Source organism: Pelobates fuscus, chromosome 4, assembly GCF_036172605.1.
Source record: "Pelobates fuscus isolate aPelFus1 chromosome 4, aPelFus1.pri, whole genome shotgun sequence".
NCBI classification, from domain to species: domain Eukaryota; kingdom Metazoa; phylum Chordata; class Amphibia; order Anura; family Pelobatidae; genus Pelobates; species Pelobates fuscus.
In genome coordinates this window covers 10,981,504-11,053,592 of record NC_086320.1, presented here as the reverse complement: position 1 = coordinate 11,053,592, position 72,089 = coordinate 10,981,504, and the positions used below count along the sequence as shown (strand labels likewise).

General features: G+C 44.9%; 1 protein-coding gene across 1 annotated transcript; it reads right to left on the bottom strand.

Moving 5' to 3' along the window:
- Window positions 1-36,957: 36,957 nt before the first annotated feature.
- On the bottom strand, window positions 36,958-55,085 carry LOC134607684 (fucolectin-1-like). Its single transcript, XM_063450227.1, has 4 exons — window positions 55,053-55,085; window positions 54,180-54,272; window positions 37,843-38,119; window positions 36,958-37,150 (listed from the first exon to the last, which is right to left on the bottom strand). Exons 1-4 carry the CDS (start codon window positions 55,078-55,080, stop codon window positions 36,976-36,978), a joined length of 573 nt encoding a protein of 190 aa, XP_063306297.1. The 5' UTR covers window positions 55,081-55,085; the 3' UTR covers window positions 36,958-36,975.
- Window positions 55,086-72,089: the final 17,004 nt, after the last annotated feature.

The window sequence follows — 72,089 nt, the reverse complement described above, 5'->3', positions numbered from 1 at the left end:
GGTAGCAGTTATGTGAAAGAAGGGATTCGCTATGCAGGATACGCAGTAACAACGATAGATAAGGTGATAGAAGCTCGGCCACTGTCAAAAGGAACATCAGCACAAAAGGCAGAATTGATAGCACTGACACGAGCATTACAATTGGCTGAAGGTTTAAGAGTGAACATCTACACGGACTCCAAGTATGCGTTTTTAACCACTCATGCCCACGGAGCTTTGTATAAAGAAAGAGGACTATTGAATTCAGAGGGCAAAGAAATCAAGTACGCAGCTGAAATACTACAACTATTGGAAGCAGTATGGGAACCGAAAGAAGTCGGTATTATACATTGTCGAGCGCATCTGAGAGGAAATGGTGATGTAACCAAAGGAAATCGGATGGCAGATAGTGCAGCTAAGCGTGCCGCTGAATCAGGGAGACAGGAATATGTGGAACATATAGCTGCTCTTATTCCAACTCCACTGTCTCAATGGACTCCGGTTTATACAGCTCAAGAAGAGGAGTCGTTAAAGACTGAACCTAGAAAGTATTTGGAGAACAAATGGTATCAGTTAGAAGATGGAAGAATAGTTATTCCAGCATCACTAGCGGTAGAAATCGTCCAAAACTATCATAACGGGACGCATTCTGGAAGAGATAGTACAGAAGAATCTCTCAGAAAACATTTCTACATACCAAGATTGTCCAACTTAACTCAAGCCATTGTACGAAGATGTGTAACGTGTGCTAAAAATAATGCAAGGCAAGGACCAGTAAAGCCACCAGGAGTTCAGTATATGGGGGGACTCCCTATGTCCGATCTACAAATTGACTATACAGTAATGCCTAAATCTGGTGGACATCGCTACCTACTAGTAGTTGTGTGCACCTATTCAGGCTGGGTAGAAGCATGTCCTACTCGTACAGAGAAAGCACGAGAAGTTGTGAGATTCCTGCTACGAGAAATAATACCCTGATATGGACTACCCTGCTCTATAGGATCGGACAATGGTCCAGCTTTTGTTCATCAGTGCCTACAACAACTGACTCATATGCTTGGTATAAAGTGGAGACTTCATACGGCATATAGACCTCAGAGTCAGTTGGGAGAAGGAATTACCCGGCAGCAGGTTGTAGAGTTGGGTAAGACTATGGAGGAGGTACAGAAATGGGTACAAGATAGATTATGTGTGAATATTTATCCCCCTGTTCATAGTTACCACCCAGGAGACCAAGTGTGGATTAAAGAGTGGAATAATGTACCGTTAGGGCCCAAGTGGAGAGGTCCTTATGTTGTTCTTTTGTCTACCCATACAGCGATAAAAGTGGCTGAAGTGACTCCGTGGATTCATCACTCCAGGGTTAAACCAGCAGCGGTAGATTCTTGGCAAGCTACATCAGATCCAGAGAATCCCTGCAAGATCCGGTTAAAGCGCACGACTCAGTCGGAGTGACGAGGAACCTTGTGGATTACAAATTTTATTGTTTCAGAGATTGGTAAGTGAGTGTTAAGACGGCCATAATAAAGCCTGTCCGCTCACCAACGTGTAATTTAAAAGTCAGGAAAGTCTCGAAGGGACCCCTGTGAAGACGAGCAGAACTCCATTCCCTGCAGCCCTTACATCCTGGAAGCTGAGGTGCCATCGCACGGACGAAGACTGAGGATGCAGCCGACGAAAGATGTATTTGTGATAATGTTTATTTATATGTATTTTTATATTCAGGAAGGTAGAGGTACCGACACTCCTAGCTGTGAGGTATGCATTAAGACTACAAGAACAGGTAACCATATTTCCCAGACCCTAATTTGGCATTCACAATATGAGTGAAAAGGTGATGTGTCTAGGTGTAGATACTTAAATGTAGAATATAGTGTCTGCCATTTGGGGATAGGAGAACCTAAGTGCTTCAATCCAGAGTATCAACCCCGTACAATTTGGTTGACTCTCAGGAATGGAGATCCTCAGGGGACCCTAATAAATAAAACAGTGTTAGAATCCGTACATTCTTCGGGTGTTCTGCTATTTGATGCATGTAAAGCAATATCAAGTGGTAGAAAGCCGTGGAATGTATGTGGGGATCTTAGATGGGAGAGAACGTATGGGTCTAATGATAAATATATATGTCCCAGTAGTAAAAATAAGTATGTGAGTCCTAGATGCCCAAATAGGGATTATAATTTTTGCCCATATTGGTCTTGTGTGGGGTGGGCAACTTGGGGACAGACAGCAGACAAGGACATGATTGTGACTAAGTTGCCTACCAATCCATACTGTAAGTCTATGGAATGCAATCCAGTCCATATTCTTATAAATAATCCTGACCAATTCTTGGATAGATATGGTAATTTATTTGGGTTTCAAATATACGGGACGGGTTTAGACCCTGGGACAGTATTGTTTATAGGGATAGAGACCGATACGGTAACCTCCCAAACTCATCAAGTATTCCATTCATTTTATGAAGAGATGAGTATAGATAATAAGATCCCCCATAACGCTAAAAACCTGTTCATAGATTTAGCTGAGAGTATTGCTGGTAGTCTTAATGTAACCAACTGCTATGTGTGTGGAGGTACTAGCATGGGAGACCAATGGCCTTGGGAAGCAAAGGAGGTAATGTCCGGTTCTGAGGCAGTTGAACAATTAATATCTTCACAAGCCGATTATCAGATGAGTGTTAGAGGTAAATCTGAGTGGAGATTAAAGACCTCCATCATGTTTGCATAGCAAGGAAAGGAATGATGTTTAATACTTCTGTAGGAGAGTTAACTTGTCTAGGGCAAAAAGCTTATGATGATGATACAAAGAATACAACTTGGTGGTCGGCTTCAAATGTCTCAGAACCATCTAACCCGTTTGCAAGATATGCCAATTTAAAGGACGTATGGTTTGACTTATCTATCACATCTAGTTGGAAAGCCCCAGCAAATTTGTACTGGATCTGTGGTAAGAAGGCCTATTCTGAGTTGCCACAGGACTGGGAAGGGGCATGTGTGTTGGGTATGCTCAAACCATCCTTCTTCTTGTTACCTATTGAAACAGGTGAGACTTTGGGTGTTAAAGTGTATGATGTGAATCATAGGAAGAAAAGGGGACCCATAGAGATAGGCGCCTGGGAAGATAATGAATGGCCTCCCCAGCGTATTATAGATTATTATGGGCCAGCCACATGGGCAGAGGATGGTACCTTTGGATATAGAACCCCAATTTATATGCTCAACCGCATTATAAGATTACAGGCGGTGGTTGAGATAATTACTAATGAGACCTCACAAGCGCTCAATCTTCTAGCGAAGCATAATACCAGGATGAGGACAGCAGTGTACCAAAATAGATTAGCCTTGGATTACCTATTGGCAGTAGAGGGAGGTGTATGTGGGAAGTTTAACCTGAGCAATTGCTGTCTTCAAATAGATGACGAAGGGCAAGCAATAGCTGAGCTTACTAGCCATATGATTAAACTAGCGCATGTGCCTACTCAGGTATGGAAGGGGTACAATCCAAGTAGTTGGTTTGGTAACTGGTATGAGCAGTTTGGAGGGCTTAAGGCATTGGTAGGCGGAGTCATACTGATTTTAATGTTGTGTCTACTCCTGCCATGTCTTATTCCCTTAGTAGTTAGGTCTGTGCAAAGCCTGATAGAAATGATAGCAGAAAGGAAGGCTGCAGCACAGATAATGGCCATTTATAAATATGAGGCTCTAAATCAGGGAGAACCAATGCAGGAAGAGGAGTGTTGAGGGATTCACATCATAGGAAAAGTCTGGTCTGGTTCATGGTAACCTGAGGTGTATGCAAACCAAGGTTAAGTGATGCCTCAAGTAATTGTGAAATATCAAGAGGCATCAAAGGGGGGAATGTGATGGAATCTCTGTAAAAATAAATTTAGTAGGCCGAGATTACCACGTGGCATGTGTACGTGCATATGCTGACGTATCGGTCGGTTGGTTGCACGTGGCAAGATACGATCAGTAGTGTACGGGGCATGTGCGAGAATACAGGATGTAGTATTCCCCTCCTCCATTGTGCTGGACAAGCCATGCGGTCAAGCAGGAAGTTATTTCTTATTTGTTTTGATTGGTTAAGAGAATGTGCGGGTGGAGCTTAATATGGGAGGAGTTATGTGCCTATATAAGGAGCCTGCACTATTGTCCGGGGCTCAGAACTTGTTGTATTTTGGTGACATTAGTCCCTCTGAGTCCCGATCGGTGAACCGAATAAAGAATCTCTTCCTTCCTGAAGAAACCTGTGTCCATCTCTCTGTGCTTGGCTTCCGTCAGTTTCTCCGGTATCATGCACACATACGTCAGCAATTATTTTCTTAAGGAGTATTTTGCATGACTGACATTAGTGGCTTTCCCTCTTCATCACAGCCTTTGGATTCACTTAAAGCAACTACAAGAATGGCTTTGATGAGATCTTTGGCACCAGCAAGGGACACAGACATGATAATCAGTGCTATAGCCCTTGTGTAAAATTCTTTAACGAGGCCCTGGGGAGATAGCGCAGCTAAGCGGACAAGGGCACATGTAGGAGTGTGGGGATAGATGCATGGGATTGGTTGGGAAAGAGCCTGTGGGTGGGATTATGTTCTGTGTGAGTTAGTGTGGGGGAGGTCTTACCTCAGTGCCACTTGGTATTCGACCAGCAAACAGCTTCCTGTCCTCCTGCTCCTGTTTGCCTGGGCCTGCAGATTTACACAGCTTGAGGGATGGAGGTTGAGGCTTGCTGGCTTCCCTCAGAGCTGCTGCAGCATGGATGGTGACTGGCAACTCCTGATTCAGGTGCTCTCCTCTCCCCTCTCCATCTGGGGCCTTCCCTGTGGCCCCTGCTCCCCTCTCCCATGGTGGATGCTGGTGTGGGTGCTCCCCCCCCGCAGCCTGAGTCCCTCTGGGCCTTCCCTGTGGCCCCTGCTCCCCTCTCCCATGGTGGCTGCCGGTGTGGGTGCTTCCCCCCCCCCGCGGCCTGAGTCCCTCTGGGCCTTCCCTGTGGCCCCTGCCCCCCCTCTCCCATGGTGGCTGCCGGTGTGGGTGCTCCCCCCCGCAGCCTGAGTCCCTCTGGGCCTTCCCTGTGGCCCCTACTTTCCTCTCCCATGGTGGCTGCCGGTGTGGGTGCTCCCCCCCCGCAGCCTGAGTCCCTCTGGGCCTTCCCTGTGGCCCCTGCTCCCCCCTCCCATGGTGGCTGCCGGTGTGGGTGCTCCCCCCCCCCGCGGCCTGTCTCCATTTCGGGGCCTTCCCTGTGGCCCCTGGCCCTTCTCCCATGGTGGTTGCCGGTGTGGGTGCTCCCCCCGCGGCCTATCTCCTAATAGGGCCTTCCCTGTGGCCCCTGCTCCTGGGGGCTGCCGGCTCCGCTACCCCCCCGATGCTGCTCCTCGGGCCCGGTTGAGGAGGTGGAGCCCGGGCCTGAGCCTTCACCCGGCCGCATGTCTGAGGCTCCAGACACGCGGCCTACAACTGCCACAGAGGATGCGCGGCCTAATACCGCTGCGCGGGACTTGCGGCCTCCCCCTCCTGCAGCCCGATCATGGGCGGCGGCCTCCGGCATTGGGATTCGTGCCGGAGGCTGTAGGAGGCGGACGGCGCATCCCGCGCCTTGTGCGGACGGGCAGAAGCCTTCCTGAAACGCCGCATGGCGGGCGCGACGGCGGAGCCGGGACGGGGCTCTGGCGATGAGTGGGCCCTGCTTGGCCGAGAGGGGTCTGCTTACCTGCTGTTGGGGGTGGGGAGACCTCTCCTGAGGGCCTCCTCTGCCAGAGAGGATGGCGCCCGGGGGGGTCTCTCTCCCCTGCCCCCCCTCCTTTTTTCAGTCCCCCCTCCCTTCACTGTCTCCGGTTTCTCTCCCCCCTGTTGGCATGTTTTCTTTCTGTTCCTGGCGGTCCTTCTTTCTTTCTCCCCCCCCCCTTTTTTTCCCCTCTGTCTGTTTTCTTCCCCCTTCCACTCTCTCTGTTTCTCTCCTCTATGCCCCCCCCCTTTTTTTTTCCTCTCTTGCCCTGCTCTTACCTGTTCCTGGGTCTTCTCTGCCTTCTGCTCTTCTCTCCCTGCCTTCTGCTCTTCTCTCCCTGCCTTCTGCTCTTCTCTCCCTGCCTTCTGCTCTTCTCTCTCTGCCTTCTGCTCTTCTCTCTCTGCCTTCTGCTCTTCTCTCTCTGCCTTCTGCTCTTCTCTCTAGTTACTTACCTCGGCTGCCTCCTGGTGGCACGTCCTCTCCATGCCCTTCTCACAGGTCCTGGCTGCAGTTCATAGAAATGCCCAGCAGGTGGCGCCTGGAACATCTTGGAAGAAAACAGTGGTAGCTGATTTCAATGTCTTCTGCCTGGACTTCTACGCTTGTTATGCCGCGGATGGTGCACCGGGCATTGGCTGGTGAGTACGTTGTCCCTTCTTGCAATCTGATCGGGTCCCTTTAAAACTGGGGGGGGGGGAGGGGTATTAGTGCGCAAAAAAGCCCCAAAAAATAGGAAATTTCATTCAAAAACCCCAAAAAACCCAAAAACAAAGCAGTCCTGAATGAATACCTGAATAGAATGAGGAATAAAAGATTCACAAAAAAAAAAAAAAGAATGAAAAAGAAAGAGGAAAATGGTACCTGGACGTCGCTTACCAGGGAGTCCACTCCGGTTATTTAACCCCCCCCCCACCCCCCTTTTTGTCAGTGTTTATCATATATTATAGTACAGTTTCCTGCGGCGTCCTGCGCGGCTACTAGCGCTGGCGTTGCCGCCCAAGAGGCAGGCGGTTAGGGTGGCTCTGGATGCTGCTGCGGGGCACTAGTATGGCCTGCTTGACTTGCGCGTGTCGCGTACTGCTAGGGAGCAGTGGTGAGGGTTTTCTCTCTGGGACGCGTGTCGTTCCGAGGGTGAGCTGGGTTGGTGGGAATTTGCAGACGGAGAATTGGGTCCTCGTGCCATTCCACGAGGGTTCCAGTCGCAGGGATCGCGTGGTGCGGGAGCGGCTTACCAAGAAAGCTTGGTAGGCTTACCTCCCGACCAATTTTAGGGTGCCCCCGAAGTCAGCTCCCTTGGGACATGGTGCCTGTAGAGGGGCATGGTCAGTGGCGTACACACAATCCATGGGGCCCCGGTGCGAAAACTGATCCGTGGGCCCCCCCCCCCGCGCGTGCGCTTTTGGTACTAGTATTTTGTACCTTATACTTGCACTGCACTTTGCACTTTTACTATCTGCACCTTATTTGCCCAGTTCAGCATTATGTATTAGTGAGCTGCTATACCTATGGGTTCCTGTCTTATATAATTTGAGCACTTGTTATTGTGCTATTAATATATATTTTTTATCTACTTCTGTATCAATAAATTACTATTTTAACCAGTATATTTATTATATGGTTCTTTTCCCCCCACATATACCTATTTAGTGACTGTTAATCTGTATACATATTTTTCCCCTAAGTCCCTTCCACTGACTTCCACCTGTTGCCGCTGCAGCGGGTTTGGGTCTTTTTGGGGCCTAATTAATTTTCCATGGTGTGCTGACTCTTGCTCGGTGAGCTGGCAAGCATTGGGGCTCTTGCTGACTCTGGCTGTCTTGGAGCTTCCCCATTCCGGTGGCATGGTAGGCGTGGGGTCCCCAACTCCCGGACAGGTGGGTAGTTCTTCCTTTGGGACAATCGTGTGGCGGTACCCTCTACCCCGGTGGTACCCTGGTTGTGGCGCCTGGCTCGGCGCTGCTTGAGTCTGGAAGTGTCTGGTCAGGCGGGGTTTTCCTGGGGGGTTCTATCTTTTTCACGGTAGGACGTACTTCGGGCTCAGCGGGGACAAATTTATAAGGCGGTGGGGACATGGTCGCTCGGTCTATGGACACTGATGTAGCGGGTCCATGGGTCGATCTCTGAGGGGCGTGGGGCCCTCTACAGTTAAGTGTTACCGATCAGGCCGGATGAGAGCATTTCCTTTGCGGCTTCCCATTAATGTTACGGTCATCTGCAGGTGGGAAGGGGTTTTGGTGGATCGAGTAAGCATCGGAAGGGACTTCCTTCAGGCTTTCGCCGCTCGACGGCTGTTGTATTTGGGAAAGATAAGTTGGTAGCGGTTGGCTGATTCATCAATAGAATCTGTTCCGTTCTTGGAGGTTGCGGAGTAGACATAACCGGGCCCTTTCTGTTTTCTCTTGAGGTGAATTGAATGCACAGGGTACTGGTTAGGCTCCTAACAGGGTGTGCTAGGTTCCCAGGATAGTTGGAAATATACCGTCCCAATTGGGACCTGTTTTTTCTTCGGTGGGGGCTATTCCGCCCCTGGGTTATTCGACCTCCTCTCCCCTTGTTTGCTTCTCGAAGCAGGGTTTTCTCGCCTGTGTCCCTGTTGTTGGGGTGCTCCAATTGGGGCTAGAATTCCTGGGTAAGGATGGTGGTGGGTTCAGGGGGTATTCGGTCCGGTTTGGGGCGGCTACAGACGCCGCCAGGCTGGGCGTGCTTGTGCCACTGGTTCACAGGGCTTGGATGGCAGGGGTCAGGGTGGTAGGTTCCTTGGGTTCACCCTGCTGGTCTCCGAATGGATTTCTCCCCGCGGTTACTGTCTCCTCCCCCCCACCCCCACCCCGGAATAAAGAGGGTGGGATGCTCATGCTCATTTGGGACAGGAGGTGCGGGGCGAGTGATTGGATCTTACGCCTTCGGGAGTGGAGGTTCGGTGGTCTGGTGCCTGATACATGAGGGAGGTGTGGCTCCTCCTCTTCCTGGGTCAGCTGTCCCGCCTCCTAGGGGTACCGGGGTTTTTTGTCATCTATCTGGGTGGACTGATCTGGATTCGGTGGCTGTTTGGGATTTGGGTGTTCTTAAATCTGGACATGTTACGCATTCTGTTTCTTACCAGAGGTTCTCAGGGGCCGGGCTGAAGCTATCGCCCATTCCTGTTGGCAGTGTGCTCAGCAATGTGAGTGCCCTGGTGCGCTGCCGTCGGAAATCGGACAAGATGGGTTTCTAGGTTTGGCTTGGGGGATTCCAGTTCGCCTTGGGGTTTGGCCGGATGTGGCCTGGTTATCTCGAGGGGATGGGTGCGCTTGCTGGAGGTCGGACAAGGCCTATGTTAACGGTGCACTGAGGAAGGCTCCGGCTGGAGTTGAAACGCGGTTGCTGCTAGACCGAAGTATTGTATCTGGGACTTTTTCTTATTTACTCTGCGGTGTTTTATTTTGGCTTTGTGCCTAGTATATTTTACTATTTATACACTGCTTTTGTCCCTGTTTTAATTGTTTATTTGTTCAATGAATTTTGGATTCTCCACTTTCTATCCTTTGCTGCTCCCCTCAAAGGTATTGTTTTAGCCTTTTTAGGCTTCCTCCTGCATATTATATAGAGCCTGGGACGGCTTTCAATCTTGTGAGTTTTACTCTACATAAGGGGTCTAGCATTATATATATATATATATATATATATATATACGTTTTGCACTATGTTATGTTATTTGTGTTTTTAGCTTGATCCCAAATTGTTATTTAATTTACTGGTGCAGTATTTATTCTATGTTAATCTAGCGCCGCAGGAAGTGGTGGAACAGGCCATGGCTGGTTGTGGTGGGGTCCCCCGCTGATTTTAGGTGTAAAACAGCGGGGTTGTGGCAGGGGTATGTCCTTGCCAATTGAGTTTGAGGTTACGTTTAAGTATATGGAATGAGATGAACAAGTTTTTTAAGGTCTCAAACCTCCCCTGCTTCAAAGGTTAATCTTTAGGTTGCCTGAGGTCTCGTGCCCATCGAGCGTGGATAAGGTCGGCTGATGGCAGGCATTGGAAATATATGATTTTTATGACGAGGGGGGAGGTGAGAGGGAGTGGTGATTAGGAATCACTCTATGTTTATTGGCAAGGACGGTTGGGTCACTGTATAACACTATGTGTGGAGTTATATATGTATATATGTTAATTTATGCTTATTTATGTCTAACGTTTTGGTTACAGAAAAGAAGAGATTTAATAAATAAAGTTATGGATGTGTTATGCAGTAACTTAGTTTGTGATAATAAATGCTGTGGCCTGTTTCATCCATACTAAGTGGTCTGTCGTTACTGGGGGGTTGAATAGGGTTAGATTTTGTTCTAGGCTGCATCGCAATTCCCCACTACGTACATACATGTCTGCCTTTTCTTCCCACCCGGTGACTAGTTTGATGCAATGGGCGATATCAACTCTGACAAAGCATGGAGGCAGTTTGTAAGACTCCTTTTCCATCAACACTCCAAAGCAATGGTTAATGTATGTCATGAGGTCTGGATATGGTGTAAAAGCCCAAACTATGGCACCAAGTAAAGCAAGGGAAAAATCACATGCAGTTTCTTTTTTGGCAGAGATGCACCTGCATGTTTCCATTGTGTTAGCCGAAATGAAATTGCATTGATGTCATGCTTTTCAGACAGCATTTGAACTACTGGGACCTTCATAGCATCCTCTGAACTTTCAGGTATTAGTACACCTTCATACAAAAATAATGTGTCCTGACAAACCTTGTGGACGTTTCACTTTTTTGACAAGAGAACCCTTGGCATTAAAGGCAACAACACTGGAATGATATTGTAACTGGGTTTTGTATACATACATTTGTGATGTTGACCAATAATTTGTCAAGTCCAATGTCACGCACACTGCCGTAATAGGGAGATGAATATTTAATATGAAGGACAGATATTAGGGGGTCTTTGTCAAAAACCTCCTTGCTTCTTTGTTCTTGTTTAACTTTCTGTAGAACTGACAAATGATGTAAATGGCTTGGTTCAGGGTCTCCTACATCCATAAGCCATAAAGCTTCAGAGGCACGCCATGTACTTGGCTGTTCTTGCTGTCACACAACTCACTGGAAATTTGAACACATAAATTCCCTGACAGCATTCTTTTTGATTTGGCAGAATGACTATGTTCACATTTGTTATGTACTTCACAGTTCATTGTTACAGTTTGGTCATTGTTTGGTATTTTGTCACAGTGAATTAAAAGCCCTGCTTTACATTCTTTACAGAAGCTGTGAATGTTATGTACTTTACCCCTGATGGGAACCCCTTTTTCCTCTTAAAAACCCATGTGCATGGATATTTTTTTTGCAAACCAGATGGCTTCATTGATTATATGAGTCCAAGCACCACATCTTAGGACCTCATAGTTGTGGCCTTTACTACACCTGCTGTCCTTATAACTGTAAGTTACAGGTTCAGGAAACATGTGCTGCCACTTGGTGAGAGAACTACAACAAATGTTTCTATATTTCTGTAACGGTATGCGGTATAACCGTCCACGACATCCGTTGGTATCTTCAGGAAATCCACAGTCAGAGTAGAAAAGCAAGGCAATATTCCCAATCCTCCCAATAACCGGACGAAACACAGTTTGGGAGTCAACTAACTCGGTTTATTCACAAGCAGCGTATTTATACAGTTCCCCATGCAAGGGGTTTCCACACAGATCATCCAGGGGATTTCTCCCAACATGCATTGTGACTTTCCCAACAGGCATTGCGACACGAGAGGGATACTCCCACTAAAATGGACGATTAAGTGGATTATCCCCTCGTGTAGCAAAACCGACAATTGACTCTAAAATCCATAATTCACATAATATTCGGTACTTTGGAATAATCGAACGTTCGGTAGATAGCTGGGGTCGGAGCGCACACTTTGTGAGAATACCGCTCCGATCCCAGCTGAATTGACCGAACGCCGCACATAATACATTTAAACATGAAAGTTGGTTTAAAAGTACCGAATAAATACGGGACATATAATGTACCGAACGCGGAACTCCCGAACACTCTGGAAACCCAGCGGGGCTCGGATCATCGAGTAGCCGTTTTCAGGTCCAGGCTCTCGACGACCGAACACCGCTGCAGAGACAAAGGATCCAAGATGGCCGACCGCCGCATGGTCGGTAGTGGATCGACGGCCACCTAGGAGAGCCCTTAATTACCGATTGCAACAATGTTGCAATCGGTTACTTGGTACCACACGACTTGGGAGTGTGTGGTCGACCTGGGGAGCCCGTATTCGTACGGCGAATGGCCAGGATAGCCGTGTTTTCGTCGTATGAATGCTGGTACGCTGGCAGCGTACGGCTGCCAGCGTACGAACGGCCATAGCACAATACATACACATTTAACGGAACACATCATACAGTCAGCCTACGGACAACCTATACTGCATATAGTCCAGAAGTGGCTAGATTTGCCACAATGCTCCCCCAGAACCAAGCCGGCATACACAGTCTGATCCCAACGGATCGGCTTGGGGATGTCCGGGAGAGTACTCACAGATCACTTTTCGAGTTCAGTCTGTCTGGATAACCCGTCAGCGTTACCGTTTTGTTTTCCGGGCCGATAGTGAATGGTAAAGTCAAAGGGTTGCAGCGCCAAACTCCAGCGCAGCAGCCGTGCATTGTCCCCAGATACACGGTTCAGCCACACCAACGGGTTGTGATCTGTGAGTAAGGAAAAAGGTTGTCCGTACAAATATGGCTGTAACTTTTTGAGGGCCCACACCACGGCCAGGCATTCTTTCTCGATGGCAGCGTAGCTCACTTCACGCGGTAGTAACTTGCGGCTTAGGTAAGCTACGGGGTGTTCTCCGCCATCGGCTCCCACTTGGCTCAGTACTGCTCCCAATCCAAACATTGAAGCGTCTGTGTGAACAAGAAATCTTTTAGTTGGATCAGGAGCAGTCAACACAGGAGCATTAGTTAGAGCTGTTTTGAGTTGCTGGAATGCCTGCTCACACTCTGGGGCCCAGACAACCTGTCGGGGAAGGTTCTTTTTAGTCAAGTCCGTCAGGGGTTTGGCCAGGGTGCTATAGTCTGGAACAAACTTCCGGTAGTAGCCGGCCGTCCCTAAAAACGCCAGCACCTGAGTCTTAGTCCTGGGGGTAGGCCACTTTGCTACGGCCTCAATCTTGGCTGGCTCGGGTCTCTGCTGCCCACACCCTACTCGGTGTCCCAGATACTGCACCTCAGCCATACCTATGTGGCACTTGCTAGGCTTTAACGTTAACCCGGCCTCCCCAATACGATCTAGGATCGCCCCTATGTGGTGTAGGTGGTCCTCCCAGGTCTGGCTAAAGATGGCTATGTCATCTAGATAGGCACAGGCATACTCTTGGAACCCGTCCAGTAGCCGATCTACCATCCGCTGAAAGGTAGCCGGAGCGTTTTTCATTCCGAAGGGCATGACCTTGAAATGGTACAGGCCAAACGGAGTGACAAACGCCGACTTGGGGACGGCGTCATCGGCTAGTGGAATTTGCCAGTATCCCTTACACAAATCAATGGTAGTGAGATACTGGCCCCGTGCCATCTTATCTAACAGCTCGTCTATCCGGGGCATCGGGTAGGCATCAGACACCGTTTTGTCATTTAGCCTCCGGTAGTCGACACAGAACCGAGTGGTGCCATCCTTTTTCGGTACTAGGACTACCGGCGATGCCCAGGGGCTATCGGAGGGTTCGATAACCCCTAGCTGTAACATCTCATCTAGCTCGGCTTTCATATGGGTACGGACGGATTCCGGAACCCTATATGGAGCCTGTCTCATAGGTAGCTGTCCCAGGGTGTCCACTCGGTGAGTGGCTAGCGGAGTGTAACCAGGTAAATTGGAGAAGGTAGCCCCTTTGGCTTCGATCAGCGCTTGTACCTGGGCACGCTCATGGGCGCTTAGCCGCTCCCCCAGCTGAACTCCCTGGGAGGGCTCTATCGGTGCCTCGGGTTCTAGTAGGTCAGGTAAGGGTAGGTTCTCCTGATCCTCTAAGGAGGAGGCGCAGATGGCCGTCACATCCTCGATCCTCTCATGATAGGGTTTGAGCAGGTTCACGTGGAGCATGCGTCTCTTCCCTACCCCTGAGCAGGGGCCGATCACATAGGTAGTGTCGCATCGCTGCTCCACTACCTGGTATGGGCCTTGCCAGATGGCCTGCAGCTTGTCTGTGCGGACAGGTTTTAAAATTAAAACCTTCTGTCCCACCTGAAAGCTGCGGTCTCGGGCTCCTCTATCGTACCAGCGTCGCTGTCGTTGCTGGGCCGCCTGGAGGTTGGTGTGTACAGCCTGAGTGAGCGCCTCCAGACGGTCCCTGAATTCCAGGACGTATGATATGATAGGGGTCTCGTTGGTAGTACTCTCTCCCTCCCAATGTTCCCTAATTAAGTTCAAGGGTCCCCGCACCCTCCTCCCAAATAGTAATTCAAACGGGGAGAATCCGGTCGACTCCTGGGGAACCTCTCTATAAGCAAAGAGTAGGTGAGGTAGAAACCTCTCCCAGTCTTTGTGGGTCTCCCCGAACGTCCGAAGCATCTGCTTCAGTGTCCCGTTGAACCTCTCACATAACCCATTGGACTGGGGGTGGTAGGCGGAATTAACTATTGGCTTAATGCCACATACCTTCCACATATGTTGAGTAACTTCGGCCGTAAACTGGGTACCTCGGTCCGAGATTATCTCTTGGGGGAACCCTACCCGGGAAAACACTTTCATTAATGCCTCCGCTACGGTCTCGGCATGTATATTAGTGAGGGCCACAGCTTCGGGGTACCTGGTGGCGTAATCCACTACAGTCAGAATGTACCTTTTGCCAGAGGGACTAGGTTTTGGCAGGGGCCCTACGATATCTACCGCTACGCGGCTGAAGGGCTCTGCGATAATGGGTAGGGGACATAGCTTGGCCTTGTGGCGATCCCCTCGTTTACCTACTCTCTGACATACGTCGCAAGAGGTGCAATACTGGCGCACATCCTGCGAGATGCCGGGCCAGAAGAAGGCATGCGTTAAGCGGTACCGGGTACGGGTCATCCCTAGGTGTCCTGACAAGGGAATGTCATGAGCAATTCTAAGCAGCTCCTGTCTATACTTTTGCGGTACCACTAGCTGCTTGTTAGTCAGGGTGACAGACCCTCCCACATCTTTAGTCGTGACACGGTATAACAACTCCTTCTCCCAGATGTACCGCTCCCCCTCTAGCCCGGTTTGGTCTGTTTGTGCCCGGTCCCTATATACTTGGAGGGTGGGATCGGTCTGGACTTCGGTCGCAAAGGTAGTCGGGGTATCCCAGGACATGGGGGTCGGTCGGGGAGCATGGTCTCTTACCTGAGCCTCAGAGTGCATCGGTGTAGCCGTGGTGCGAGCCTGTTGCCGGGTGGTTACGGGGTGTGCCTCCTGATAGGGAGTCTGGGGAATAAAAGCGGAAGTCATTTGGCCTAAGTCATTCCCCAGCACAACATCTGCAGGTAAATTTTGCATAAGCCCTACTTCCACAGTCCCCTCTCCCACACCCCAATCCAAGTGTACTTTGGCAGTCGGTAGCCGGTATACTGCTCCCCCGGCCACCCGTACTGCCACTGACCCGCCAGTGTGGGTTGCGCCCGGGACCAAATGTGGAGCAACCAAAGTCAAAGTGGCTCCCGAATCCCTGAGCCCTTGTACCTCCTTGCCCTCTAGGGTTACTAGCTGCCGATGATGTTGTCGGTTGTCGGTGGCTCGGACCGACATTACTTCGTGGAGCACCCCTAGCGGCTCCTCAACTTGAGCGCTCAGCAATTCTTGGGTGACGGGGGCTACCTGGTAATGGTGTGCAGCAGCCCTTGGTGCCAAATTTTGTCGCACCTGATTCCAAGCCTGCCGGCTCCGGTTTTGGGTGCACTCCCGAGAAATGTGTCCCCACTGCTTGCAGGTGTGACACTGAATGTTAGCCCGGCCGTTGTATCGGGAGGGGGGTGGTGGAGTATTCAGTGCTGGCCTGTGCAGGGGTACGGTGGGGCCGGTAGGAGTAAAATTATGGGGTGGCCCGGTAATCCGAGGGAGGGCCTTATTCTGTGATCCGTGATGCCTCCGGGCATCAAAATGCTGATCCGCCAATCTAGCGGCTTCGGGTAGGGTGAGGGGTTTACGGTCTCTCACCCATTCTTGTGCGTCTGGGGACAAGCCATTAAAAAACTGCTCCAGTAGCATAAGCTGTCGTAACTCCTCCATATTAGTGGCGTTGCTGGCCTGTATCCATCCTTGCGATGCTTGATCCAGCTTGTGTGCCCACTCTGCGTGAGAATCTTTCTCCGGTTTGCGCAAGCCCCTGAACTTGCGCCGGTATGCTTCTGGGGTAATAGCATACCTCTCCAAGATCGCCCTCTTTACTTTAGGGTAATCTTTGCTGTCCTCTCGAGGTACAGCACGGTAGGCTTCAGCTGCCCTACCCGATAATTTACCGGCCAGCAGCGGTACCCATACTGCGGGTTCCAGATCGTGCAAATCGCACAGCCGCTCAAAATCCTGTAAGTACCCATCGATTTCGTCCTTTTCTTCACAAAACGCTTTAAAGGCGTGATGTGGGACTTTGGGCTTTATTTGTCCATAGGTGGAGGCAGTAACAGACTCTGCCCTAGGTGGGGTTGCTGGTGGGTTGGTTGCCAGCAGATAGTCCTGTACGTCCGATATCATCACGGTCAACATTTCCAATGATACTGGTTGCGGCAGAAACTCCAACCTGGTTCGTAGCTCTTTTTGGAATGGGGTCTCTTCCTTGGCTGGTGGAGGTGTAGTGCTGCGGGCTCTGTCTCCCTCCATTAGTTCAGCGATCAGCACAGCCTTAGATTTGTTGCTGGCTATCTTGCCCCTGGCTTCCAGTAGCTCTTTTAAAGTCTGTCGTTTCAGTATGGTGTAGTCAATCTCCATACGAATTGCCCTTGCTTTCCTTGTTCGGTAGTTCCAGTTTACACGAACGCTGCTTTTTCGGCTGTAAGGTTCGGATCCCGTCGCTTGCCACCAATTGTAACGGTATGCGGTATAACCGTCCACGACATCCGTTGGTATCTTCAGGAAATCCACAGTCAGAGTAGAAAAGCAAGGCAATATTCCCAATCCTCCCAATAACCGGACGAAACACAGTTTGGGAGTCAACTAACTCGGTTTATTCACAAGCAGCGTATTTATACAGTTCCCCATGCAAGGGGTTTCCACACAGATCATCCAGGGGATTTCTCCCAACATGCATTGTGACTTTCCCAACAGGCATTGCGACACGAGAGGGATACTCCCACTAAAATGGACGATTAAGTGGATTATCCCCTCGTGTAGCAAAACCGACAATTGACTCTAAAATCCATAATTCACATAATATTCGGTACTTTGGAATAATCGAACGTTCGGTAGATAGCTGGGGTCGGAGCGCACACTTTGTGAGAATACCGCTCCGATCCCAGCTGAATTGACCGAACGCCGCACATAATACATTTAAACATGAAAGTTGGTTTAAAAGTACCGAATAAATACGGGACATATAATGTACCGAACGCGGAACTCCCGAACACTCTGGAAACCCAGCGGGGCTCGGATCATCGAGTAGCCGTTTTCAGGTCCAGGCTCTCGACGACCGAACACCGCTGCAGAGACAAAGGATCCAAGATGGCCGACCGCCGCATGGTCGGTAGTGGATCGACGGCCACCTAGGAGAGCCCTTAATTACCGATTGCAACAATGTTGCAATCGGTTACTTGGTACCACACGACTTGGGAGTGTGTGGTCGACCTGGGGAGCCCGTATTCGTACGGCGAATGGCCAGGATAGCCGTGTTTTCGTCGTATGAATGCTGGTACGCTGGCAGCGTACGGCTGCCAGCGTACGAACGGCCATAGCACAATACATACACATTTAACGGAACACATCATACAGTCAGCCTACGGACAACCTATACTGCATATAGTCCAGAAGTGGCTAGATTTGCCACAATTTCCATGTAGCTCACTATTGTGCTCAGAGTTGGAGGCGTTCTCATCTGTTTTATCTGATTCTTTCTGGTCAGGGTCCGGTTTTGTCTGCCCACATTCCAAACCAAGATTCTGTCGCACATGACTGCTGACCCATATACCATCCCACTGTTGCCCCCAAATAATACACTGGACACCTTTTAAGTGGATAAGGGCAACGGCCACAGCTTTATTAAACAGTAAAACGTAATTCTTAATTCCTGCCAGCTGTTGGGTGAGGACCCAACAGGCAGTTCTCCTTCTTTGTTCGCCAAGAGCCCAACACAGCCGTCGCTAGCCATCGGCCTTGCGCCGACTTTCGTCTCCCCAAGGTGACCTTGTGTCATACTCCTTTCCTTTTCGATTCCGCTGTCCAGGGAAAACCGCCAGCTGTGACAATGAGAAAAAACACGAGAAACCACCAACACAAACCAGGGAGGGAGGGTGGGAAATTAAACCAGGGTGACTGACAATCTCCTTCTGACTGGTAAGTCTCCTCCCCTGCTCCCCCCTTATAAATCCTTCCATCTTTGCAACATTGTTGCTCCCATTATACCATCCCACTATCCTGGGCAGCAGTCGTGCTCCCTCTTCCCTATATGTCCAGGGGGACACTTTATATCGATTCAGATTTTTACTTAGGTCTTCCCACACCTTGGCTGATGGTACAGCAGTCACTATTTCTAATTTTCTTTTTACAATGATTCTAACAATCTCTTCCTTGGGAACCTTTGGTACCCTGGGCATCTGTAAAACAATATGGGTATGAAATAATGTGATGTCACTTGGATGAATGTAACAGGTCCAAATAGAACTTTAATTAGTAATGTGTTTTTTTTTTTTTTTTTTTGTTGTTTTTTTACAATCTAGCAATTTGCAAGTGTAGTATTTTATCTTTACCTGGGAAGATCACATACATCCAGGGGGAAAAAAAGTCCCTTTAATTTGTCGCTCTGCTATGTGTTATAAGTACAGCAATATCATATATGTACCTTTGCAGATATATGTGGATGGTGAAGTGGCAAATTTGACACCCAGCCATTTCAGGTTTTTTTCCTCCAAACTTTGAATTTTAAAATGGGAATTTTGATTAGGTTATCATAATATGGAAGACCTTTCCTCAGGCTCTTAGCGGTGATATTAAAGTGCATAAACCACAGTGTTATTTCATATAAAAACGCAGTTTCTGTAATAGGATATTTTTACACATATAACCAAATAATTTGACGGCAAGCCCTGCTCTGCTTCCGTGTCGGGAGGCAGGGGGAGGGATCTGTGAAGCAGCTCTCCTGCCCTCCCACGAGCAATCTGTGTGGAGCATTGCCGTGTGTTACCATGGCAACGCTTCACACAGCATTGCTGCTCCCTACAGTACTTACCACCACCGGACAACCAGGGATGGCTGTGTCCCCTCCTCCTTCACCAAAAGGTAAGAGGGAGGGATACAGATTTAATATACCTTTTTTCTTATGTATCTTTACCACCCCTACACCCCCTCACCCCACACAGACACAACACACAGCCCCCTACCACCTCACACAGACACACACTGCACCCCTCAATGCAGTCTGTGTGTGCATGTATTCAGCAGACTGTGTGTGTGTATTGCATTTGTTGGAGATACTATTAAATATAAGTTTAATTTTATCTATTTATATCATTATTTAAAATTTGTATCATTGAACGCTCTGTTGTGGTGTTCTTTAAAAAAAAAAAAAAAAAAGTTAGTTACTTCGGCCAACTGTATGAGTTTTTTCTAAACTTAAACCGCAGTATTCAGGTTTAATTGCAGTGTTCGAACTTTGAGGGAAAAAAAAGTTGGCATGTATTGCAGTTTGGGCACTCGGGCTCAAAAAGGTTTGCCATAACTGGTTTATAATGACAGCTCGATAGGACACTCTGGCTGTATTTGTACATACCTACTGTGACGGAACGCTGGCACTCCGACCGAGTACCTCCGCCAATCGATGCTCCTAGTGCTTGCCGAGGACTACAAGCACTCCAGCCGACACCATCAGCACTGCAGACCCCACTTCCAGCGATGCAGCTGCGCTGGGGTCTCGCTGTCTTTTACCCACCCTGGATCCAAGGCCAGGATCCAGCTTCCAGTGAGCAGGCCTCTCTTCTCCTAGAGAGCGTAGCAGGAACAAGAACAGCTCTTACTCTGGGGAGTATAGTGTGAATATAGCAATCTGCAGAGTGTAGTTATCCCATCCCCCAAACATGAGCCAAGGCTTCAAGAAAGGGTCAAGTAGTTTTGTTTAATGGAAGCAAGCACTCACAATTTATACAATTCGCCAGGGCAGAAGCACACCCCCTGGACCTGATGGTACACAGGCATACAAAGGACACAAACCAATCAAAATACAACAATGTCTGACACTCCCATTCATTACAGCAAAATCCTCCCCTCTGCCTGTGATATAATTACTGAACACAATGGGCTAACGTAATTATCACAGGCAGGAAAATACAGTTTTACACAATATTCATAACTTTAAATGTATACATCACATTCACATAAAACTTACATATTCTGTACCAGCAGGCACAGGATACAAACATGTCAAAATCATACAAATTGGTCCAGTGGTTCAAAAGTTAGGCGGAAGTCCTTTTTGACCGACTGCAAGCATGGCTTGGGTGTGGTAAGCCAATTATCTCCAGGATACAGAAAATATCTCCATTTACAACAATAAAAATTACATAATTCCTATCATACTGAACAGAACCCCCACATTTAACCTATCCCCAGATAGCTTGGATCTGAGCGCTCAATATATCCAAAAAGCGCTCAGAATCCACGAACACAGTCAAATCGCCATGGGGTTAAACAATAGCAAGGGCTGATATAGAGATTGAGGAGGGATAAAGCAGCCAGTTTAAACTAGTCTGGCAGTGTCCCTGGGACAACGCCCTGCTGGAGAACAATGGGATAGAAATTAAAGGGGTAGGGAATGAGGTACATTCTCCCATGGAATCAAAGGGGCAGAAACAGTATTTTAAAGGAAATGAGCCAAAATAGTTTGTGTTGAGTTTACCATTTTTAATAAAGATTTGTAAGTCTAAAAGTTTTTTATAGATTCCCTACTGTAGTCACACGTTAAAATTATCGTTCAGATGATTGCCAGATGAGTTCAGGGAATCTTTCCAGATGAGAAAAATGTCATCTAAAATAGACCAGGTTTGTCCACCAGGCATGCCCACCCCAAATGGCCATGGACTCCCAATAAGCCATAAAGAGGTTGGCATAGCTGTAGGCAAACCTGGTCCCCTTCACATTACCCCTCTTTTAAAAAAAAAATAAAAAAAAAATAGAAATAATTATTCTTTAAAATAATGCCTTCCGGGGGGCGGAGCTTAACAGCCGAGACAAGCGGTCGCACTATTCTGGAGCTCCCAGGCCCAAACGAGAAAAGCCGGGTAAACGCCCGCCCGACCTGCAACCAGACCACGGCAAAAGCCCTCGACCCACACCTTTACATTATGGGTCGCAAAAACTGCAAAAAAAATCCGGGGAAAAGCAACCCAGGACTCACCATAGGAGACATGTGGCGGCAGGCCCGAGGCACAAACGAAGCCAACATGGCGGCACTCCACGGAGGCTGCTCGGACTTCTCCGACGACCTCTCAGGTGAGGAATACCTACCGACCCACACAGCAGAACGACCCTCACCACCGACCAACGCCACACAGGACTCCGCACCGGTGACTGTAGCGGTACTTAAGCAAATGCTTGCTGACCACCACGACGACATCCACAAGGAGCTCACCGCACTGAGGGGAGACCTAAAGGGGGTGACAAACCGCCTAACTACAATAGAGAACCGAACCCAGACAAACACCGAGGACATAGGGGAACTCAAACGTACGGTGCAAGAACTGCAGCTGCGGCTGCGCTCTCACGACCACCGCATGGCGGAGAAGGAAGATGCCAGGCGGCGTAACAACCTGAAGCTCAGGGGGTTCCCAGAGGACACCACAGATGCAGACCTGCCACAGGCCATCAAACGCCTGCTCGCAACAATCCTGCCACCGGCACAAGTTGAGCACATTCGCCCAGAACACATTTTCAGGATCCCCAAGTTCCTAAAGGCGCCCGCTGGGTCCACCAGGGACACCATAATCGCTTTCCGGAACGGCTCCGACAAAATGGCGATACTGGACGCCCTGCGGGGCAAGGCACCCCTACAGCATGATGGCAGGGCTTTGAATTTCTATGCAGACCTCTCCAACAGCACCCTAGCTTGGAGACGGTCCCTCCAGCCACTTACCACCCTCCTCCGCCAAAAAGGCCCCAGTTACCGCTGGCGACCATCCCACACCCTCACGGTCCAACAGGGACATGACTCACATCAGATACGGGACTTAGGCGACGCGGCACCACTCCTGCACTCCTTAGGCCTCACTATGGACTCCCTCAAACCAAAAGGCCAGAAGAGCCAAGCTTCCCCGCAACACAGATGGGACCCAACCAGGACTGTCCCGTTCGTCCCACAAGGCCTCACACCGGACCCATACGCTACCATCACCACCTGAACTGGGGTGGGCGACCACAAGGATTACCGGGTCCGACAGCAAACACACGTATAGCGGTTGAATTCTGACTGTCCAGCCCTGCTTTCCTTGCTCCGGAAAACCAACCTTATCACATTTCTCGCTCCAGAGCTCCACACATGGTTGGCGTCAGATGAGCCGGGACACTTAGACTGAGCAATACCGTACCCATGCTGCACTCTCAATTACGGACCCGGTTAAACCCAATTGTATAGCTCAAGCACTGTTTGACCCAAAAATACACATGGGCACATTCTTTCTTTGCCTGGTGTTGAGTAGGCTTCAGATAGCAAAATCTGCCCACCTATAGCCCTCTGGTCCCAGGCTAGATTATTGCTAGCAACGTATACAACCTCCTAGTTATTTTTATATGGCCAGTTTTCACACAATATGTTTTTATTTGTATTTATTTTATTTACTAGATAACCGCACGCATTCAACTAGGCCCACATACGAGCCATGATTAAGATATCACGGCCGACCTCAAAGCTCTTACCTTTCGCATACTCTATACTGTTATGGGTACACATTGCCTGCCCTAACTCAGGGTAGCATAATTAGCCGTAATACAGGCAATGTTAGCTTGCGACGGTCTCATCGAGTAGTATGTTCAGTAAGATTTTGATATACAATTGTGTAAATAACCCATACGATATATATATCTGACAAGCAATTCCCTTACTTTACGCACTGTCTTTAATTGACACGTAAAATATCTGCAAACTTCGCTTAGATCCATCTAAAGTTTTATCTTTACTACTCAAGAATTGCCAACCCGTTCCTTCACAGGAATCATTTTACGCTAGCATGAGTTACTATGGGCACACCATGGCAGCGTCCGAGGTATTTCCACATGAGTTGCTATTCCGAGTTGCTGCAGTGTAGGGCTTAACTCTAAAGGGTCAGCTAACATGACATACCAGAGTGCTTACGCCCACTCCACTAGATCTAAGAACAGGCGCTATTAAGAATTGCACATAAACGTTATATGTAATAATAGAATATTTTGCCAATGTGTTTATTTCAACTTTATTGGAGCTGACATAAAGTGCAGCATATTCTCACCTGATAACAGCCAGGCTACCAACATGTCCGGTGGGAACTATCTTGCCTCTATTGACGTGTTTGCCGAGCAGTTTACTGCTCACAAGTTTAACTTTGTAGATGAACATTATAGTTTAGCATGTTTTCAACATTATAAATTACCTAATACATATATAGCTGAATACAATCTACGTCTACCGACCTCGCTTATCTGTGTTATATGGTCAGAATTTTGCCAGCTTAAAACATACAATACTTTTGTACTGCATTCTTTAGTTATATGCATATTTAATGTTATCTTTGAACGTCACATGTTATGCTAAGTTTCATTACATAACTATAAAACTGTGCTACTTCCCATGCCACTGTCAACCCTATCAACATTTATGTACGCTGTTGTGGCGTTTTGATGTTACGATGTACCTACCTGCACAACCAAAATAAAGAATTAAAAAAAAAAAAAAAAATAATGCCTTCCATGATAGAATCTATTTTGGTGTCTGGGATTTGTGCTTCAGTTTTTAAAATATCCTTTACATCTTCGCAACCTATATGATGGGAGGAATTATAGTATGTCAATAAAATACTTTAAAAATAAAAAAAGGGAATATTTTAAACATGATTTTCTTCGTTTTACTGACGGCTGTAGGATAATATCAATATATTGTGATATGTTGCATAGGAAAGCCAATCCCTGACACAACTGGTCTGTCTGGGGGTTTTGCTCTCATTCTTATGAGTGACAGAAAATAAATGACAGGGATTTTCGGGTATTTGATATTTAATTAGTTGAATTTTGTCATTTAAAATCTTTGAATCAAATACTTTTAAAAATATTAATGTTTCTTGAATACTAGAAGTAGGGTAAGAGGATCATTTTTCATTCACGTTCGTTCTCTAAGGGCTTCTTATAAATTTCACTGAATATTATAACTAGCCCTCTACCTTTGTCCTCCTCTGGTTTAATAACTGTACTTTAGTCGCCCTGTAGTTATTTTAGTGCAATATGGTCAGATTAGTTCAAATTATAGGGAACGTTTTTATTGATAGTTTCAAAATCTTTTGCTTGCTAAAAAAAAAAAAAAAACCAACACTTTAAGGTAGCCTTCCTCACAAATTTGTTGACATCTAAACAAGGCTTCAAACAAACAAATTAGTTGGGACGAGACTTAAGCACAATTTGTTCAATTGTTATTCTACCACCATCTCCTGTTATTTTTAATGTGGAGCAGCCCTCCCCCCCCCCCCCCCCCCCCCTCTATATTTTGAATGGTTGAGAAGGATCCCTTTTAGGGTTGCTGCCTTGTTTATTCTTTTTGGTTATTTAGCACTGATCCATCTGTGTTTTTAACACTCAGTTTCAGACCATTTTTCACAATGGTGCCGCTGGTTTACTACAGTTGAGGCCATCTCTCAAGTCCTGAAAACTTGATAGGGTGACCATATAAGTGAGTTGTTATACTTGTGAGATTACATCTGACATTTCAGAATAATTTGAGAGTTCTATTGTAAAGAGACATCGAATGATCAGATTGTGTGGTGCTGGTCCACGTCACTAGGCTGTCCCACCAAAGACTCAGTTCTTGAATGGACATCCACATAATGCACCTTCCACATCCATTACAGCTTCAGCCATACTCCCTCAATATTGCCCTCTCCAGAGCCCAACCCCTATCTACCAGACACAGAAACCCAAATTATACTGCAGCACTAGATTTCCAATTCATCTCCCCATCTCTTCCCAGTGCATCTATCTATACATCATAGAGCTACATTATTTTCCAGTATATCCATCTTGTATAAAATGGACAGGATTATTTACTAAATTGAGAATTCAAAAGCCAAGGTAGCCAATTGGAAAGCATAGTGGCTTAGTGAATTTGTCCAGCTGTCCTGACCTTAAATTTGAAATCCACTTTGAAGTCAACAACATTGTCAGCCTTATTTACTGTACGAGTCATGGCATTATTACCAGAGTAAAATGGGGCCTGTATGGATGGAAGCCATGTAAATAAAGTATAGTAGTATTTATGAAGGACCAGGCAGTGTCCTACTGATGTGGGATTATTAAAAATCTTTATTGTACTTGTATTGAATTATTGCACTAACTCCATTTTAACCTTATACTGTGACAATCCTCCATTTTGTCCTCCTAACCTGACTTCTTCAATACTCCATTTTGTCCTCATAACCTAACTTGTTCATTTTAAAACTACCTTACATGACAGAATTTCCCAGCACATCTAATACAATAGAACAAAGACTGTATTTTCTATAAAGACATGATTAACACAGGAATTGCTGACTTTTCCTTAAGATTTGCAACATAGTATAGTTTGAAGGCCATGAGAACACAGTAGTAATGAAATGTTCTATTCATAAGAGACCTTGCACCTGGCCACGAGGCCTGAGATCACCGACCGTGTAAAATGACGCTCAAGACCCCTTGTCCCCCACCCGTGTCCAGAACAATCCCACCTCTTGGTGGGTGGACACGGGACTAACCACTTAGTTTTTGAGCCAATTAATAATATTGATAGGAGGACACTAATCCCGACACTTAACAATTAATCCAATTAATGATGTTTATTTACTGATATTCTAATAATCAATGATGACGTAAAATGTCTCTTAAAAGGACCTGCGCGTCCGTTTTTTAATCACTTGCCAATAAATTTCCTCGAAGTTATTTTAACCTGAACCTTGTGTGTCAGACTTAATTACTTCAGCGTATATACGCAATTTATTTTATTGATTCGGACAGGAACAGATAGACATTTAAACATTTTGGTTTACTGCTAAAAAGTACCATAACAACTTGGCGCCCAACGTGGGGCATCGGGCTATGTCCGGCCGGTGAGCCGTCCTAAGGAAGACAAGGGTGGACGGAGGAATCCAGGGGGAAGGAAAGGAGACTGATCACCTCCAGGTACACGGTAGAGACTTCTGCAGAGCCACCGGTATGTTCCGGCCCCTTTGATTGACCCGTCCACGTGTCTGTGACTGCTTCCCGGGAGGACATCAAAGACAGGTAATATCTTGCCCGGTGTCTCGTTACTCATTTGCTTACCTGCATTTTAGTCTATCTGTTGCCTGGGTGTGTTTGAATTGTGTTTGAATTGTTTGCCTGTTTCCCCATTTTGAGATAAAGGGGGGGTGGACCTGCAGGGGATTTGCCTGGGGTTCTGTCTTGCTTGTTTTCCCCTTTTTGGGATAAAGGGGGGTGGACCCGAGGGGACTTGCCTGGGTCTTCAGTTTGTCTGTCTATCTGTTTGTATTTTACCCCTTTTGGGATAAAGGGGGGTGGACCTGTGGATGCGTTCCTGGGGGTCTTCTGTTGCCTGTTTTACTCCTTTTAGGAACCACGGTGCTGTGGTTGTAGGGAAAAAGGGGGGTTGACCTGTGGATGCGTTCCTGGGGGTCTTCTTTGCCTGTTTACCTCTTTTAGGAGCCTCGTGGCTGTGGCTGTAAGGAAAAAGGGGATTGTTGGAACTGTGGATTTTGTGTAGACTCATAATTTCCTGTGATCCTTCTTGTGACACTTTGAGAGCCCAGCTAGCCTCATTGTGCACGTGGTAACCCACAGTTTCGAGTACTGGGGCTAGTGGAATTCCAAGTTTGGTAACCACTGCCCCGAGTGCTGAGGCTGGGGGGATTCCAGTTTTGGTAAACCTCAGCTTCGGCTGGGGGGATTCCAGTTTTCTTTTGGTAACCACAACCCTGAGCGCTGGGGCTGGTGGAATTCCAGTTTTCTGTTTATTTGTGGTAGGGGACTTAGTCTTGTGGCAGGGGACTCTGTTTCCTGGGGGGATTCAAGTAGGCATTGCTTGTTTTCCGCATCACGTGGTAGTGAGACTTATAAGTGGGTTTTATAGGGGCACTACGGGAGTGAGGATAGAGGTGGCCACATTCTTGTGGACTGCTGTGCAGAGGGAGGCTGACGGAACTCGGACCGGTGTCAGTTGTTTTCCGTGGCCGCTGGTAGTGAGACTTATGAAAGTCATTCTCCGAGCGGAGACACTACGGGGTTGAGGGAGGTGACTTTGGAGTAAGCACACGAGTAAAGGAAAGGAATTACTGTTGATTTCATTTGAACTGTGATGCATGCACTGTATTTCAACTGTATTGTTGTCTTGTTTGTTTAATGAGGAGTCTCATGAACTCCTGTGTCTGTCTCTAAGGATTTTTCCTTGCCTTTCATCTTTTCTACACTTTCTATATTATTATACTATCCACTCCCATTCCTCTTAAAAGAGAAGTGATTGGTCACACACTTCTCACCTCGCTCCAATCCGTGTCTACCACCCCGGGTAGGCGGATTCAGTGACTGGTCTACGTTTTGGGAAGACGCACCTGAGAAAGTCCCACGATTCTCAGGTGGCAGTCGAGCATTGTAGACGTTCCTGTTCAATTTTCCTTCTCTCTCTCTATATCTAGGACGCTGGTATAGGGGTAAAGGGACTATGGGACAGGATTTAGATAAGCCCAGCAAGGGCTGGTTAGCATGTGATTTAGTAGAGAACAGAGAGGGTGAAGAGATGGTTAAAGGTGTTGAAAAGATTGCAAAAGTATGTAAAATTGCTGTACCGACATGTGGAAGATTGCAACCAGAAAGTTGGCGCAAGTTACTAGCAGAAATGAAAGGCAAGCTTACAGATAATGGGTTATTAAAGACTGCCGAAGCATGGTACAGAGTAGCGAAGGCTATTCAGTTAGAAGGTTGGGTTGAAGAAGAGATAAATCACAAAGGTGTGAAATTGTTTGTGTATCATAAAAATTGTGTTGCTGGGGTTTTCCCTACGTTCCCTGCTCCCAATCCTCCCGAATCCAATCCCATCACCTCCCCTGTCTGCCCGGTCCTGAATTCTGATGGATCTTTCTTTACCCCTTCCCCTTCTCTAACGGTCCCATCATCCTCAGCCATCCCCACGCTCCCTTCCATGCCTAATCCTAACATCTCATCTGCCACCTCCTCCCTGCAATCCCTCTCTATGGTTAATCCCCTTCCATCAGCACCCGCTCAACTAACTACCCCTCCCTCCCTTGCTACGATTCCTCTTTCTGCATCCATCCCTACTAATCCCGTCCTGTCTCCTCCCATAACCAGCTCCGCCCCAATCCAATATCCTACCTCCTTAACCGTACCTGCCCACCCTACTCTTTTGCCCTCCCCTGCCTGGCCCTACCCCTTCCCATATCCCATGGCCCTGCCCTACCCCGGTTACCCTCCCTTTCCCCAAGCCACTCCCCAGGTTCCGGTCATGCCCAGTCCGGCCCAGTCTGCCCCGGAAGTGCCCATATCAAATATGGCTGCCGCTTCTTCCCTTAATCCTGAAGCAACTCCTTTCCCCGCCTCCAATATGGCGGCCCCCAGTTCAGCCCTGATGCCAGTAATCCCCGGTGACTACTTATCCCCAGGTTATGACTCGCTAGCCACCCCTGCATCTGGGGCTCATTCCCAACCACCGATCCTTTCACCTCACGCGGGCCCTGCACCGCGCAGAAGAGCCAATATCATAGAATTCGATGATGACGAGGTGGACAGGGTGTCCCATGTCTCATCGGAGCTTGCTGCAGGAGCCCCAACTCATCGTTCTATCGATGATCCCTTCGGCCACAAGGGTCGGGGAGAACGGGCCCCTCCTAAGTACGTTGCTTTTAACCCCACTCAAGCTAGTGCTCTGATGAAATCACTCCCTGACCCAGAAAAGCAGCCTATGCCCTTCTACCGAGGGATAGTTCAAATTCAAAAGACTTATTCAGCCGCATGGCGTGATCTACTGAGCATTTGTGCTATTAAAGCAGGGGATGCATATTGGCCAAGCATGGCCCGACACCTCAGTACAGATCTGCTCAACAGTGATGTTGACTACCCCTCTGGAGTAACTTTTTGCACCCAATTAAGAGAATGGGCTAAGGACAAACTTGCAGATCAGGCTGCTGGCCTTACTGATGTTATTCAAGATAAAGGAGAATCAGTGGAAAGGTTTCATGCTAGACTGTATCAAATGTTTACAGATTTGGGGTTTGATCTTACTGACAAGATCCATTCACAAATGCTGTCAGGTGCGTTTGTCCAAGGTGTTAAAGACTCTATACGCAAGGGAATCATTGCTGCACACCCTGAATATAAGGTTGTTCCCCTGGATACCCTACTTTTAGTTGCTAGAGGTTTGGAATCCGCTCAGACCCCAAGAAGACCCACTTCAGCTCCTCTCATGGTATCCCGCTCCACCCCAGTCCCAAGAGGTACTAGACTGGAGGAGGGGGGACATTGTTTTAATTGTGGAGCCAAGGGGCACTTTAGAAGTGACTGTCCAGAACCTAAAAAGGAGCCAAGGGAGCCCAGAAAGCCCTCCAAACCTGCCCCGGCTCCCAAAGCCACCAAACAGGTTCCGATAATTGAGGAACCGGATGATTAGGAAATTGGCAAGCCTGTGTCTGTAACCCCTGTAATGGCAGTGTCTACAGGGGATAAGGGGGGGCCACTTGCCACAGTGACTTTGCCCATTGAAGGCCACCCTACCACCTTTCTAGTTGACACAGGTGCAGCCCGTAGTGTTCTGCGAGAACAAGACCTGCCAGACCCATCATTTCTGTCAAATATTGATGTTTCTTGTGTTGGAGTAGATGGCCAGCCAAGACATAGCCCTTTAACAACTCCATTACGAGTTGGCTCCAGCCTGCTTGCTCGTTTTGTGGTATCCTCCACATGCCCAATTAACCTGTTAGGTGCTGATGTTCTCTCACGCCTGCAAGCATCCATCACCTTTACCCCGGATGGGCAGGTAGAAATGTCCACACCTCTATCTGAATCAGACACCTCAGCCTTGTGTTCCTTGCCTCTAATGCTGCATTTAGAAAAGCCCCGGGAGAAAGCAGCAGAATTAAGGTCCAATTTCCCAGAGGCATTAAAAACACAGGTGCCCGCCAAGTTATGGTCCTCAGGCCCAGAGGACATAGGTCACCTAAACGTTCCCCCTGTGGTGGTAAAGCTGATTCCAGGAGCTAAATTACCAAGAAAACCACAATATCCATTAAAACCAGCACAGGCTGCTGCCATTTCTACCCACATCAAGGCACTCTTGGAGAAGGGTGCCCTGGTAAAATGTAAATCTGAATGCAACACCCCATTATTCCCTGTGAAAAAGAAAACTCCAAAAGGTGAGCCAGAGAAGTACAGGATGGTTCAGGATCTCCGTGCTGTCAATGAAGCTACCGTCCTGGACACCCCTCTTGTACCAAACCCCCATACTCTGCTCTCTGGAGTCCCGCCATCTGCAAAATTTTTCACAGTCATCGACCTAGCAAATGCTTTTTTCAGTGTCCCACTGGACCCATCCTGCCAATACCTGTTTGCTTTCACTCATGAGATGCAACAGTATACCTGGACTGTCATGCCCCAAGGGGCACAAAATTCACCAAGTCAATTTGCAAAAGCCATGGCCACCATCCTTGACCCATGGCAAGCTGAGCACCCAGAAGTTGTTCTGCTCCAGTATGTGGATGATTTGCTGCTCTGTGGAGATGATATACTCACTACTGAACAGTGCTCAATTAGTCTGCTTTGTTATTTGGCAGAACAAGGATGCAAAGCTTCGCTCATCAAGCTACAGTTCTGCCAACCCTCAGTAATTTTCCTTGGACATTGCCTATCTCAAGGTACCAGACATCTTACTCGGGACCGGGTAAGAGCTGTACTGGATATTCCAACTCCAAGGACTTCAAAATCTCTCCATGCCTTCCTAGGCCTCATTTCCTACTGCAGAGCATGGATCCCAGAAGCCTCCCTGCTCATGCAGCCTCTCTATGACGCACTTAAGTCTGACCCTTTCTGTTTGTCTAATGAAGCTCTGGACAATTTCAATGCTCTCAAACGTGCCATTGCTTCTGCTCCTGCCTTGGGCCTACCTGACTACTCAAAACCTTTCAAATTATTTGTCTCTGAAAGACAAGGCCACGCAACAGGAGTTCTCACCCAAACTAATGACTTAAGAGGCCGCCAGAGGCCTATTGGATATTTCTCATGTCAACTGGACATTGTGGCCAGAGGGACTCCTTCCTGTCTCAGGGCTGTTTTTGCTGCAAGAGAGCTCATAGAAAGAACCTCAGACCTGGTCCTTGGCCACCCTCTGGTTGTTTTGGCCCCTCATGACATTTCTGCCATCATCAACCAAGTCCAGCTCAAGCACGTGTCTCCAGCCAGACACCTACGCCTCCAGTGCCATCTTCTTCTACCTGACAACATTTCCATCCAAAGATGTCAAGTTCTTAACCCATCCACTCTTCTTCCACTCCCTGAGGGGGGTATCTATTATGGATTTATCACAGATGAAACCTACATTTACCTGCTTTGTGGATGTATCAAGAAAGTCATGCATCCACATTTGACATCTTATGAAGATGAGAAGCCTCTCTGTGAAGGCCCAGATTACGCCTTCTGTACCATGTGGTATAAATCAGACATTACTCCCGAACCTTGCTATGAAGATGAGCTTTACCACTGGACTGATGTGAAGCTCACTGCTCAAGATTTCTATTGTGACTCTGAAGGCAATAGCATGGTCTTGGTCCAACTACCTCAACAACTTAACTACCTCTACCGCCATTGGGATACTGCTATCCCACATATTCCTGTTACCAAATTGAAGACAAGGTCATGGAATGATCTCGGGCCCATGGCAAAGCTATGGGCCACCATGGATGAAGAACAGCTACAGGAAAATGGTATTGTCAAATACCCAACAACTGACCTTCTGGAAGCATGGCCACGCCACTTCCTAGAAAAGGAATTTCAAGATCTGGTCATAGTGAATGATTATGACCCCGAAACACCTCATGACTGTTTTGAACAGATGAAAATGGAGACAGTGCACCTACCAACTGTGCATGAGAATCCATTACTAGATCCAGATTTTACCCTGTTTGTGGACGGCTCAAGATATGCTGATGAAGAAGGAAGATATCACACAGGATATGCCGTAACCACAACAGATGAAGTTATCAAATCATCATCCTTACCGCCAGCAATGTCTGCGCAAGAAGCTGAATTACAGGCTCTGACTTCAGCATGCAAAATTTCCGAAGGAAAACGTGCCAACATCTATACAGATTCAAGATATGCTCTGGGTGTGGCACATGACTTCGGCCTAATTTGGAAGACAAGAGGATTTCTTACCACCGCCGGTACACCAGTCAAACATAGTACTGCAATCAAGGAGCTAATGGATGCCCTCCTACTCCCTGAAGAAGTGGCCGTTTTGAAGGTAAAGGCCCATGGGAAATTGGATACAGATGAAGCAAAGGGCAACCATTTGGCTGATCAGGCTGCTAAGCTAGCAGCCAGGGATCTGCAGGAAGTGGATGAAGAAGTGTCCGGACAAGAAGAAGAAGAAGAAGACGTCCCTATTTTTGCTCTGCAAACTCTTCCTACTGATTTGCGAATTTTGCGAGAACAGCAAGCTGCAGTCACTCCTGAAGAAATCCAAAAATGGAAAAAGAAAGGAGCCGTCCAAAAGGACGGAGTATATTACAACAACTTCAAATTTTGTCTTCCAAAAAATTTATATCCAGCAGTTGTCCAATGGGCACATGGGCCTGCACACCTGTCAAAAGAATTGATGGCCGCCCTCATACAGAAGTATTATGAAGCACCCGGAATCACAACATTGATCAGCAGCTTCTGTAAGGCCTGTGTCATTTGTGCAAAATGCAATCCAGGAAGACCAATCAAGGTGCCTGCAAAACACCTGGCAAAGCCCATGTACCCCTTCCAGCGAATTCAAATTGATCACATCCAAATGCCCAAGAGTGGGCCCCATGAATATGCACTAGTCATAGTGGACATGTTCTCAGGATGGCCAGAGGCCTACCCAGTGGCCAATATCACTGCAAAAACAACCGCAAGACGCCTACTTACGGAGATAGTATGTAGGTTCGGACTCCCAGAAGTCATTGAAAGTGATCAAGGCCCAGCCTTTACAGCAACAGTGACTAAAGAAATTTGGACTGCTCTAGGGGTGACCCTAGCCTTCCACACCCCTTACCACCCACAAAGTAGTGGTAAAGTAGAGCGCATGAATGGCACTCTAAAAGCCAGAATGTTAAAAATGTCACAAGAAACGAAAATGCCATGGCCAGAAAGCCTGTCAATAGCTTTATTTAGTGTTAGGCACACACCTAGAGGGAAGCATTCACTGTCCCCATATGAAATTCTATTTGGGACAGCACCCAGACTAGGTTGTTATTATCCACAGCAGTTACAGCTCCAATCAGATGTTTTAGTAGATTATGTAACTGAACTTGCAAGTGCCTTAAACAAAATCCATGCCCAAGTTTTCTCTTCAATTCCAGATCCCGAATTGGATACAGGTACCCATAACCTGCTTCCCGGAGATTGGGTTCTGGTCAAGAAGTTTGTGCGGAAAAATACCCTGGAACCAAGATTTGACGGTCCATTCCAAGTTCTCCTGATTACCGCAACCTCCGTCAAACTGGCCGGTAGGCCAAATTGGATCCACGCTTCCCACTGCAAGAAATCCCCAGCCCCCGAGGAAGCAGATACCGCACAAGCATGTACCTCTGGTACACCTTCTCCCTAATCAGCCTTATAAAGGCCCAACAAGTAGCCATCACCAAAGATATTAGTGGGTATACCTTCTGGTACAATTCATCATGCACCCATGTGGCTACTTACACCTTTGACTATTGTGACATTGTAGAATGCCCGTTCCCCACATCACAAATCCAGAGTATTTACAGAGATATCCCTCATTCAAAAGACCCATATGTTTGTGTAGTTGACAAGCAATGGGGGCACAATTGTAATCATTGGGGGGCGGCGGGATGGAATGCCAGGCCTGCCTGGGGTTACAAACCAAAAAGTGCCTTATCTAAAGTAGATGATCAAGGTAGATCCCTTCTCCAGAGAATGACTTTGAGAAAGCCTGGGGGAGGTACACCAATGAAATTAATCCTTAACATTGAGCATCCAAGCCCAACGGATGCAGACCAGTATGTGATAGGAATGTATTGGAAAAAGGGTTCCTACCGTAAATTAGGGCATTTCTTCCTAAAAGATATGTGCAACTCTTCTGAGTGGCAAGGGGCCACCCATATGGTCCCTAACCCATTAAAACCTCATATCCAGACCTTTCAAGACATGATGGCCATTGCTAACCCCACCTTTGAAGATACCATGGCCGCTGAAACCGGTTTTAATGATGTAAATCTATGGTTAGAATGGATGAAATATAATGCTAATAAGCATAATAAGACTGCATGCTATGTGTGTGGTGGTGCCCGGCCTCACCTGGGTACTGTACCTCTAATCCTGCCAGTAGATATAGAGGAATGTGTTTTAAGCCTTTTTGCCTACCACTATGATTTTAACAGGTCCATATGTATTGCATGGACAAAGGAGTATCCTCTCCTAACCAAGGATGTCAAACCCCCAGATGGTATTACCGTGTATAAAGGTAATTACACTTGTTATGCTAATTATGATGGAGTTGGTAAATTCTTGGGTAACTTCTCTAAGGGGTATTGTGCTACCTACAGGAGTGTCTCTATGAACTTGTTGCAGTTTCACACCAGGTCATTAGGAGATATCTACTGGTTGTGTGGGGATTTACAGCTGAGATCCAGAATGGACAAGGAATGGTGGGGGGAGTGTACTTTGGCTAAAGCTATTATGCCTATACATATCATCTCTGACACACACCTCGTCACCCATGAGTCCAGGCACACTAAGGTTAAGCGTGACGCCCCAGTGAAAGGAAGTTTTGATCCTCATGTTTATATTGATGCTATTGGGGTGCCTAGGGGGGTGCCCAATGAATTTAAAGCAAGAGATGAAGTTGCTGCAGGATTTGAATCACTTTTTGCCATAGTTACCACAAACAAGAATTTAAATTGGATAAACTACATTTATTATAATCAACAGCGTTTTGTTAATTATACCAGAGACGCCCTCCAGGGATTGGCCGAACAATTGCAGGCCACATCCCAAATGGCTTTTCAGAATAGAATGGCCCTAGATATGATCTTAGCCGAAAAAGGAGGGGTTTGTAAAATTTTGCCCGACACCTTGACATGTTGTACCTATATCCCAGAAAACACAGGCCCTAATGGTAAAGTTACGTTAGCCATAGAAAAATTAAATGACCTGTCTATAGAGTTGAAAAGGAATTTTGGGATACAAGATCCCTGGGAAAGATGGTTTGGTTGGATGACAGGATGGCAAAAGGCTTTAATGCATATTGGTATGGCTATACTAATTTTTCTTTTTATTTTTGCTCTTCTCTTTTGTTGTATCCTCCCATGTTTGAGAAAATCCCTCATGAAGACTGTTGACCAAGCGGCACCCACTTTCACCCATCTCGAAGTTGATGACCAAGATTTCCAAGACATCAACTCACCCTGTCTGCCGTTGCAAACAATCCCTTTTGTTGATAAAGTGCAGGAATTCTAGGAAGGGACTAGCTCAGGGACAGCATCTGTCAGTGAATGGTAAAGGCCCCGTGTGGAGAAGTGGTGGGTTAGCTGCCATGGGATACCCGTGGGTGTGAAGTGTTCGAGAGCCATACTGACGGATGAGTTAGCCTATTAGGGTCAGATCTAGGGACAGTCTTGCACTTTGCATTAACACCTAGCTAGCGGCCACGGGGTTTCTGTGCCTTTGGGTTAACACGTCTTCCTGGTACTAACTTAATAAAGTTTTCTCTTAGAATCTAACATTTCATAGGGGGGACTGATGTGGGATTATTAAAAATCTTTATTGTACTTGTATTGAATTATTGCACTAACTCCATTTTAACCTTATACTGTGACAATCCTCCATTTTGTCCTCATAACCTAACTTGTTCATTTTAAAACTACCTTACATGACAGAATTTCCCAGCACATCTAATACAATAGAACAAAGACTGTTTTTTCTATAAAGACATGATTAACACAGGAATTGCTGACTTTTCCTTAAGATTTGCAACATAGTATAGTTTGAAGGCCATGAGAACACAGTAGTAATGAAATGTTCTATTCATAAGAGACCTTGCACCTGGCCACGAGGCCTGAGATCACCGACCGTGTAAAATGACGCTCAAGACCCCTTGTCCCCCACCCGTGTCCAGAACAATCCCTCCTCTTGGTGGGTGGACACGGGACTAACCACTTAGTTTTTGAGCCAATTAATAATATTGATAGGAGGACACTAATCCCGACACTTAACAATTAATCCAATTAATGATGTTTATTTACTGATATTCTAATAATCAATGATGACGTAAAATGTCTCTTAAAAGGACCTGCGCGTCCGTTTTTTAATCACTTGCCAATAAATTTCCTCGAAGTTATTTTAACCTGAACCTTGTGTGTCAGACTTAATTACTTCAGCGTATATACGCAATTTATTTTATTGATTCGGACAGGAACAGATAGACATTTAAACATTTTGGTTTACTGCTAAAAAGTACCATAACACTACAGCTTCTTTCAGGTTACAGACCCAGTCGCTGTCAGGAGAGAACGTTGGGTATTATTGCCTAAAACGCACACAGTTTCCATCACTATTCTCTAGACCCCAGTTTAGTAAATAACCAGCATCAAGGATACACAGTATTTCACAGGAAGATATCAGACACCCTGACTTAAGAAATGACAAAAAGTTGTGGATTTTATGACTTTATTGATTCATTAGACAATGTTATCACACACCGATCCACGATTAGCAGGAACCCCATAAACCTCAACCTCGCACAGAGTCAGATGCTGCCTGCGGTCAGTGAGTATAATGGTGACATACTGTCCCTCTATTCCGTCACAGCAAATTTTCACTGAGGGAATGTCACTAGCAGGTATTTTGCCGCATCTGTGGGAGACAGAAGAATTTCAAACAAATGGCTTCTGGTGGAACATATTGTATAAACAAAGCTAGTAGTCAGATCTTTGTCCTCCAAGATTAGATTAAAATGCCAACACAGGCAAAAATGCAGGGTTATTAAATCCAAATGGTAGAAAGATCCAGTTTTTAAGTAAAGCAGAGTTGCAGAATATGCCAAGATAAACTTTAATTAATCTCACAGAACCGTGCCCTATGGTGTCAGATCAGTGGAGGATCTAAGAGATTATACACATTGACCCCCAGTTTTGTATTCCACCCCAGGACCAAGAGAACCTTACGACGACAGGAAGCAGGATTGGAACATTTACTAAAAAGTGAAAATAGCGAGCAATGTAAAGTAAACGCAAAGTAACTTCCAAATTTAGGACTGAAGTAGCCAAGCATGAAGCATAACGAGCAGATTTAGAGAATTCCCAGTTTTGGATTAAAGTTTGAATTTACATTTCAATTCAGTTTAGTGAATAACCCGGACAGAATGAGGAAGAAGTGGAGTAGATACAATCTCACCATTTAGTAGATTGTTCAGCTTATCGATATAAGTACCTTCCACCAGTGATAGGACAACGTTACCAGTTATTCTATTTCAGCCTAGAATTTACTGAACCCACATGACTTCTCCACAATTCCCAGATGTGGTAAATTCTGCCCAAACTACTCACAAAATGTTTTTTTTGTAGTCGTCAGAGTCTCCTACATAGATCTCTGCTCCATATAGCCGCTCTCTGCAGCAGTCTTTCCGGTTAACCACAAAAACAGCGCTGATTTTATAGCTTTCTGTTAGGTTGAGCCTCCACCAGGGCGAATAGTCCAGATCTGTGTGCGTGCAGGATCCACCTTGATAGGTTGCTTCCATATTCCCGTCCACAGCAAGTCGGGGTCTCCCACCTCCGATTACCGAGCTCTGGCAGACTGGATGATTTAGTGCCACATTCCGCTCTGAAAACCAAAAATATGAAAGCAGGAATGTTTAAATATATTGTGGAAGTACATATGGGGTTGTGCTTCCTAATTGGGACAAGCATCTGCAAGATTGGAATTAAGAAAAGTCCCTCCCCCTTTACCCTATAGAGGGCTTCCCCCAGCAAACCCACCTCAGTTGTAGCAAGAATAAACACCCACGCCCTATATCGCAAGCAAAGTTTGTAATTCAGAGATTTGTACCGCGCCACCATAAGGAAAAGATGTAAAAAATAAAAATATATTTTTGGGACATATGGTGACAGGATGTATGGGATATAGCAAGATTCCCAATCGGGTGGGCCTTATGCCCCAACACAATTTTAGAGGAAGAGTGTACCTCTAGCCTGACAAAGGTGCTAAAAGAGGACCAAGAAGCAGCCTTGTTGATTTTGTCGGGTGAAGCAAGAGCTCTCTGCCTATGACGTGGCCATTGCCTTGTGGAATGTACTGTGAGAAGCTGGCGTAGGAAAGCTACTGAAGTGCAAGCCATTTTGATAAACCAAACAACGAGAAACAGCATTACGAAAGGCTTCATTCTCATTAAAAACTTCCTTAGATGACAAACTGGTGATCTGGTTCACTGTAATCGACTGATCTTAATAGGTAGACCTGTAATGCCCTTTTTAACCTCTAGTATGCCACCTTTGTTCCAGCAGGGAAGTGGCATTGTTGTAGAAGGATGTGCAAAAGAGGAGCTGATAAACGGCTCTTAAGGATAACTCTGGAAGAATTGAATGTTTATGATGAAACTCTACTTTACCCTGACAGAATATACCAAATTCTACTGAAGAAAGCCTGAAGCTAGCCTACTCCAAATCCAAGACCTTCACATTTTTGACCCAGAGAAATTTCCACTGTAGCGGCCATATTTTAGATTTTACCCAGTTGAAGTAAATTTCGCTTTATTAGAAGTTGGACCTTTCCTGTGCAGTCAGATGCAGAGATAATGTATTAGGGTTAACCCGAACACCATAAAACATGAGTTTCTTGGAGGAAGATGAAATCTCTTCAATCCACTTATGGCGCATCTTCTGAAAACTTCTTGAGGGACAGGTGGTTATTTATCTCTGATCTATATACACCATGCAGTTTCCTTTCTGCAGAATTGAAGATTATTAGTATACTAAAGCTAGCATAATCTTAAAGGGACACTATAGTCACCTGAACAACTTTAGCTTAATGAAGCAGTTTTGGTGTATAGAACATGCCCCTGCAGCCTCACTGCTCAATCCTCTGCCATTTAGAAGTTAAATCCCTTTGTTTATGAACCCTAGTCACACCTCCTTGCATGTGACTTGCACAGCCTTCCATAAACACTTCCTGTAAAGAGAGCCCTATTTAGGCTTTCTTTATTGCAAGTTCTGTTTAATTAAGATTTTCTTATCCCCGGCTATGTTAATAGCTTGCTAGATCCTGCAAGAGCCTCCTGTATGTGATTAAAGTTCAATTTAGAGATTGAGATACAAGTATTTAAGGTAAATTACATCTGTTTGAAAGTGAAACCAGTTTTTTTTCATGCAGGCTCTGTCAATCATAGCCAGGGGAGGTGTGGCTAGGGCTGCATAAACAGAAACAAAGTGATTTAACTCCTAAATGACAGTGAATTGAGCAGTGAAATTGCAGGGCAATGTTCTATACACTAAAACTGCTTTATTTAGCTAAAGTAATTTAGGTGACTATAGTGTTCCTTTAATTTTAGTAATGACAGGTGAGTATTTGCATAATCTCCAGCAGCACAGAAACAGTGACAACCAATCAGAAAAGTCAGATGGCACATAAAATGCCCTGACAGTGACATAATTTCCTCTTTGTAGCGAGGATATAAACCGGTAGAATAAAACAAAGATTTAAATGATAATATCAGTCCAACAATATTTGAATACCAATGGAAGCTTCTAACATGTACGTAGAAAGATTAGTCCATCCTTGATCAGTATCAAAGCATGCTGAAAGATAAATAAGTGAAAGGTTTCTGAAGTGGCAAGTTGCCAGCATATAATGTATATTCTATTACACCAACAACTATAATGCACGTTATGCCAATGTGGTGGAATCTCAGTAAAAGTAAATTTATTAGTACAAGATTGCCACATGGTATGTGCATTTGCATATGTTGATGTACCAGTTAAGTCAGTTACACGTAGCCAAGAAACAATCAGTAGTGTAAGGAGCATAAGTAGGAATACAGGATATACGAGTATTTCCCCTCCTCCATTGTGCTGGGCAAGCCATGTGGTCAAACAGGATTTTAGTCTATTCGGTTGATTAGATAAGAGTATGTGTAGGTTGAACTGATTATGGGAGGAGCTACATGCCTATATAAGGGACCTACACTCAGTGGCGTACACACAACCCATGGGGCCCCGGTGCGAAAACTGATCCGGGGCCCCCTCCTCCCCGCGCGAGCGCTTACTCTGCGCAGGCTGGGGCCGCAACACATGGCGGCGGGCACCTGGTCGCAGGGCTGCGACCCGTGCGACCGCGGTATGTATGCCAGTGCATGCATATACACTTAAAGGACCACTACAGACACCCAGATCACATCAGCTCAATGAAGTGGTCTGGGTGCCAGGTCTCTCTAGTTTTAACCCTGCAGCTGAAAACATAGCAGTTTCAGAGAAACTGCTATGTTTCACTGAGGGTTAATCCAGCCTCTAGTGGCTGTCTCATTGACAGCCGCTAGAGGATTTTCTGCGATTCTCACTGTGAAAATCACAGTGAGAAGACGCTGAACGTCCATAGGAAAGCATTGAGTAATGCTTTCCTATGGGCGGTTTGAATGCGCGCGTGGCTCTTGCCACGCATGTGCATTCGGAGCTGAGAGGCGGATGGGGACGGAGAGATCCCCAGCGTTAAGGGAGTCCGGCGCTGGAGAAAGGCAAGTGCTTAAGACACACACACACACACACACTAACACTAACACACACTAACACTAACACACTCAAACGTTGTTTTTTTTTAATTTAATCCCCCCAGCCTCCTTACCTGTGGGAGAGCTGGGGGAATTCCCTGGGGTCCAGTGGTGTTGCTGGCCAGGCTGTCACCCGGCTGGCTGGCGGGCGCGCAAGGGAGCACTGTCCCCTGGGTGCTCCCTCTTCAGCTCCCTCGCGCGCCGCGTATTGATGCCGAAGCCGGAAGATGACGTCATCTTCCAGCTCCGGTTTCAGTGCGGTGCGCGAGGGAGCACCCAGGGGACAGTGCTCCCTCGCGCGCCAGTCGGGTGACAGCAGGGCCAGCCTCGGGGGTGCCTGGAGGTGGCCGGCTCCTGGGCCCCCCAGCAGAAGAGGCTGGCCCTGTGGGTACATACCGGGTCGCAGGGCGGCCGGGCCCCCTGGTGGGCCGGGCCCGGTCGCAGCCGCGACCCTGGTATGTACGCCACTGCCTACACTGTATGATCAGGACTCAGACTTTGCTGTTTTTTGGTGACATTAGTCCCTCTGAGTCCCGGTCGGTGAATCGAATAAAGAATCTCTTCCTTCCTGAAGAAACCTGTGTCCATCTCTCTGTGCTTGGCTTCCGTCAGTTCCTCCGGTATCACCAACTGTAACCAATTTAACAAAGTCAATGCTATATACCTATGTTACATCAATATCATAGACGATATAAACCAGATATCATTTAGAACGTTTACAAAATTACATCACAACCAATAGGATGGGAAATACTCGCCTCCTGTCATTACTAAAATTATTAGTACACTAACGCTAGCATAGTCTTCAATTTTACCACATGACAGGAGGCTTCCGATTTGCATTTTTAACGGTGTGAATTAACCAAAGTTAAAGAGGTATGCGAAGTCTGCCTAAAGTAGAACGGTCTAAATGTGCTCTCACGTGTCCAATCTGCACAATGCATAATATCGGCCAGGGAAGCTCCTGCCGACAATGCCAGTGAAGCGGCCGCACCCCCGACGGAGTTCCAAAATATGGTTCAATGCAGCAGGGCCAGATTAAGAGCCCAGTGGGCCTGGTGCTGACAATTATGATGGGCCTAATTACAGAATATTATCGACCAAAAACACTAAAACAGTCATACCTCCCAAGCATCATATATCTGATGGAGATGTGTTGAGAGGGAAACTCAGAGGGTGCAGCTATACAAAAACCACACTAAGCTAATCTCTCTAATTTATGCTTAGCTTTCAAGTAAATCCATAACCCCCAACAGCAGTGTCCAGTGAAGCAGGAAGTCAATGTGCAGGGTAAACGAGTGTGCCACTGGTGCGAATCACGTGACCAGACCTGCCAAAAGGGGTGAACATGCCCAAAAAGGGGGCACGTTTGTCCAAAGAATTGGAAGGCCTGTCTGGCATGAATACATGTCAGGCTGCCTGCCAATCATGCAGGCTGTCCAACTAAGGGCATACTATGCAGGCAGCACCCTGAGCTTGACATGAATGCATCAAATGATGCGCCTACTCCACGCTTTTTAAGGACTGTCCCCTAGCACTCACATGTCCACTTGTCTCCTTATCATCTTACTAGCAGGCAGAAGTCTCTGGTATATAGTCTGAGACAGAGAAAAGGTGTATGTAGTGAGTGTAGAAGAAAGGGGACATGCCACAGTGTTAGAGAGACCAAAGTCTGCATTATCTGAACTAATTTTGTCAGCCAGTCCACACAGGTTTTGTTCTCATGCATCCCTCTTAAGCTTCCAAACTTAAAGGGACACTATAGTCACCAAAACAACTACAGCTTATTGTATTTGTTCTGGTGAGTAGAATCATTCCCTCCAGGCTTTTTGCAGTAAACACGGTCTTTTCAGAGAAAATAACTCTGATGGGCACTCCTTAGATGGCTGCTAGAGGTGCCTCCTGGGGCAGTACTGCCTAGTGTGCAGCACCATCATTCAGTGTCTCCACCCTCTGCATGCAGACACTGAAATTTCCTCATAGAGTGGCATTGAATCAGTTTATCTGCATGAGGAGATGCTGATTGGCCAGGGCTATGTTTGAATTGTGCTGTCTCTGCCCCTGATCTGCCTAGTCCTATGGGGAAGCATTGTAATTTGTGCAGACCACCACTTCTGATGATGTCAGCAGACAGTCAGTTCAGAGGCAGACAGGGACAGAGCCAGCAGCTGCATACTTGAATACAAGTAAGAGTTTACTATATTTAGGGAGGCAAGAGGGACCCGGGGAGGGGAAGGGGGGGTAAATTGTGGTTTTAACATAAGGTCAGAAATACATGATTGTGTTCCTGACCCTCTAGTGTTCCTTTAACCCCTTAAGGACACATGACATGTGTGACATGTCATGATTCCCTTTTATTCCAGAATTTTGGTCCTTAAGGGGTTAAGCAAGAGTATGTGTAGAGTAGTTAGGGTTGCCACCTTTCTTGGAAAAAAAAATACCAGCCTTATACATTTGAATAGTTATGCGTGACATCACATGATGTAAATCACAAGGGGTGACCTAAGAGAAAGTTCTGTAAAATCACCAACTACTCAGTTTGATTCTGCTGTATAGATGGATTGCTCCCAGTGTCTCAGTCTCGCAAGTCACCCAGTGTCTCACTGTCCCCATGTCTCACTGTGTCCCCATGTCACTGAGAGACCCGGGGACACAGACACTGGGAGACATGGGACACATGGGGGCACAGACACTGGGAGATTAGGGGACACCGAGACACTGTGTCTCCGAATGTCCCTCAGTGTCCCCATGTCTTCCTACTGCCTTTCCCCCCCATCCCTCACTTACCTGAGCTGTAGAGCTCCTGTCTGGACTGTGCTGTGTAGCTGCTCCCCCATGGATCAGTGATTAGTAGAGAAAGGCAGGGAGGGATATGCTGTAACAACCTATAGCCTCTCTCCACTCACAGTGACCCCTACTGGCCGGTGCTGGTATTGCAGAGTAATTTCCATATATACTGAGAAAAAATACCTGCATTTGTATTGCCTGTATAACTGCAATACGGTCACTGGCCAGGCAGCCTCAAATACCAGCTGTGCGAGTAAAATACAAGTCAGGTTACAAACCTAAGAGTAGTGTGTAGTAAAAAAAAAAAAAAAAAAAAAAAAAAAAAAACTTTTTTAAATGGGCCTGCATCTCAATCAGCCCCTATTTTAATCCGGCCCTGCAGGCTAACGCTAGAAGCCAGTGAATCCATCTGGCCAAGGTCTTAGACACCGGCCCACACACACACATAAAATCAGAAGCTGACCCGCCGACCATGTTAGGTGGGGAGCTGAGACTTCTATAGAAACGCATTAATGTCCTAACCACACAGAGTCTGGGATCTGAGGTAACCTCTTCTGGAGTGAAGGTGAAACTGTTGACAACACCCGAACATCTGATACGCAACAAAACGAGACATAGTAAAAAGGGGTGAGTTTGGCTGAAATTTGTTTCAGCGAAAGGTACGGGTTATCTGGCCACTCCCTCAGGAAGTGTATCACCACATCCACATGCCAGTGGCATGAATATTTCGGTGCTGGAGGTCTTGACCGCTTGGCATCCCAAAGCAAGCGTCAAACAGGTCTTGACTGCCCGGAATGCCCTGCATTGGTACGTGCGCTGCCAATATGGCCGATCTAATCACATTAAGGGATCGTACCAGCGCCCTTGTGAGAACAGGTGAGAGAGAGTTTAGTATCACAGGAATAGGTGCTGTAAAAGGGATCGGAGTCCCTCTCCATACACCAACTATTCCAGGCTGTCCATGCGGAAATGTAACATCTTCTGGTGCCGGGAGCCCATGAATACCAAGGGAGGTCTTTGGTAGATTGCGATAGGCCCTGGACTGACAAGGAACCCCAGAAATCGTCCAGACTACCAGGTCTAGCTTCTGATCTAGAACAAGGGGGTGATGTTCCCCTCGTGGTCCTGTCAGAAGTAGAGGGAAGGATCGGTGTCATAGGACATCTCTAATAGGTCCGAGAACCAGGCCTGGCTCTGCCAAAGGGGAGTGATAAGCAGTAGGGATATCTTGTGGATCCGTACAGGTCGAATCACCCTTGCAATCATGGAAAATGGGGAAGGCATATGCCCCCTGTTTTGGCCATGTTTGCAGGAACACATCCACTGCCTTGCAATTTGGGTCCGGAAGCCAACTGTAGTAGTTCGGTAGTTGGTCCGGAACGCGAATAGATCCAGACTCAATGGGTGTTTTCAGAGCCTCAATTGTTGGAATATTGAGGTGTTGAGTTTCCAGTCACTGTTGTCTCTCCATTGTCGAGAGAACCAGTCTGCCATCAGGTTGGCAGTTCCTGGTAGATATTCCACCCACAGCGTGATAGGCAGAACTGGTATATGTCCTTGGTGGCCTCCGTGAGGGCTTGTGATCTGGCTCCGCCCAGGCAGTTGATGTATTGTACCGCCGAAATATTGTCCATGCAGAGCAGAATGCAGCAGTCGGACAAGTCTTCGGCAAGGCTGCGAATGGCGAAGGATCCCGCTATCAATTCCAGGCTGTTGATGTGGAGGTCGGTTTCTTCACCCTGCCAAGGTCCCCCTGTGGAGGAGTCTGCGCAGTGTGCGCCCCCACCCCAGAGGCTTGTGTCTGATTCCACGATGAAGTCTGGGGATGAACCAAAGATTGCTTTGCCATTCCAGGCTTGCATGTGTAGCAGCCACCATCGAAGTTCTGTCCGAACGTCTTCTGAGAGCTGGATCCAATGATCATATGAGTGACCCGAGCGCAGGCATCACGCTTTCAGGCGTTGCATGGCTCTAGTGTAGAGGTCCAGGGAATATTGCTTGGATTGAGGACGAGAGTAGGCCCACAATCCGCGCAAGCATCCTGAGGGGAAAAGTCTCCATCCAGATCTCTTTTTGACTTGAGGCCATCAAAGGCCTAACAGTAGGCCTTTGGCTTCTGGCCCAATTTCTTTGTGGCGAATATCCTGAGGGACGAAGAGTGGTACTTCTGCTCGTCCAAGAAGGTACCATCTTCAGCTTTTGGGACCCTCCGGGCAGGTTTGTGTCCGTCCATCTCCCTGAGGATGGTCTCCGACATATTTTTAGGATGACTGCGGTAGGTCCTGCCAGTCGTCCTCATTCGAAAGGGAGGCGTCTTCGCGCCACTAATCCACAACGTTAAGATTGCCGTGTGGGTCATATTCCTCATCTGAGGAAGGTGGTTGAGGGGAGCAAGATCCCGCTGTTCCACATGTTTGGGCCATTTAACCGGTGCCTTGCCTTTTGGTTCTAGAGGCTGGGGGGCTTGTACCCTTCCAGTGTCGTTTGGACTTCGACAGTTCTGAGCCCGAGGCCTCCGTCATATCAGGTGGGCCTGTGTCTCCCTGGGGTAGGGGTAGTGCTCGTAACAGAGCCTTCTCTGCTGAGGCTGCAACCACAGCGTTAATCATCGCCTGGAAGTCTTGGGTCGGTTGCGGTGTGTCTTCCATGTCTGGAACGGTCGTGTGTGAAACAGTGACGGACAGTGAGGTGCAATAGTGGCAGGGTAATCACCTAGAGGTATCAGCCTCCTCGTACAACAGGGGCGAGCCCAGGGTATAGTGACCCAATTTTTTTTTATTTATTAATGCCTGTGAGTGTATAGTAGTAATGTGTGCCAATGTGGGAGGGCCCTCTCACCTGATAGAACAGGGGGATACCCTTGAAAGATAGCGGAGACCTGAGTGTCTTTTATGTACTGGGTGTACCACCGTTTTACCCGGAGTTGAAACCACAATCTCTTCAGATTAGTGTGTCACAGAGGGACATTCAGTGCATAAATTTGCTACCATAGCAGACCCGCATACAATTATTAGCTGTGGTTCGCCCCAGGTGGTGCACCGTGACAGAGGACACCAACATTAACCATAGGCACAATATCCAGTAGACACTGATAGCTGGGGGGGTGGTCAGCCCAGGTGGCATGCCATGAAAAACGCCAGTAGACAGCCACAGTATTGTTTGTACTACCGGTACAGTACATATGTAAATAACCCTGTGCAGGGTAACAGTAAATATGCACTCAGGCAGTATAGTATATACACTCAGTCTCCTTGAGGAAAAAAAATAAAAAAAAAGTGATGGCACATTTACAAGCATTTTTGAAGAAAAAAAAAAAAAAAATACCCAGAGGACACCCACGTTCAATATACATGTATCCATGTACTCTGCAATACACTCAGTTTCCTTAATGATCCTGCAGGCAAATCGTATCCAGCAAATGGAATGGTACTGTTTCTTTAATGTAAAACTGACAGGCAGTGTTCAAACATCCATGATATGTATGTGGCGATCAGTTTGATCTGAGCTGATTTACTGTGGAGGCGATCCTGAGAAAGGACAAGCAATGCAAGGTGCAGATCGGGGGGTGAGCCATAAAAAATACCCAGAGGGGGCACACGTTCAATATGTGCACTAGGTACATTAACTATAAATGTATCCCTGTGAAGGGTACTCTGAAATACACTCAGTTTCCTCAATGATTCCGCATGCGAAACATCTCCAGCAAGTGGACAGGTACTGTTGCTTTAATGTAAACCTGACCTGATATGTATGAGGAGATCTTGTTTATCTGGGCTTTTACAGTGAAGGCAATCCTGAAAAAAAAAAAACCAAAAAAAAACAAAAAAACACAATGCTAAAGGTGCAGATCAGGTGCTTTCCAATCCGTCAAAGTAGTAGGAAAAAATGGCCGCCGTGAATCTCGCGATACCAGCGAGGTCCAAGATGGCGCCGTCAGCAATGCTCTTGCTTGTCGCAGGCCGGCTGCTCTGACCTGTGCAGGCTGGAGCAGCAAAGAAAGAGGGAGTGATGTCACTGTTGGGGCCTTCTATGGGCCATCCGACTTTTTTCTGATTGGTTGTTACTGTGCTGCTGGAGATTTTCAGTAAAGAGTTATGCAAATAGGAAGTCTCCTGTCATGTGGTAAAATCAGTCACATAAGCATCAGTTTCGATTCTGAACCAAATAATTTAAATTCAAAAACAGGTCTAAAGGAACAATCCAGCTTTGAGATCTAGGAGATTCCTGAGGAACTTAACTACGTGTTCACTAGAACCATAGCCAACTCCTTGTATACAACAGGGACACGGTTTCTGTAAATAGCGTACCAGATGTTTGGAAGACAAATAAAAACAAGGAATAATTTGGCAGACTCGTAAAGAGCAAGCAGTGCCCTCTGTACTAGATAAGGAAACCAGTGATTGCAAATAGATTCCCCTTAAAAGCCAGGGAAGAGATTAAGATCTATATGGGTTCCCAAATGTATCCTGGGAATGTTAAAGAACCACTAGTTTTCCTGGCACTATAGTGTGCTGAGGGTGTCCGTCGGGCTGGATGGGCTCCCTCGGCGCTGGGGACTCTCCTCCTTTCCCCGTCATCGGCTGAATGCGCAGCAAGAGCCACGTGTGCAGTCAGTCCATAGGAAAGCATTGAGAATGCTTTCCTATGGACGCTGGCGTCTTCTCACTGATAAAAAATAAATAAAAAAAAATAAAAAAAAAACACAGTGAGAAGTGTGGAAGCGCCTCTAAATGAGACAGCCACTAGAGGCTGGATTAACCCTAAAGTAAATATAGCCGTCTCTCTGAAACGGCTATGTTTACAGCAGAAAGGGTTAATCCTAGGTGGACCTGGCACCCAGACCCCCCCCCCCCCCCCCCCCAATAGTCTAAGGTCTCGGCCGTCTTGACCACAGAGTATTTAAAGCAGCTATTTCACCTATGGGATTAGGGAAGAGAACTGCAGAACTTTCTGGCTTCCCAGTGTATCTTGGATGTAACCTTTACCCCATTTAATGGTTAACATATTAAACATCAGCATAAATGCATAATCCAAGGCCATTTTATCAAACCCTGCACCAAGCGTAAAAAGGAATACCACAGACTGGCGGATCTATACGCAAGTACCGTGCAACTAGATCGGGAGCATAGGGTGGCCCCCTCGGAAGACACCTACCGGGCACTACTGGAAGCGCGCAGGGATCTGAAGAAGCTCCTCACACAATTAACGCATACGCTACGCAAATCGCACAGGTACATCTACGAACACTAACAAGTGTGGCTGCATGCTGGCCAAAATGCTACAAAAGACTAGCACAGATTACCACGCTCCGGACGAAGGGAGGTGCCCTCACGAGATTACCAAATCAAATCGCAGCAGAATTCCAGGACTTCTACACCAAGCTATATAACCTTCCGTCCGAAGGAGGGGGAAGGGGTGGGGGGGGATTAGAAACGAACCAGGCACAGTTGACGGAGAAGAGTGAATATTTGGAACATTTGCACCGGAAGCTCTCGCAGTCCCAAAAAGAAGACGACCTAGAATCCCCAATCACGCTAGGTGAGCTCCTGGGATCAGTAAGGCACCGGCCCGGATGGCCTCCACCTTAAGAATTTTAGGGAGATCCACATGCCTGAACTCTTAACAGGGCTAAACTCCATTCTGGAAGGGGGGGGGGGGGAGAGAAGAGGAGGTTCCCGGGGATACCCTCATGGCAATGGTGGCAGTCATCCCAAAATAGGGGGAAGGACCCTACTGCGTGCACTAGCTACAGACCCATCTCCCTCCTCAACGCGGAACCTCAAGCTCTTTACTAAGATCCTGGCACTTCGGGTGGGCCTTGTTTCCCCGAACCTAGTGCATCCAGACCAGACGGGCATCATCCCGGGAGGCCAAAGATAACAGTTCGAGCCTTCAACATCATTCACGCCACCCGGAACACCGCCCGCGGTAGCTTCCTCCTTTCGACCGACGCCGAAGAGGCGTTTGACCGGGTGGACTGGCAATTCACGAGCTTTGGCCCACACGTGTTGCTGTGGATAACAGCTATTATGTAGCTCCGAGGGCTCGCTTGCGGATCAATGGTGCCCTGTCCCCATCATTCGCTATATGGAATGGTACGAGGCAGGGGTGCCCCCTGTCCCCCTTTTATTCACCCTCACCCTGGAACCATTCCTGGAGGCAATCAGGCGGGACAGGAATGTTGCAGAATCAATGTCATCAAAATGAACCTTTTACCGCGGCTCTTGTACCACTTTCAGACTATCCCGATTAGAATCCCCTAGGCTTTCTTTAAAGCCATGAATATGGACATCCGAAGATTAGGATAGAATTAAGTGCACACAGCTGACCCAGCCAAAACATCTGGGCGGGGTGGGACTCCCGGACCTGCAGTCCTACTACCATGCCGCTCACCTTCTCAGAATAGTCGACTGGCACGTCCCCTAAACAGACAAGCACTGGGTCCACCTGGAGCGCACGCAAGCCCAAGGACAACTCCCGTTGGTAACGTGGCTCCCCCACCCCCTACAGACTAGAGACATCTGTGATCACCCGATGGTTGGGGCAACCCTGCGAGTGTGGTTGAACCTACCATATAAACTGAACCTCTCCACCAACCTGTCCCCCCTGACACCAGTGGTCTATAACCCGGAAATAGCGGGAGGTCTGGGAAGGCCAGACGGGTTGCATTTGAGAGACTGGTGTACAAACTGCCAAATCCAGCCCCTCAAGACTTTGCTGACACAAGCTCAGGCTACAGGGTTGCTGCGATTCCGGTACCATCAGATGCGACACTCATGCCGCACGCTACCTGGTTTGCAGCTGATACACAGGGACTTGACATACTTTGAGTCCTTGTGCCATGAAGGGGGGACGCATCTGCCACAGGGCATCTCGGTCCTCTACGCCAATCTTATTAGGGCTACACGGCCGCCGCCCGCCCCCTACCAGTCACAGTGGGAACAAGCCACGGGGACCGTCCTGATGGACGCCAAAAGGAAGATCCACGCTCTGACACACCAGGGAACAGTTACCATAATTCGGGAGCTTAATTACAAGCTCCTGACCTGTTGGTATAGGACGCCCGCCAGACTATGCCGCATGGGACTGACACCGACAGCCCGTTGCTGGAGATTTGGAACAGCGGATGGTACGAACTTGCACATTTGGTCACCTTCATAGCCATAGCCACCTTCTGGCAACAAATACACGGAAAACTGGGGGAGATCTTGGATTCGGATGTTCCGCTGCAGCCCCTCCCTATGTTGCTCCACCACACTGGGATGCCGCTTGGCAGATACAAAGTCCCTAACGAAACACTTCCTGAACACGGCTAAGAGCCTGATTCCTACCAAAATGGAAATCGCAGCTGGTGCCGACTGTGTCGGAATGGACAGAGAAGGTAGAAGAAATCTTTAACATGGAAAGCATCAAGGTAGACCTACACGGCACAGGAGAGCAATGCTCGCGACTATGGGGTCCCTGGATTGACTACATGGCATGCAGGTCTTCAGAAGCCAAATCGAGCGTTGCACGCCACGGGCCGGAGGGCCCCCTGCTCTTGACCGCACACAAAATCCTCCCCTCTGCCTGTGATAATGAGATTAACCATTGTGTTCAGTAATCATATCACAGGCAGAGGGGAGGATTTTGTGTGGGAGTGCCTGTGTGTATTGTACGGATTGATTGGTTGTTCTGTAAAACCCTGTGGGCTGTACTGTGTTTGGCCCAGGACAGGGAGTTCCTGCTTAACCCTCAAAGTGAAGTGTCGTCTCATTATTGGGGGAGGATTTATTGTATGCTGTTCCAGTTTGACTGCTAGGAGTGTAAACCTATTCGCATGGTTTGTCCTATTTGGCTGTATACAGCATTCATATGCTTGAGAGAATGTATATGTTTCTCCGGTTCGGTAATTGTGGTGTCGGCTGCAGTGCTTGGAGTCCTCAGGAAACGCTAGCAGCATCCTTCAACGGAGGTACCTAGTTGGGGTGCCAGGCGATCCGTTACATTGTCCACATAATACATCACACTCCATGACATAACCAAAGGGATGACTACGAGACCATCCGCAAAACCATACCCCCAGATAGACGCGAGGGCCCACGCCAAACCTGGCGTCTAGCCCTGAGCTGGAGCCTCACGTGCTGGACCAGGCTGGGGCCCGCAGAACCGCGGGAGACCGGCACCATGGGACCCCGTGGTACGGAATGCAGAGCTTATGACCGACAGAAGTCATCAGGGTCTAACCCGGGACCCACTTAAGACTCCACCCACCTGGCGCACTCCCTATAATTGCACTCACAGGGTTTACGAATAGTACCACGGGTCATGTTGGCCCTGCCGGTGCGTACCCGATAGACGCCCGATGCGAGACCTTGACCGGTTCAATCCCGTAATACAGGTCCGACAGACTACCTTACCTCTTAAGGTCTACATTGTGTAAGTGTGGGAGTCAAACTCATCACTATAGAACCCCCCCCCCCCCCCCCCCCCCCACCATGCAAAGTGGGCCAATGGGTGTGATTCTTCAGCACATTGGGTAGACGATCGGACATGAGCAGCCAACACGTTTATGGAGTTACACTGCTAGACTTTCAGAGGTCTTTAAATCCAGTTGCAACGCATTAAAGGTTTCCTGACAGCTCTCGGTCAATGGACTTGAATTGAGGCCATAGTTATTTCCTTGCTTAAAGACTGCGGGTAAGATAATAGCCACCCATGGGAAGGGCAGGGTACAAAAACAAGTCACTAGAAAGTCACTAGAAAGCCAACATGACAACAGGCAGCCCTGTCGGTAATTAAGTGGGTTTCCACTTGAGACTAGCCACACTTCTGCACCACCCAATATCGCAACGTATGATCACCCATTTATAGCAGTTGAAAATTTTGTTCGAACGCGCACTCTTAGTTCCTACTTTTATCTTCCCATGGTTTGACTGAACATTTGTTTACTGCTCTAAGCGTTGTAATATCGCAATAACTTTCTTTGCCATCGTTTTTAACCTTTGCTTATTAACATTTATGTACAACGTAAAATGAAAAATAAAGATTGTCAAAAATAAATAATCAGGCAAGAACGGTTCGTTACACAGAATTTTACCCCATTTTCTGCATACAAGACAGACATGTGGTTTGAGGAACAGAGAACCTTCATAAAAGTTCAGAATATTATCCTGCCCCATGACCAATTCATTTCCAATGAACCTTCTTAGTACATCAGGTGGGAACCAACTCCACACAATATGATGAATCAGATATTTGTCTCAATAAGATTGAGACAAATACGCCAGAAGCCACATTAGATGTAGCCGAAGGCCTTCTCTTCCACCTGCCTCTTTGGACCGTCTCAGGCACAGCAGCTGATAAACGATTTGATTCGCCATAAGAATCCCAAGATAGGGCTTAATCTTGACACCAGGCTAAAGAAATTGCAGCACCTTGGTTAAAATTATATACCCCAGTACGATAGGAAGGGGAACAGCACAGATACTACAAGAAAAGCATGTTTATGGCAGAGGTGCATAAACAGACCATTAAGCAAAACTCCAATCATAACAGATTTTCAAAGTAAAGATTAGCAAATCTTACCTTGAAAACCTCTAAGCCGTGTGGGGGGCTGGTGACACAGGGAAACCTTCTGACAAGAGTCCTGCTGCAAGAGGGAACTGCACAACGTCTGCACTTGGCCTTTCCAGGAAGTTCTGGTTTGTGCATGCGCAAATGGAACTTTGGTGGAATTTGCGCATGCCAGGCGTGCGTTCCACTGCTGTGCGCAGGCCTGCCATGCACTTTCTTCCCAACGCCAGTACCTACTAAGCATACAAAGATCCTGGTGAAACTCTGTACCTCCATGGAAGGAACCTGGCGGCTCAGCCTGCCACCTGGACAGCTATTGGGCCTCATTCCCCAGGCAACCCATGTGCCTCACCTCCAACAGATGCCTGATCCGTCCCTTACTGTGACAAGGAAGAACTGGGGTGGGGAAGCCCCATCTTGCAGATGCTTGTCCCAATTAGGAAGCACAAGCCCATACATACTGCCACCATAGGTCAAAAAAATAAGGGATTTAATTCTAAAAGCTACAGGAAGTAAAAAAAAAAAAAATCCACAGATCGTGTAGTTAGAACATTGCATAACCAAGTCTATAATTATGGTGAATGTATGACCAACTAGCCATAGGATAAGGCCCTCCGCAGCAAACCTGCCCCATGCATTAGGAGGCAATAAAGGAAGTCCATTCATTGCAAATACAAGGCCTGTAAATGAGGAATGTGAGCGAAAGATATTATAGTCCCATTCACCCAGAGATCCTTACATCAACCCAGCCAGACCCAGTGATACGAGAACAGACCAGTTTACCATTTAGCAGCGGAACACAGGCAAATGCAAATTCATAGGAGCAGAATACAGAGAGAAGCAGGATCCAGGGCATCCTCCAGGGGGCAGTAGCAGCTGTAATCAGGAACAGAAAGAAAGACAGTTATTCTCTAAGCATCCATACTGCCTGCCGTGATAACCTAGTACAGGGGCTGGCAAACGTCCGCACTACATCCTCCGCAATGCAGAGACCCAGTGGAGATGTTCTCCATAACAGCTGGAGTGCACCTTCCCCCAGCATAGTGCGGACCACCCATATGGAGGGAGGGTAGCTTTAATGTTAGGGGGTGTGGCCAGTCCTGTGAAATACTAATAACCATTTATACAACTAAAATGTAATTTATAACAAGAACAATGTATCTTACACACGAACAATATGGAGCTCATAGGAAAGAGGGACTGTCCCTCCTAAATAGGGACACTTGGGATGTATGCGATAGGATCTCAGCCACCAAAATGTTGGAATATACAGACACTGTAGACCCCTAAAGCACTCGCAGTGCATGCCCGCTTTAATTTTATAGAGACTGTAGAGGTCAATAGAAACTAAAGACTGTAGCTTTTTATATATATAGCCCCCACTGGGGGAATACACATTTTCCTTGGAGTAAATATGTAAGATTTAGGATTTGTGTTCTTTAAGCCTCCCCATTACCATAACCACTTCTAACATCATTAACCCTCCTGCATGCGCTCACTATACTCAGATTCACACAATACAAACAGGAATACACACTTACATACACTGATACATATACAGCAGTCTAATCTGAACACAATTTAAACCCAGCCCTGGCTTAGGCCACACATAACATCAACTAGCTAGACATACAATGAATTACACACAATACTCACAGCCAAACTGACTGAAACTATTCTCCATTGTCATCAAAGGAATCTGAGTAAAGGAAGCGGATCAGTCTCCTTTTATTAGCCAAAGCTGCCAACAAACTCTGGCTGTGGACTACGCTGAGACCCCCCACAATGCTGGTGGTGGGGCTTATTCACTAAACTGTGAATTGAAATCTGAATGACAAACTAGTATGAATTAGTTAAATTGGAAATGAGCAGAATTGGAGAACATTTCCAATCCAGCCATTATGAAATGCATTTTAAAGTTCAATTATTACTGGCTTATTAATCAATACAGGAGATCAGACGCCCCCTATAGACTGGGTGGGATATTACTGGGTGGGAAGCACAATCCAGGTAGGGGAGGGGGTGAGATAAACCATATTTTCCGGATATCCCTGCAATGACTGCAGGCTGTCAATTAAGAACCATCTACTGGTAATTAAAAAGGGTAACTTTAAAATCTCTCCCATCCCATGGGCAGGTTATTGGTAGTAATTCGGTATTAATGAGTAGGAATGCAGGGCTTATTTACTAAACAATGAATCATTGGGAATTGCAAACTAATCACACAGCAGATCTGCCGCTTTTACAAGCTGTTATTTCATACAGAACAAGATCCGCTTTTTGGGGGGGGGGAGGGGGGGACAGTCTGGCTGCTTGTCAGCTTTACAGCCCAGAACCAACACTCCTATGCCTTCTCGTGGTGCTATTAAATGCTTCTCTCCATCTCAGAGTGTATGTGCATGATCTAAGCCGACGTCGGAGGGAGTGGGGGACGACACAGATAAAAAACAATAAACATGCAGCAGGCTTGCTGGGCAGTGGGAGGTTGAAAGAATGGCATCTTCTCTTTCTTCTACACTCACTACATCCACCTTTTTTCTGTCCCAGACTATATACCAGGAGCTCCTGCCTCCTAGTAGGAAGGTAAGGAGAGGAGTGGACCAGCGAGTGTTAGGTTACAGTCCTTAGAAAGCGTTGAGCGAGCGTATCATTAGACGCATTTATGCCACACTCAGAGTACTGTCAGCACAATATGGCCATAGTTGGCCAGCCTGCATGATTGGCAGGCAGCCTGACATGCATTCACGCCAGGCTGACCATCTAATTCTTCAAGCACACACGCCTCCTTTTTGGGCATGTTCCACCCTTTGGGCGGTTTTGGATACATGATTCTTGTCAGTGATCCACCTTTTTACCCCACCCACCGACATTCTACTTCACCGGACCTGCTGTTAGGGGGTATAGATTTACTTGAAAGATGAAAACGCAAGATTAGCGTAGGGTATGTGTTTGCTTATAGCTATATCGTGTGAGTTTCCTCTAGCACCACCTCCGCCAGATACATTGGAAGGTATGACCGTTTTAGTGTTTTTGGTCGATTAGATTCTGTAATCATGCCCATCATAATTTTCAGCAGAGGCACAATGGGCTCTTAATCTGGCACTGCCCTTTACAGGTCCAAGGTGATTCTGTCCAGGTGGAGTTTGAAAGCAAAGACTCGAGATCTGCTTAATTTTCTCAGAGATATTGTGTGCTGCCAGGTCCATCCTATTTCTGTGGCACATATAATTTAATGTTGATGGGTGGTACATGAAAAGTGCTGTCCTTCAGTATGTAGAATTCATATTCTTCGACATTCCTCAATGATGGTTCACTTGGAATACCTCCAGCACTAATGAAATTCCGCATACTGAAGAATGGCACACTTTAATTTTCCTGTATTTAATTCCCACATATTACAGAATGAAACGTTTTAATTCCCACATATTGCAGGATAGAACGTTTTAATTCCTACATATTGCAGGATAGAACGTTTTAATTCCCACATATTGCAGGATGGAACATTTTAATTCCCACATATTGCAGGATGGAACGTTTTAATTCCCACATATTGCAGGATGGAACGTTTTAATTCCCACATATTGCAGGATGGAACGTTTTAATTCCCACATATTGCAGGATGGAACGTTTTAATTCCCACATATTGCAGGATGGAACGTTTTAATTCCCACATATTACAGGATGGAACGTTTTAATTCCCACATATTGCAGGATGGAACGTTTTAATTCCCATATATTGCAGGATGGAACGTTTTAATTCCCACATATTACAGGATGGAACGTTTTAATTCCCACATATTGCAGGATGGAACGTTTTAATTCCCACATATTGCAGGATGGAACGTTTTAATTCCCACATATTGCAGGATGGAACGTTTTAATTCCCACATATTGCAGGATGGAACGTTTTAATGCCCACATATTGCAGGATGGAACGTTTTAATTCCCACATATTGCAGGATGGAACGTTTTAATTCCCACAAATTGCAGGATGGAACGTTTTAATTCCCACATATTACAGGATGGAACGTTTTAATTCCCACATATTGCAGGATGGAACGTTTTAATTCCCACATATTGCAGGATGAAACGATTTAATTCCCACACATTACAGGATGGAACTTTTAATTCCCACATATTACAGGATGGAACGTTTTAATTCCCACATATTGCAGGATGGAACGTTTTAATTCCCACATATTGCAGGATGGAACGTTTTAATTCCCACATATTGCAGGATGGACCGTTTTAATTCCCACATATTGCAGGATGGAACGTTTTAATTCCCACATATTTCAGGATGGAACATTTTAATTTCCACATATTGCAGGATGGAACTTTTTAATTCCCACATATTGCAGGAGGGAACGTTTTAATTCCCACATATTGCAGGATGGAACGTTTTAATTCCCACATATTTCAGGATGGAACATTTTAATTTCCACATATTGCAGGATGGAACTTTTTAATTCCCACATATTGCAGGAGGGAACGTTTTAATTCCCACATATTGCAGGATGGAACGTTTTAATTCCCACATATTGCAGGATGGAACGTTTTAATTCCCACATATTGCAGAATGGAACGTTTTAATTCCCACATATTGCAGAATGGAACGTTTTAATTCCCACATATTGCAGGATGGAACGTTTTAATTCCCACATATTGCAGAATGGAACGTTTTAATTCCCACATATTACAGGATGGAACATTTTTATTCCCACGTAATGCAGGATGGAACCTTTTAATTCCCACATATTGCAGGATGGAACGTTTTAATTCCCACATATTGCAGGATGGAACGTTTTAATTCCCACATATTGCAGGATAGAACATTTTAATTCCCACATATTACAGGATGGAACATTTTAATTCCCACATATTGCAGGATGGAACGTTTTAATTCCCACATATTGCAGGATGGAACGTTTTAATTCCCATATATTGCAGGATAGAACATTTTAATTCCCACATATTACAGGATGGAACATTTTAATTCCCACATATTGCAGGATGGAACGTTTTAATGCCCACATATTGCAGGATCCTGCAATATGTGGGAATTAAAACGTTCCATCCTGCAATATGTGGGAATTAAAACGTTCCATCCTGCAATATGTGGGAATTAAAATGTTCCATCCTGCAATATGTGGGAATTAAAACGTTCTATCCTGCAATATGTAGGAATTAAAACGTTCTATCCTGCAATATGTGGGAATTAAAACGTTTCATTCTGTAATATGTGGGAATTAAATACAGGAAAATTAAAGTGTGCCATTCTTCAGTATGCGGAATTTCATTAGTGCTGGAGGTATTCCAAGTGAACCATCATTGAGGAATGTCGAAGAATATGAATTCTACATACTGAAGGACAGCACTTTTCATGTACCACCCATCAACATTAAATTATATGTGCCACAGAAATAGGATGGACCTGGCAGCACACAATATCTCTGAGAAAAATATGTGGGAATTAAAACGTTCCATTCTGCAATATGTGGGAATTAAAACGTTCCATCCTGCAATATGTGGGCATTAAAACGTTCCATCCTGCAATATGTGGGAATTAAAATGTTCCATCCTGTAATATGTGGGAATTAAAATGTTCTATCCTGCAATTTGTGGGAATTAAAACGTTCCATCCTGCAATATGTGGGAATTAAAACGTTCCATCCTGCAATATGTGGGAATTAAAACGTTCCATCCTGTAATATGTGGGAATTAAAACGTTCCATTCTGCAATATGTGGGAATTAAAACGTTCCATCCTGCAATATGTGGGCATTAAAACGTTCCATCCTGCAATATGTGGGAATTAAAATGTTCCATTCTGTAATATGTGGGAATTAAAATGTTCTATCCTGCAATATGTGGGAATTAAAACGTTCCATCCTGCAATATGTGGGAATTAAAACGTTCCATCCTGCAATATGTGGGAATTAAAATGTTCCATCCTGTAATATGTGGGAATTAAAATGTTCTATCCTGCAATATGTGGGAATTAAAACGTTCCATCCTGCAATATGTGGGAATTAAAACGTTCCATCCTGCAATATGTGGGAATTAAAACGTTCCATCCTGCAATATGTGGGAATTAAAAGGTTCCATCCTGCATTACGTGGGAATAAAAATGTTCCATCCTGTAATATGTGGGAATTAAAACGTTCCATTCTGCAATATGTGGGAATTAAAACGTTCCATCCTGCAATATGTGGGAATTAAAACGTTCCATTCTGCAATATGTGGGAATTAAAATGTTCCATCCTGCAACATGTGGGAATTAAAACGTTCCATCCTGCAATATGTGGGAATTAAAACGTTCCATCCTGCAATATGTGGGAATTAAAACGTTCCATCCTGTAATATGTGGGAATTAAAACGTCCCATCCTGTAATATGTGGGAATTAAAACGTTCCCTCCTGCAATATATATGAATTAAAACGTTCCATCCTGCACCTGCAATATATGAGAATTAAAACGTTCCATCCTGAAATATGTGGGAATTAAAACGTTCCATCCTGCAATATGTGGGAATTAAAACGTTCCATCCTGCAATATGTGGGAATTAAAACGTTCCATCCTGCAATATGTGGGAATTAAAATGTTCCATCCTGCAATATGTGGGAATTAAAATGTTCCATCCTGCAATATGTGGGAATTAAAACGTTCTATCCTGCAATATGTAGGAATTAAAACGTTCTATCCTGCAATATGTGGGAATTAAAACGTTTCATTCTGTAATATGTGGGAATTAAATACAGGAAAATTAAAGTGTGCCATTCTTCAGTATGCGGAATTTCATTAGTGCTGGAGGTATTCCAAGTGAACCATCATTGAGGAATGTCGAAGAATATGAATTCTACATACTGAAGGACAGCACTTTTCATGTACCACCCATCAACATTAAATTATATGTGCCACAGAAATAGGATGGACCTGGCAGCACACAATATCTCTGAGAAAAATATGTGGGAATTAAAACGTTCCATTCTGCAATATGTGGGAATTAAAACGTTCCATCCTGCAATATGTGGGCATTAAAACGTTCCATCCTGCAATATGTGGGAATTAAAATGTTCCATCCTGTAATATGTGGGAATTAAAATGTTCTATCCTGCAATTTGTGGGAATTAAAACGTTCCATCCTGCAATATGTGGGAATTAAAACGTTCCATCCTGCAATATGTGGGAATTAAAACGTTCCATTCTGCAATATGTGGGAATTAAAACGTTCCATCCTGCAATATGTGGGCATTAAAACGTTCCATCCTGCAATATGTGGGAATTAAAATGTTCCATCCTGTAATATGTGGGAATTAAAATGTTCTATCCTGCAATATGTGGGAATTAAAACGTTCCATCCTGCAATATGTGGGAATTAAAACGTTCCATCCTGCAATATGTGGGAATTAAAATGTTCCATCCTGTAATATGTGGGAATTAAAATGTTCTATCCTGCAATATGTGGGAATTAAAACGTTCCATCCTGCAATATGTGGGAATTAAAACGTTCCATCCTGCAATATGTGGGAATTAAAACGTTCCATCCTGCAATATGTGGGAATTAAAAGGTTCCATCCTGCATTACGTGGGAATAAAAATGTTCCATCCTGTAATATGTGGGAATTAAAACGTTCCATTCTGCAATATGTGGGAATTAAAACGTTCCATCCTGCAATATGTGGGAATTAAAACGTTCCATTCTGCAATATGTGGGAATTAAAACGTTCCATTCTGCAATATGTGGGAATTAAAACGTTCCATCCTGCAATATGTGGGAATTAAAACGTTCCATCCTGCAATATGTGGGAATTAAAACGTTCCCTCCTGCAATATGTGGGAATTAAAAAGTTCCATCCTGCAATATGTGGAAATTAAAATGTTCCATCCTGAAATATGTGGGAATTAAAACGTTCCATCCTGCAATATGTGGGAATTAAAACGGTCCATCCTGCAATATGTGGGAATTAAAACGTTCCATCCTGCAATATGTGGGAATTAAAACGTTCCATCCTGCAATATGTGGGAATTAAAACGTTCCATCCTGTAATATGTGGGAATTAAAAGTTCCATCCTGTAATGTGTGGGAATTAAAACGTTTCATCCTGCAATATGTGGGAATTAAAACGTTCCATCCTGCAGGATGGACCGTTTTAATTCCCACATATTGCAGGATGGAACGTTTTAATTCCCACATATTTCAGGATGGAACATTTTAATTTCCACATATTGCAGGATGGAACTTTTTAATTCCCACATATTGCAGGAGGGAACGTTTTAATTCCCACATATTGCAGGATGGAACGTTTTAATTCCCACATATTGCAGGATGGAACGTTTTAATTCCCACATATTGCAGAATGGAACGTTTTAATTCCCACATATTGCAGAATGGAACGTTTTAATTCTCACATATTGCAGGATGGAACGTTTTAATTCCCACATATTGCAGAATGGAACGTTTTAATTCCCACATATTACAGGATGGAACGTTTTTATTCCCACGTAATGCAGGATGGAACCTTTTAATTCCCACATATTGCAGGATGGAACGTTTTAATTCCCACATATTGCAGGATGGAACGTTTTAATTCCCACATATTGCAGGATGGAACGTTTTAATTCCCACATATTGCAGGATGGAACATTTTAATTCCCACATATTACAGGATGGAACATTTTAATTCCCACATATTGCAGGATGGAACGTTTTAATTCCCACATATTGCAGTATGGAACGTTTTAATTCCCACATATTGCAGGATAGAACATTTTAATTCCCACATATTACAGGATGGAACATTTTAATTCCCACATATTGCAGGATGGAACGTTTTAATGCCCACATATTGCAGGATGGAACGTTTTAATTCCCACATATTGCAGAATGGAACGTTTTAATTCCCACATATTACAGGATGGAACGTTTTAATTCCCACATATTGCAGGATGGAACGTTTTAATTCCCACATATTGCAGGATGGAACGTTTTAATTCCCACAAATTGCAGGATAGAACATTTTAATTCCCACATATTACAGGATGGAACATTTTAATTCCCACATATTGCAGGATGGAACGTTTTAATGCCCACATATTGCAGGATGGAACGTTTTAATTCCCACATATTGCAGAATGGAACGTTTTAATTCCCACATATTACAGGATGGAACGTTTTAATTCCCACATATTTCAGGATGGAACGTTTTAATTCTCATATATTGCAGGTGCAGGATGGAACGTTTTAATTCAAATATATTGCAGGAGGGAACGTTTTAATTCCCACATATTACAGGATGGAACTTTTTAATTCCCACATATTACAGGATGGAACGTTTTAATTCCCACATATTGCAGGATGGAACGTTTTAATTCCCACATATTGCAGAATGGAACGTTTTAATTCCCACATATTACAGGATGGAACGTTTTAATTCCCACATATTACAGGATGGAACGTTTTAATTCCCACATATTACAGGATGGAACGTTTTAATTCCCACATATTGCAGGATGAAACGTTTTAATTCCCACACATTACAGGATGGAACGTTTTAATTCCCACATATTGCAGGATGGAACGTTTTAATTCCCACATATTGCAGAATGGAACGTTTTAATTCCCACATATTTCAGGATGGAACGTTTTAATTCTCATATATTGCAGGTGCAGGATGGAACGTTTTAATTCATATATATTGCAGGAGGGAACGTTTTAATTCCCACATATTACAGGATGGAACTTTTTAATTCCCACATATTACAGGATGGAACGTTTTAATTCCCACATATTGCAGGATGGAACGTTTTAATTCCCACATATTGCAGGATGGAACGTTTTAATTCCCACATGTTGCAGGATGGAACATTTTAATTCCCACATATTGCAGGAGGGAACGTTTTAATTCCCACATGTTGCAGGATGGAACGTTTTAATTCCCACATATTGCAGGATGGAACGTTTTAATTCCCACATATTGCAGGATGAAACGTTTTAATTCCCACACATTACAGGATGGAACGTTTTAATTCCCACATATTACAGGATGGAACGTTTTAATTCCCACATATTGCAGGATGGAACGTTTTAATTCCCACATATTACAGGATGGAACGTTTTAATTCCCACATATTGCAGGATGGACCGTTTTAATTCCCACATATTGCAGGATGGAACGTTTTAATTCCCACATATTTCAGGATGGAACATTTTAATTTCCACATATTGCAGGATGGAACTTTTTAATTCCCACATATTGCAGGAGGGAACGTTTTAATTCCCACATATTGCAGGATGGAACGTTTTAATTCCCACATATTGCAGGATGGAACGTTTTAATTCCCACATATTGCAGAATGGAACGTTTTAATTCCCACATATTGCAGAATGGAACGTTTTAATTCCCACATATTGCAGGATGGAACGTTTTAATTCCCACATATTGCAGAATGGAACGTTTTAATTCCCACATATTACAGGATGGAACGTTTTAATTCCCACATATTGCAGAATGGAACGTTTTAATTCCCACATATTACAGGATGGAACGTTTTTATTCCCACGTAATGCAGGATGGAACCTTTTAATTCCCACATATTGCAGGATGGAACGTTTTAATTCCCACATATTGCAGGATGGAACGTTTTAATTCCCACATATTGCAGGATGGAACGTTTTAATTCCCACATATTGCAGGATAGAACATTTTAATTCCCACATATTGCAGGATGGAACATTTTAATTCCCACATATTGCAGGATGGAACGTTTTAATTCCCACATATTGCAGGATGGAACGTTTTAATTCCCACATATTGCAGGATAGAACGTTTTAATTCCCACATATTACAGGATGGAACGTTTTAATTCCCACATATTGCAGGATGGAACGTTTTAATGCCCACATATTGCAGGATGGAACGTTTTAATTCCCACATATTGCAGAATGGAACGTTTTAATTCCCACATATTACAGGATGGAACGTTTTAATTCCCACATATTGCAGGATGGAACGTTTTAATTCCCACATATTGCAGGATGGAACGTTTTAATTCCCACAAATTGCAGGATAGAACATTTTAATTCCCACATATTACAGGATGGAACATTTTAATTCCCACATATTGCAGGATGGAACGTTTTAATGCCCACATATTGCAGGATGGAACGTTTTAATTCCCACATATTGCAGAATGGAACGTTTTAATTCCCACATATTACAGGATGGAACGTTTTAATTCCCACATATTACAGGATGGAACGTTTTAATTCCCACATATTACAGGATGGAACGTTTTAATTCCCACATATTGCAGGATGGAACGTTTTAATTCCCACATATTGCAGGATGGAACGTTTTAATGCCCACATATTGCAGGATGGAACGTTTTAATTCCCACATATTGCAGGATGGAACATTTTAATTCCCACATATTGCAGGATGGAACGTTTTAATTCCCACATATTACAGGATGGAACGTTTTAATTCCCACATATTGCAGGATGGAACGTTTTAATTCCCACATATTGCAGGATGAAACGTTTTAATTCCCACACATTACAGGATGGAACTTTTAATTCCCACATATTACAGGGTGGAACGTTTTAATTCCCACATATTGCAGGATGGAACGTTTTAATTCCCACATATTGCAGGATGGAACGTTTTAATTCCTACATATTGCAGGATGGACCGTTTTAATTCCCACATATTGCAGGATGGAACGTTTTAATTCCCACATATTTCAGGATGGAACATTTTAATTTCCACATATTGCAGGATGGAACTTTTTAATTCCCACATATTGCAGGAGGGAACGTTTTAATTCCCACATATTGCAGGATGGAACGTTTTAATTCCCACATATTGCAGGATGGAACGTTTTAATTCCCACATATTGCAGAATGGAACGTTTTAATTCCCACATATTGCAGAATGGAACGTTTTAATTCCCACATATTGCAGGATGGAACGTTTTAATTCCCACATATTGCAGAATGGAACGTTTTAATTCCCACATATTACAGGATGGAACATTTTTATTCCCACGTAATGCAGGATGGAACCTTTTAATTCCCACATATTGCAGGATGGAACGTTTTAATTCCCACATATTGCAGGATGGAACGTTTTAATTCCCACATATTGCAGGATGGAACGTTTTAATTCCCACATATTGCAGGATAGAACATTTTAATTCCCACATATTACAGGATGGAACGTTTTAATTCCCACATATTGCAGGATGGAACGTTTTAATTCCCACATATTGCAGGATGGTACGTTTTAATTCCCACATATTGCAGGATAGAACATTTTAATTCCCACATATTACAGGATGGAACATTTTAATTCCCACATATTGCAGGATGGAACGTTTTAATGCCCACATATTGCAGGATGGAACGTTTTAATTCCCACATATTGCAGAATGGAACGTTTTAATTCCCACATATTACAGGATGGAACGTTTTAATTCCCACATATTGCAGGATGGAACGTTTTAATTCCCACATATTGCAGGATGGAACGTTTTAATTCCCACAAATTGCAGGATAGAACATTTTAATTCCCACATATTACAGGATGGAACATTTTAATTCCCACATATTGCAGGATGGAACGTTTTAATGCCCACATATTGCAGGATGGAACGTTTTAATTCCCACATATTGCAGAATGGAACGTTTTAATTCCCACATATTACAGGATGGAACGTTTTAATTCCCACATATTACAGGATGGAACGTTTTAATTCCCACATATTATAGGATGGAACGTTTTAATTCCCACATATTGCAGGATGAAACGTTTTAATTCCCACACATTACAGGATGGAACGTTTTAATTCCCACATATTGCAGAATGGAACGTTTTAATTCCCACATATTTCAGGATGGAACGTTTTAATTCTCATATATTGCAGGTGCAGGATGGAACGTTTTAATTCATATATATTGCAGGAGGGAACGTTTTAATTCCCACATATTACAGGATAGAACTTTTTAATTCCCACATATTACAGGATGGAACGTTTTAATTCCCACATATTGCAGGATGGAACGTTTTAATTCCCACATATTGCAGGATGGAACGTTTTAATTCCCACATGTTGCAGGATGGAACATTTTAATTCCCACATATTGCAGGAGGGAACGTTTTAATTCCCACATGTTGCAGGATGGAACGTTTTAATTCCCACATATTGCAGGATGGAACGTTTTAATTCCCACATATTGCAGGATGAAACGTTTTAATTCCCACACATTACAGGATGGAACGTTTTAATTCCCACATATTACAGGATGGAACGTTTTAATTCCCACATATTGCAGGATGGAACGTTTTAATTCCCACATATTGCAGGATGGAACGTTTTAATTCCCACATATTGCAGGATGGACCGTTTTAATTCCCACATATTGCAGGATGGAACGTTTTAATTCCCACATATTTCAGGATGGAAAATTTTAATTTCCACATATTGCAGGATGGAACTTTTTAATTCCCACATATTGCAGGAGGGAACGTTTTAATTCCCACATATTGCAGGATGGAACGTTTTAATTCCCACATATTGCAGGATGGAACGTTTTAATTCCCACATATTGCAGAATGGAACGTTTTAATTCCCACATATTGCAGAATGGAACGTTTTAATTCCCACATATTGCAGGATGGAACGTTTTAATTCCCACATATTGCAGAATGGAACGTTTTAATTCCCACATATTACAGGATGGAACGTTTTTATTCCCACGTAATGCAGGATGGAACCTTTTAATTCCCACATATTGCAGGATGGAACGTTTTAATTCCCACATATTGCAGGATGGAACGTTTTAATTCCCACATATTGCAGGATGGAACGTTTTAATTCCTACATATTGCAGGATAGAACATTTTAATTCCCACATATTGCAGGATGGAACGTTTTAATTCCCACATATTGCAGGATGGAACGTTTTAATTCCCACATATTGCAGGATGGAACGTTTTAATTCCCACATATTGCAGGATAGAACATTTTAATTCCCACATATTACAGGATGGAACGTTTTAATTCCCACATATTGCAGGATGGAACGTTTTAATTCCCACATATTGCAGGATGGAACGTTTTAATTCCCACATATTGCAGGATAGAACATTTTAATTCCCACATATTACAGGATGGAACATTTTAATTCCCACATATTGCAGGATGGAACGTTTTAATGCCCACATATTGCAGGATGGAACGTTTTAATTCCCACATATTGCAGAATGGAACGTTTTAATTCCCACATATTACAGGATGGAACGTTTTAATTCCCACATATTGCAGGATGGAACGTTTTAATTCCCACATATTGCAGGATGGAACGTTTTAATTCCCACAAATTGCAGGATAGAACATTTTAATTCCCACATATTACAGGATGGAACATTTTAATTCCCACATATTGCAGGATGGAACGTTTTAATGCCCACATATTGCAGGATGGAACGTTTTAATTCCCACATATTGCAGAATGGAACGTTTTAATTCCCACATATTACAGGATGGAACGTTTTAATTCCCACATATTACAGGATGGAACGTTTTAATTCCCACATATTATAGGATGGAACGTTTTAATTCCCACATATTGCAGGATGAAACGTTTTAATTCCCACACATTACAGGATGGAACGTTTTAATTCCCACATATTGCAGAATGGAACGTTTTAATTCCCACATATTTCAGGATGGAACGTTTTAATTCTCATATATTGCAGGTGCAGGATGGAACGTTTTAATTCATATATATTGCAGGAGGGAACGTTTTAATTCCCACATATTACAGGATAGAACTTTTTAATTCCCACATATTACAGGATGGAACGTTTTAATTCCCACATATTGCAGGATGGAACGTTTTAATTCCCACATATTGCAGGATGGAACGTTTTAATTCCCACATGTTGCAGGATGGAACATTTTAATTCCCACATATTGCAGGAGGGAACGTTTTAATTCCCACATGTTGCAGGATGGAACGTTTTAATTCCCACATATTGCAGGATGGAACGTTTTAATTCCCACATATTGCAGGATGAAACGTTTTAATTCCCACACATTACAGGATGGAACATTTTAATTCCCACATATTACAGGATGGAACGTTTTAATTCCCACATATTGCAGGATGGAACGTTTTAATTCCCACATATTGCAGGATGGAACGTTTTAATTCCCACATATTGCAGGATGGACCGTTTTAATTCCCACATATTGCAGGATGGAACGTTTTAATTCCCACATATTTCAGGATGGAAAATTTTAATTTCCACATATTGCAGGATGGAACTTTTTAATTCCCACATATTGCAGGAGGGAACGTTTTAATTCCCACATATTGCAGGATGGAACGTTTTAATTCCCACATATTGCAGGATGGAACGTTTTAATTCCCACATATTGCAGAATGGAACGTTTTAATTCCCACATATTGCAGAATGGAACGTTTTAATTCCCACATATTGCAGGATGGAACGTTTTAATTCCCACATATTGCAGAATGGAACGTTTTAATTCCCACATATTACAGGATGGAACGTTTTTATTCCCACGTAATGCAGGATGGAACCTTTTAATTCCCACATATTGCAGGATGGAACGTTTTAATTCCCACATATTGCAGGATGGAACGTTTTAATTCCCACATATTGCAGGATGGAACGTTTTAATTCCTACATATTGCAGGATAGAACATTTTAATTCCCACATATTACAGGATGGAACATTTTAATTCCCACATATTGCAGGATGGAACGTTTTAATTCCCACATATTGCAGGATGGAACGTTTTAATTCCCACATATTGCAGGATAGAACATTTTAATTCCCACATATTACAGGATGGAACATTTTAATTCCCACATATTGCAGGATCGAACGTTTTAATGCCCACATATTGCAGGATGGAACGTTTTAATTCCCACATATTGCAGAATGGAACGTTTTAATTCCCACATATTACAGGATGGAACGTTTTAATTCCCACATATTGCAGGATGGAACGTTTTAATTCCCACATATTGCAGGATGGAACGTTTTAATTCCCACAAATTGCAGGATAGAACATTTTAATTCCCACATATTACAGGATGGAACATTTTAATTCCCACATATTGCAGGATGGAACGTTTTAATGCCCACATATTGCAGGATGGAACGTTTTAATTCCCACATATTGCAGAATGGAACGTTTTAATTCCCACATATTACAGGATGGAACGTTTTAATTCCCACATATTACAGGATGGAACGTTTTAATTCCCACATATTACAGGATGTAACGTTTTAATTCCCACATATTGCAGGATGAAACGTTTTAATTCCCACACATTACAGGATGGAACGTTTTAATTCCCACATATTGCAGAATGGAACGTTTTAATTCCCACATATTTCAGGATGGAACGTTTTAATTCTCATATATTGCAGGTACAGGATGGAACGTTTTAATTCATATATATTGCAGGAGGGAACGTTTTAATTCCCACATATTACAGGATGGAACGTTTTAATTCCCACATATTACAGGATGGAACGTTTTAATTCCCACATATTGCAGGATGGAACGTTTTAATTCCCACATATTGCAGGATGGAACGTTTTAATTCCCACATGTTGCAGGATGGAACATTTTAATTCCCACATATTGCAGGAGGGAACGTTTTAATTCCCACATGTTGCAGGATGGAACGTTTTAATTCCCACATATTGCAGGATGGAACGTTTTAATTCCCACAAATTGCAGGATAGAACATTTTAATTCCCACATATTGCAGAATGGAACGTTTTAATTCCCACATATTGCAGGATGGAACGTTTTAATTCCCACATATTGCAGGATGGAACGTTTTAATTCCTACATATTGCAGGATGGACCGTTTTAATTCCCACATATTGCAGGATGGAACGTTTTAATTCCCACATATTTCAGGATGGAACATTTTAATTTCCACATATTGCAGGATGGAACTTTTTAATTCCCACATATTGCAGGAGGGAACGTTTTAATTCCCACATATTGCAGGATGGAACGTTTTAATTCCCACATATTGCAGGATGGAACGTTTTAATTCCCACATATTGCAGAATGGAACGTTTTAATTCCCACATATTGCAGAATGGAACGTTTTAATTCCCACATATTGCAGGATGGAACGTTTTAATTCCCACATATTGCAGAATGGAACGTTTTAATTCCCACATATTACAGGATGGAACATTTTTATTCCCACGTAATGCAGGATGGAACCTTTTAATTCCCACATATTGCAGGATGGAACGTTTTAATTCCCACATATTGCAGGATGGAACGTTTTAATTCCCACATATTGCAGGATGGAACGTTTTAATTCCCACATATTGCAGGATAGAACATTTTAATTCCCACATATTACAGGATGGAACATTTTAATTCCCACATATTGCAGGATGGAACGTTTTAATTCCCACATATTGCAGGATGGAACGTTTTAATTCCCACATATTGCAGGATAGAACATTTTAATTCCCACATATTACAGGATGGAACATTTTAATTCCCACATATTGCAGGATGGAACGTTTTAATGCCCACATATTGCAGGATGGAACGTTTTAATTCCCACATATTGCAGAATGGAACGTTTTAATTCCCACATATTACAGGATGGAACGTTTTAATTCCCACATATTGCAGGATGGAACGTTTTAATTCCCACATATTGCAGGATGGAACGTTTTAATTCCCACAAATTGCAGGATAGAACATTTTAATTCCCACATATTACAGGATGGAACGTTTTAATTCCCACATATTGCAGGATGGAACGTTTTAATTCCCACATGTTGCAGGATGGAACATTTTAATTCCCACATATTGCAGGAGGGAACGTTTTAATTCCCACATGTTGCAGGATGGAACGTTTTAATTCCCACATATTGCAGGATGGAACGTTTTAATTCCCACATATTGCAGGATGAAACGTTTTAATTCCCACACATTACAGGATGGAACGTTTTAATTCCCACATATTACAGGATGGAACGTTTTAATTCCCACATATTGCAGGATGGAACGTTTTAATTCCCACATATTGCAGGATGGAACGTTTTAATTCCCACATATTGCAGGATGGACCGTTTTAATTCCCACATATTGCAGGATGGAACGTTTTAATTCCCACATATTTCAGGATGGAAAATTTTAATTTCCACATATTGCAGGATGGAACTTTTTAATTCCCACATATTGCAGGAGGGAACGTTTTAATTCCCACATATTGCAGGATGGAACGTTTTAATTCCCACATATTGCAGGATGGAACGTTTTAATTCCCACATATTGCAGAATGGAACGTTTTAATTCCCACATATTGCAGAATGGAACGTTTTAATTCCCACATATTGCAGGATGGAACGTTTTAATTCCCACATATTGCAGAATGGAACGTTTTAATTCCCACATATTACAGGATGGAACGTTTTTATTCCCACGTAATGCAGGATGGAACCTTTTAATTCCCACATATTGCAGGATGGAACGTTTTAATTCCCACATATTGCAGGATGGAACGTTTTAATTCCCACATATTGCAGGATGGAACGTTTTAATTCCCACATATTGCAGGATAGAACATTTTAATTCCCACATATTACAGGATGGAACATTTTA

Excerpts from the sequence above, each read along its gene's own strand:
- LOC134607684 (XM_063450227.1), bottom strand. The coding sequence starts at position 55,080 with ATGGAGAATAGTTTCAGTCAGTTTGGCT. Across the intron at positions 38,120-54,179 it reads CTGTGTTCCGCTGCTAAATG|AGCGGAATGTGGCACTAAAT; the intron begins GTAAACTGGTCT and ends TTTGGTTTTCAG. Across the intron at positions 37,151-37,842 it reads GACTACAAAAAAAACATTTT|ATGCGGCAAAATACCTGCTA; the intron begins GTGAGTAGTTTG and ends TGTCTCCCACAG.